Here is a 72,089-nt window from a genome sequence, read left to right on the forward strand (position 1 = left end):
GGCCCTGGACCACCTGGAAGAGCCTGAGTTTTCCACACAGGTTTTTCCTACAGAGCAAGGAAAATCCATGCAGTTCAGCAAAGCCAGACTTGCTCTGGGCTCTGCAGAGCCCTCCCTCTGGGGACTTCAGAGGCAGAATGTCTGCACAATTTCAGGGGCTAATATGTCAAAGCTTGAAGTAGCCTGAAGAATTTAATGGGGATTTAGATGCCTGCAACTGCAATGTAGTATTTTTGAGAGCAGCTGAGTGAGATGAATGGCATCTGCTCAGGAGCCATGAAGCACCCTGCCAGTGTCACACCCTGCCAGCACACACAAATCAAGGGGCAATGCCTGCATCCTTTTCTTCTCAGAAGAAGGAAGGCTGACACTTGTCATAAGCTGAAGCTGCTCCAAACCAAAATGAAACACTGCTCATAAACAGTAGTGGTGTTTACATACAGAAACTAAACAAATTTGGGCAGAACAGGCTGAATGAATAGGAACAAACCAAACTAGGAACTCATAGGGGATATTCCTTATTAATATCCTCCCCCTTCTTGGTACTACTCAGGTTTTTTTGTTTGCATTTCCCATATCTCTTATCTGTGCTTTCAGATACAGAAAGCCACACAGCATGCCATAGCTTGACTGTTTGCATTCATCAAGGTGAAAATGCCTATTAATAAGAATTCAATTATTTAGAAAAAAGTTTCTGGCAGCACAGCAGCACCTTTCTAAGTTCTTTTCCAATGGGAACTTTACTTTCTGCAAATCGCATTTGACTCAAAAAAAACCCCCAAACCAAATTAGAAATAGATGGTCTGCTGTGACTCCAGAGTGAAGGGCTGCAAAGAAATGAGCATGAAAAGCAGAACCTGTCACAAGCATCTGTGGAACAGCAGGAAGTTATGGCCAGCTTGTGACAGTAGCACTAAGACTCCACATGGGAATGCTATTAAATTAACAGCACATTGAGATTAATTGCCTTTTTTCTTTTCTGAGGATTTTAATTTTTTTTTTTTTCAGTTGCCCAACAGGTATCTTGTAATGCAGTGGGTTTGATTTGGTGGGGAGGTTTTCTGGTTTTGCAGCTCTTTCTGAGCTGTGTTTCCAAGTCCTGTGTTATTAATTTATCACCCAGGAATAGAAAAGCAGCTCCAGTGCTCTGACCCAACCACACCCAAATCCTCAGGGAAGTCAGATGTCTCTTCAGAAGCCATGGGCAGTGAGATAACAACATCACACACACTCTTTGAATTTTAATTATCACTATTAAGGATTAGGAACCCTGTGAGCAACCAATTTAGCTGGCATTACTAAGCCAGAGTCAAGCCTGCTTTTAGTTAACTGTAATGCAATATTCATGCCTCAAACCTGATTTTAGCGAGTTCCCTTCTCTTCTGGAGCAAGTACATCACTGGAGGCTCCAAGTCCCCTCTTTGGCATCCCCACCCTCACTTAATTCTTGACCACAGGGGAATTTTAACAGGGAATTAACTAATCCCTCTCTTGCTACTGCCAGCATAAGAGAGAACTGTTATTCCAGTTCAGGAGAGATCAGCTTTTCGCCTGTTAAGCTATTCTTTCCTAAAAGAAAGCTGGAAATATGGGGAGATTGACTGCCCCTCCAAAGCTGTGTTAGTGTCTGAACAGGTCACTTACACAGAAAGAATTTTCTTTGAAATATCCTGGTGTTGATGACTGTGTTTTTCTGCTATCGTTGCTAATCCCCTCCATTCCATAATTAGGATTGTTTCTCCTGACATTATTTCTACAGATTCCATGCTGGGGCATGACTATAAAGGACAGGCTGCAAATCTGGCACTGAGGAGAAAGAGGAAAAAAGAATAGGAATTGCAAAAAGACCAGCTCTCATTTTAACCTTGAGAAAAGCGCAGTTTTCCCTAACTTTTAGCATAGGGAAATATTCTGGCTGGTGTTTTGTGCCTCACCTTAAGTGAGAGTTTTAAGTGACTGCTATAAATAATCAAAGCTAGAGCTGGTTTGGTGAATGATTTGCAAAGAGTCTCTGCATGTGCCAGCCCTGCAGGGTAATGTCCTTGTTTAAATGGATTAACGTGGGATTAACATGACCAACAGCTGACACACGGGATGCCTGAACACAGCAAGGCACAACAGGAAAGCTTCCTCCAAAAAAATTAAAACATCTCCCTCTCTTCTCCCAGCTAAACCAAGCAACAAAATGAAAGGAACTACCCAGGTGACAAAAAGGCCAACGAAGGAGGTTTGCCATTTGCCAGAGCTGTCACTTCTCAGTCAGTCAGGTCATGTGCTACAAACACTAGCACTACACATCCTGCTTTGCTCCACAGGACTTCCCTTCTCCAAATTCTTTCCCTTGGCCCTGGGAAGAGCCTCAGACCCTTCCTTTGGGCTGATATCTCCCATTAGACCAAAACTGCAATCTCCAGCCTCACTGTTGTGAGCTCTTCACTCCTGCACTAATCAAAGACCACGAGGAAGCCACCAGGTCCCTTCCCTGGCTGCCCCAGCCCTGCTCTCAGCGCTGCCAGCCCATGGCCAGCCTGGGCCTTGGGCTCTCAGCAAAGCAGCCCTTGGACAGGAAGCACCTGGGTGCTGCCCTTTTATAGGGCAGGTGGAAGCAGGGCTGTTGCTGCTCTAAGTGAAAACACAGCATTACCCAGCATCCTGGCTCCTGGGGGGAAACAAAGTGTTTTATTAATCAGAAAAATGCTTTCCACCCTGTGGTGTCTTGCAGACCTTTAAACTTGCATCTGCACAAATCAGAGAAATTCTTCTGTCATTCTCACCACAGTTAAAATACAGAAACCATTTTTAGACTTCAGGATTACTTTTTTTAAAAAAAGAGAGATAACTTGATTCTCCTTAGAATTACCCTCTCAGCTCAGCACAGGGTGCTATGGGCTAGGTAGAATTCCCAGGGTATATTCCCCATCCATGATAGTGGGAAGCTGAGACTGCTTGACCAAATTGCATGGTCATACACCACCTGCTTTTTCTCATTCCATTCTAGACTACTGAAAGAGAGAGAGGGGATGAAGACCAGAAATGTTGGGCACCCCATAATCCTGATTACCCAGGAACTGCTGTCATGACCAAGCAATGACTGGCGGGAAGATGATAAGATAATGAAGTGGAAGTCTTTGGGTGTGTGGGGACTCAGAGCCAAAGGGTAAAAGATCATTATTTCACCCAAAATGTTCACCATGCATTTCTAGTTCTGCTCTTGAAACAACTCATTTCAACTGAGAAGAAAATATTTTCATGGATGGTGTGTTCTTGCTATAATTCATAAGACTATGTATAAAACCAAAACATTTTTCTCCACAGGAAAAAGGGACTAAAATTCCCCAAAGACCACAGGTTTTTAAGGGAGAACTGGGAGTGTTGATATCCAGTTTTGGCACAGCTGAAGAAAGGAAAAATCCCTGTTAAGAACACTCTAGTTGATTTTAACTAAAATAACTCACCCCCTCAGAGTTGTCTGGGTCACTGCAGAAAGCATTTCCTCTGGGGGTGTTTGAGCCTGGCAATGCTAATTCAGACAGATGACAGCACCTGCATTGGGGGAACATACATCATTCCAAGAAAATCCAGCGGAAAAGCAACTTCCAGGCATTTTATGCGCATTTTAAAAGACACAAACAGGAACATTTAAAAGATACAACACCAGGAATATTAGCACTTGCGTGAGCCAAAGTTTACAGTCCTGTGCCCAAGCCTGACAAACATTAAAGGCCCACGACTATAAAGGTAGCCCTGCAAGCAGCGTTTTTTCCCTGTGAATAGCTCGCGTTCAATGGTCCTTTCGGGCCAGCTAACGCTGTCAGATAATGAGCGAAGCCCACAAATGGCCGGCGCAAAGCTGGGGAGCAGAGCGGGTGAATGGAGCGGGGTGGCCGCCCCCGCACCGAGCACACAGAGCGCGTCTGTTCCCGCATTCCCGGCGCCTCGGAGCGCGGGGTGCTCTGCCCGCAGCGCTGGGCACCTGCTGGGAGCTCCCATTGAAGGAGGTTACATTCTAATTGGATTTTCCGAAGGCAGTGCATTAGCATTTTCCATGATCTCACCCTTATTAGCCAAATCGCTGATCAGGAGGAGCGGGTTATATTGTGCTCTGCTACATTATCTGCTGCTGCAGTGTCTGCGAGCCAGCCCCAAATTCATGCAGAGATAAAAACTCCCCTCTCTCTAGCAGAGACTCGGGAGTCCATTGTGGAGCTAAGGGTGCAGTCAAACTCTAATTTTCAATAGTTCACCAAAAACAACCTCTCTCCAGAGGCTGCCTTTCTCAGTTCTTTGCTTCTGGCTCTTCCTGAGTCTGTCCTGTAAGTCAGGAATGTCACTTCTTTCATCCCTGTTGGCAGAAGCAGCATTGCTCTACAATGTAAAAGCAGAAGAACCCTTTCCCATGGGCTGTTGCCCATTGAGCCCAGAATCAAATGCTGGACATGTTTAATGCTGTAAAGTTATTATTTCTATGCACAGGCCTTTGAATATTGAAAGGAATGGAAATACCTGTTCCAGAAGCAGAAATGACACATGCAGGCTGTCCTGTAGCTGATGCCTCTGTCTTTGCACAGCTCAAAAAACTGTTTGTGTCAGAATTTAAATCCACATGAAACACTCCTGAGCTACCGTGACATCTCCTGCCCTGCAAAAATTTGTTTCTTCCTTCAGGTGGGGTCCTGGCAGGTTTGGATACCTGTTCCTCAACAGTGATCTTTGTAAAACCCTGAAGAGAAGAGACAATCTTGCATGCAGATTATCAAGTAATGTTTGCTGGACACTCATCCATCAAAATTTTATGAAAAAAATTATTGTCTAAATACAATTTCACTTAAAAAAACAGGTTTTATTCTTGGTTAGAGGTTACATGACAAGGTTCAGATTTGTTACAAGAATAATTTGGAAATACAAAGTCATATTCACTGAGAAGTTGAAGCCATTCAAGATTTCTACTCAAATTCTTGCAATACCAATAAGTACACACAGAAAAAACCCATGTGATTATGTTTTACATGTAATTTGAGAGCCAAAACAAAAGGAGATCTACCTGGACTCAAAAGGGGAAATGGGCACCTTCTAGCTGGCCTGGCATGGGTGGCACCCTGATCATAAATACACAAAGGGGTTTCAACAGTGAAGCAGATTTCCCCAGATTTTCCCAGAAGTAAAATTTCCCTTTTACCAACCAAGAAGGGGAGGACAGAATTCAAGGTGATCAATCAACAAACCATTCCCTGGAATCAAGTAAAAACCCTCATCATTCCCAAACAACAACAACCACCAAAAAAATCACACCACTATTGGGCTTGTAAGCTCTTGAATTCAAACCAGATGTGACAGTCTGAATCCCCAGCAAGAACTGCATCTCTTCTCATCAGGCTCTTAAAGAGATTCTCACAAGGCAGCACAAACAGCATCTTCAGAACAAAGGGCAGTAACGCTTCCCAGCAGAGTTTAACTGGATCCTGAGGATCACCAGCCTGTATGAGCTGCTTTGCTATTGTCCTCACAGGGATTTTACCAGACATAAATCACATGCACTGAAGAGATAAGGAGCTAGGAGCAAAAAAAAAAAAACCCAGAAGAAAACAGAATAATGAAGTTGCAAGAGTCCCTTGCAGCCTTTGGTTTAGATTTCTCCAGGCCGGGGGCTGTCAGCGATGGGCTCCCTTCTCCAGGGGGGAATCTGCAAAAGCAAAATCAGTGGGAATTACTGTGACATTGAGAAATACAACTCACTCAGGAGTCATTTTCCTCCATTTTGTAACACTTTCACACACACACCCCCAAAGCCAACCCTGTACTTCACTACAAGGCTGTAATCAAACCAATACAAGTGGCCGTAGGAGTGAAAAAGCCAAAGAGAGTGGGGATAGCAGAGTGCTCCAGGAGTCTCCTTCTCAACCTTCCTCTAATCCTGGTGGTTGACACAGAGCAAACAGTAGGGTCTCATGGTTTAAAGCCCCCATGTAAAAGTCTTTGCAGACTTTTTAAAAGATCAGCTGACATTCAGCAGTGCCCAGAGGTATACATTGGAATTAGGTGCACCCAAGAGAGCAGCTAAATCTGACAGAGGGAATAATTAGTATCCATGGCAAAGCAGGTATCTGGTCCAAAAATGTGTTTGATAGTAAGTCACTCAAGCTAGGAAAATAAAACAAAATTGAAGAAAGGAAAGATGCTATTGCTGGTGCAACACATGCTTCCTGAAGCTTCAAAAGGTTTTGGAAAAATGCTCTGATACATCTCTAGTAGCACAAGCACAAATGCAGTCACTATTTCACTTAAAGAGAAAACATCAGGAATGATGAATCCTGATCTGTTGGCTCATAGAAATAAAATGATCAAATCCTGCAGCTGTTTAAATCACATATCCTGTTCCTCTTCCCAAGAGACTTTTCTGCCTGGTACTCTGAAGAACTACAACACATTCTGTGATCTTCAGCTCAAGCTGACTTTTAAAAGCACTTTAACTTCACATGCTCTGGAGTTAGGAATCAGAACTGTGCTAATGGCCTTTTTGCAGTAGCAGAAATCAAGCTGGATCAGTAAAAATACTGGAAATAATCACATTTTCATTCCCAATGGGGATGGCAAGCTGCTAATTAAATCTGTCTTGACTACTTGGAAGCACTGATAAATTCTCATGTAATGCATGCACTGAGGAGATGCTAATACCAAAAATGTTAGGGGTCTGGGATTTTCTCCAGGAAAATTAAGATGTCAATTAATTGACTTTTTTTTTTCTGTCTGGTTTTTACTGAAGACCTCCACAAATCCATTTTTTTCAGTTTTTCATATTTCCCCCCCCCCCCCCTCCCTACAGATGTCATTATTTTCAGTGGCAAACCCCACACTTCTCCCTCCTCTTCTTCCAATTAGCTGTAATTATAACAACATTAGCAGCAAATTAGGTGCCTCCAGGGCAAAAATCTGGGAAGCAGCAGACTGTGGAAAGGAAGAGGAGATGAGATTCTAATGGAAGTAAGCGGGCACATCCATGTGCTCATCTGGGCACCCTGAGGGCTGTGCAGGTTGAGCTCTGCTTTCCCTGAGCCTGCCAAGATGAGGAGGTGACCAGCTGCTGCCACAAGCCTCCAGAGCTACCCCTGGAGAGGGAAGCAAAAGGCTCCATTTGGGCTTCTCCCTGTGCCTGGCATCACTGGATCCAAGATAAAAACATCCAGCTCAGACTGGAGAAACCCTTTGGTTATATCTGATGCTCTGAAGGGCTAACTGGGATCCTTAAATGCATCCACTGGGAATATTTTTGCCAAGGGAAAAAATGCAGTATGATTAATTGTGCAAATGAAAAAGCCAAGACATGCCAGCAGTTGCAGCATGCAAAAGGGTTCTTGCCCCGAGTAGGCTTTTGAGCAATAAACCTTTTTTCCAGAGAATTTTGCATTAAATGTCTGGGTCCAGGGAAAATCTCCAAGATCAAGCTCTTTTTTACAACTGTCTTTTCAATTTTGCACAGTTGAATAAGGAAGGAAGTCAATACTGCTTGCCAAGTAAAATGACATTAAGTACATTTGCTGGAAATCTTTTTGCCTTGCTCCTTAAAAATTAAAGAAAAAAAAAACAAACCTTCAAATCAACAACAAAAACCAAACAGAACAATATAACCAAGAACAAAAAGGTCAGAATCTGACATCAGGAGTGTAACAGAGCACAGAGAGACCAAGGAGCTAAATTTCCTCCTAAGGCAGCACTGCTGGTCCAACAAGACAAGGCTGGGAAAACTTAAACATATTTTAGGACTAAGATTTCCTGCACAGCAAGGTACCTGGGGAGGGATCAGTCCAGAGGTGGGAAAGAAGAGTTATTCTTGGAAATACATTGGGATCTTAAAGAAAACACCTTTTCTTTTTTGGAGGACAAGCTGAACTTGGCTATGAGTTATCTGGGGTTCTAAGCAGCTTTTTGAGGGTTGGGGGTTTTTATTTCCTCTCATTTTGCCCAGCCTGTTTCCCTCATCTTTTCCTGATTTCTGATGAATTTATTCCCAGTTTATTAGAAAAAGCTCAAATCTAAAAGTGCCAGATCCAAACCATCACACAACCACAAGAGCTCAGTGCTGGACACACCATTGCATAAGTGATCCTCTGCCAACTACCAGAACACATCTCTGGGGAAAATAACAGTCTGGAGAGCAAACTTTAGACAATAGCATCAAATAGTGTTCATCAAATTGCTGTAGCAAAGGGCTGGGGTTTTTCTTTAATTTAAAAAATTCTCTAGAGATAATCCTATAGCTATAGATGATGGCAAAAAATGTTTTTTAGACAAAAGAGAAAGACAAACTGGGCTTAACAAGGGCAGCAGTCCTTTGAGACAGCCTATTCTTACCATGGGAGCAGCTAAAGAGAGTGGAGCCAGTCAAAAATACAGATATGGTTAGAGGAAAAGCAGAAAACATGAGATTGCAGCTGGTTACAGAGGGACCCCTGCAGAACCCAAGCTAAATGCCAAAGTACCTGAGTGCAAACACCTTTCTCCCTCACAGGAGAGGGAGGAAAACACAATGAAGGTGCCTCTATACAAAACTACAGAAAAAATTACTAAGTCCTGCTTAGTGACATACACCTTTAAAGTCCCAATTACATTATGAGACTCTCACAGATGTCAGATCTCTCTAAACCAGGCTTTTTAAATGAAATATTATCACAAGTATCGGTTTCCCAACTCATTTCACTGTGTTCAGCTCTGAAGTTACAACCTGTGACCTGTGCTTCATAATTGTTACTTAAGAAAAAATGCCCAGCATCAAAGGAAAATTTGTTAAGGGAAATTTAAAGGTTTTCCCTAGAAATATCAATCTACTGAAATAGCATTCCTAAAGGAAACTGTTTCATGCCTAAAAGTTGCTTCACTGCTGATTTGTTTCCTATAATGAAGACCTAGCTCAGCAGAGAGGAGATTCATCTGTCCATTTATAATCTACTGAGAAAATGAAGGATGAGAACTGAGAACCAGGAATGCTGCTGCACATGCTGGCTCATTAGACCCACCAGTGTAATTAGCACTTGTACAAAATGGAGCAAAGAAATGGGCACATCAAGAACTCTTGCTCATCACATATTCTTGGAGCTTCTATCCTGGAAACCTTTCCCAAAATACTTACGGGCAGATTTAATATAGAAGACTATATATAATACAAAAAGCCAGGCTAGTGACTCAAGAGTGGAAGTTTGACCTCTGTGTGATCAATGGATAAATGATCAAAATCATCTGTTTCAGCAGCCAGGATAAAGAGAATATGAGCCCAGAAGGTGTTAAAGCAGACATCCTACACTGCACTAGTAAGAAATCCTCTTTAAAGGGGCTGGAGCAAAAAGGGAAGGGAAAAGTCTCCAAGTATCCTAATCCCAGTCCTGTTGAGAAGGAGTTGTTTGGATGTTCTGGGCAAGGAACAGAAATAGAAAGACAGAGCACAGCTTTTCAAGAAGTTTTTCTCAGGGAGTCAAGTCATGTAGTCCAGCAGGGTGGAAGAAGAGCTCTCCTTCTCCAGATCCCCCAGGTGCAGTGCCCTGGACCACAGCTGCAGCTGGTGGCAGGACTGGTTTCATTCCCTGTTAAAAACATCCTCCCTGTATCCTCTGGTGCAATAAATCACTTGGAGTTTGAGTGGGAGGAATGGCAAAACTCATCTCCTGTTCTGTTGTGCAGGCACAGCACTACTTTCCCTGTGACCACATCTGAACTCTCCAAAGAGCTGCTGTGTAATTATGGGATGCCCATCAGCCATTTTGGTGAGCCACGTTCCCACTCTACCCTCTCTTCTGGGCAAACATGGATGACAGCAAATAATGGAACAGTTCCTCTGTAGCCATCTTCTTCTTCCAGATGTAACACAACAGCTTCTGGACTCAGTTGTGGTACCCACTGGCATCAGATTCCCACCCAGAAGAGATTCCTTGTGGTGTCCATCTTTTGAGTGGTCTGAAACAAGTACTTCAAAACACCCAGGAATGATTTCAAATCCAGCTACAAATATTAATTACTCCTCCCTGTTTCCAAAAAATACTTTGTACTGACCCTTTGGCAAGTATTTTACTCTGCCCACTTCCAAGGCTCAAGTTTCACACCTGGCACCTGAACCACCAGAACAGACCAGGAACAGCAATGGGCATTTTGTCTTTAAGGTGAAACAACATCCTAAAGCCTGCAGTTTGTTACCAAGGACTCTTCAACGTGCCCCTGCTGGCCCCATTTTGGCACTTGATTAAATTTGGTCTTTGCTGGAGCAACAGAAGCTCTAAGGAGAATTCTGAGGGTATCTTTTCTTTAGGACTATTACTAGGTGTTTAATGAGGCAAATGTGTGATCCTATAATGTGTAATAGAGACATTTTATGAATTGCAACAAAGCTATAACGTAGAGGGTGTTACATCAGAAACCTCACCTGTGGTGCACACACACCAACCTTGACTCTCCAAGGCAAAGCTGTCACATAAGCACTCAACACATAGACAGGAAAGTTTACTCTACATCCCTCAAAGGCCTCCATTTGAAAAAAAAAGTCCATTTAATACATGCTCTGTACAGCTGTTGTCTTACCATTTGCCTTGTGCTGCACATCTGGCGGAAGCTGGTCTGGAACATACCACTGATAGTCTGGCTGCACAGAACAATAAAACATTATTGCAGCAATATGGACTTCCCAGGCACTTCAAACAAAAGAGCAGTGACATGATAAAAACATAATTGTGCTGTGAAGCCTCTCATTAGCCATACAAAAGCAGTTTAAAACAAAATCTTATATTTAGGTTTGTTTCCACCGATCCCAGTCTTCCAGCTTGCTTCCTTCCCTGTGGCATCAGAAAAATTGGTGTAAACCTTTCTAGATCCCACAAATCACAAGGACACATGAAGAGAACCAAACAAGCCTTTAAAAGGGCTAAGAAATAAAGTGCAGCAGAAGATACCAGCAGGCATCTCCCTCTACCAAAGAACTCCAGAGGAACCTGGCCCACTTAACAGGTGAAGCTGCTCCAGTTTGAATGCAACTAAAACAGCTGTAAAATGCTCCAGTGTGACAGGAATGAACCATGGAATCAAGTTCTCTCCCCTCCTCCCTTTGCTCACAGGTGAGCACTGCTGTTTCTATAGCATTAGCTATTATCAAATAACTTCCTGCCAACACCGTGGGACAGGGAACATTCCCATCTCTCTCCTAAGAGGAAGTACTGGGAAGGTTATGTCCATGCAGACACAGCTTTGTCCAGGGAAATCTTGGAAGAAATAGTGCATTATAGTTTATACCACCCACTGTGGCAAATGAGGAGCAAATTACCACTAGAGAAAACAACTTTGGGACCAGCCATTTCAGCTGAAGCTATGTTAGGCTGTCTGTCTGGAATAAGTAGTCCATGGAAGCTTGTCAAAGTCTAGGTAATTGCTGCTTCAAATTAGTTACACTGGAAAAATGATTCTTGTTTTGCAGAAGAATTACTCTCAGAATTACTCTGACAAAATCACTGAATAGCCCCAAGGGGAATCTTGCAGATTTCAATTTGCAGGGAACAAATTTCATATACTCCTACAGAAGTTTTGCCTGAACTAAGATGGCAGGATGAAGCTGTAGATAGAGAAAACAGATTTAACTTTTATATTTTGCTGTCACTCATGCTTATACAGCAGTAATCACTCTCATACACTGTCAGGAAAAAAAAGGAGCTATTGTATTTCAACTTAAATTGTACCAGTCACAGGAATTATTAACTAATTCTGTGCTTGTGTGCAAACAAAGTAGACCTTGATATAAAGCTTTAAGCACAGGTAGTTTTTCAACAATGGCTCAAATTACACTCATTTGCACTGCTTTTTTGAGTTTCTGGTGAATTTTATGTTCTCTGATCAATTCTCTTTTTCTGTACCTGTACCCTGCAAACTTGAATTAATTTCAAGAACAAGATGTGTATTTCACATCAGACTAACCAAAATGTTTTCACTAGAGTGTAAAAAGTGAAAGAAAAAGTAAAAGAACAGAAAAGAAGGAAAAAGCAAAAGCACAGCCTAAACATGCAGGATTATGTATCAGGACACCCATTAAATTCTAACACCTTTCTTCATTGCTAACAAATTGCTCAGGGAGGTACCCAAAGCTCAGAGCAGCAACTCACACAGGCAAAGAATTGAAAAAAAAGGGTCAGAATGAAACTGGGAGTTACAAAGCAACCAGTCAGACTGACACCGGCACTCCAGCAGGAATGACAAAGTTGTAAACCCAGTGATCCCTCACAGAATTAGAAACCCAGATGATGAAAGTTCAGGGAGAAGAGCCAAAATAATCTGGGCCAGTATCCAAATTGCAGGGAAGAACATTCTGCAATACTTCCAACTTTGATAAATGGGCAGATAAGCACACTCCTGAAACACAGAAATTACTTGTCTGACCACAGCTTTTCCATTGGATTTCTACAGCCTGAAAGCCTTACATGCATTTTGCAAAAATTCAGCTATAATTTCTCAAATAATGAGCATCTTTCCATATGTGACAGCTTTACAGCCAGAATCAGACATTGTGTACTTAAAATGACATTCACCATGTTTAAATGTATTCTCAGTAGATTGGAACAAGCCAGCCCACTTGGATAACCCAAAGCAGGTCAAAAATATTCTTTGAAGCAGTATTTTCCTTGGAATAAATAACTCTCACCCACAGAACCTGCTCCAGTGGTTCTATTCTTCTATTCTTCTATTCTTTTGCATGCTGAGGAAGACAGGACCCTGTTGTGTTGTTCCAGGAAAAAAAGTTCATTTCCCATTATGTTCGCCCCGCTCAGACAGAACTTGCACTTCTGCTGATTTGGTTTTTATTGTCTTATGTTGAAGGCTCAGAGCAGATCCCCACTTCTGAAGTGGGGTAATTATACAGCTAGAAAGAACTCTGAATGTCTGTCGTGGGAATAAATTAATCTAAGAAATCAGCAAGACTCCAATCAAACAACCTTATTTTTTATATTAACAAACAAATGTAAAGGAACCCTGTTTTTCTTCCTAGTGCTGTTACAGATAAAGAGTATTTTCAAAGGGAATTCAATCTTGATCTGGACTAAACAACACCCTAGGAAAGCACAGATTGACTTGCTGCTGAGGATGGCAGGGTGATGGCACCTGTGGTCCCCATGCTGTGAGGAAATCAGTGTCCCTGTCACACAGGGGATGGTGGGAGCCTTACCAAGCACTGCTGCTGCTGCTGCTGCGCCCTGCGAGGCACTGGATGTGCCCGAGGATCCGGACAGTGGAGAACCATTCCACAGCCCCCATATCTGACACACGGGGAAAGGAAGAGTGGAGCTGGGCAACGGGGCCTCTCAGGCTGTGCTGGGAGGTCTTTTGTCTGTCAAGAAAAGAACAAGAATAAATGCATTAGCAGTGGAATCCAACCAATACAATCAGATCATTCATGTACAAGTGGGTTACAACACTGCTTGTTTAGACCCTTCATACTACTTATCATTCAAGAAATTATTTAAGACAGCTGACTTGTGCCACATCAGAGTCTTGACACCTTTTATGTGAGGAAAATAGTGACCCCAAGATATGACAAGCACATTACTGTGTCTTTTATATTCAAAAAGAATTCTGTATTTTCATTACACACAGTTGCTTTCAATAGTTTGAAGCAGAACTACATGGACAGTCACTTGCATGATAAGATAAGTAAATAATTTTGGTTTAGGTCCAAAGTTGTGTGCCTCAGATTTGGGTCTGCCTTTTCTTAGGCCCTCTGCATTCCAGTAGAGTCAACAGCAATTTGCCTAAGGACACAGTAAGGAGGTGTAAAAGATGATTATATTCTGCGACTCTGTGAGTCACAACTAAATAATTTGACTTAAGAAAACAAACTAAGAAATATTTTATATGCTTGCTCTCATCCTTAAAACCCTCCACAAGCTCTCTTTAATCAAATCCCGAGGCAGGAAGAGACAAACAGGAAGATCTCCAGTATGAACTCTTGGTGCAGTGGGCAGCACCTGGCCTCTGACTTTTCAGCAAGACCCTACCACCTCTGATGCATGGCTTGGTTGAGAATAAGGCAATCCTGAAGTTTCTCTGTCACAACAATGTTGGGGAGGACAATAAATCACCACAGAGCATTTTGGTAATCAGCCCTTCTTTTAAAGCATTGCACAATTTTGTCAAGACAGGAAACCTCGGAATTTCGTCATTCTTAAATGGGGATTGAGAAAGCTCAGAGTTTTGCATGCCATGATTTTACTATGGCTTCCTACTGACACTACTTTGAAGAGATAAAAAGGATGTTGCAAGAAAAAAATTATTGCAGAGGCTGCTCAGCTAATTTGCATGGAGAGCATTTTTTTCCTCAGTGATATTAACATCACTCTGTAATTCAATTGCAGAGGTCAGGATTAACTACAGAAGCTCTTTATTTCAAAAGTTGGTTTGATCTCACAGCTCTTATATCAAGTGCCAGTGAAACAATCCAAGTCCTCTGGACTTGTTTTTGGTTGTGTCTACCCTCCCCCTCCTCCATTTTCAGATATGTTTGAAAAGTTTTTGCAATAAGTACTCCCTTCATCTACTTATTTTGGAAGTCTTCTCTAATCGTTTCTCATCTTCTTACTGCATTACTTCAGAATGATTTCATCCCAGGTGGTGACCTCATATAAAATCCAATGTCAATTAATGGAAGCCAGAAAGCCTTGAGTTGTGTGGAAAGTGAGAAAAAAAAATAAAATACACATGTGCTGGCAATGGGAGCTTTCTTTTGACTCATACCTGAGAGCTGAGTTTACTCAGTTGAGATTGCAATCTCTCATTAATTTTCTGCAATGCTTCTTTCTCCTCATTAAGCCTCTCTCGGTCAGATCTCTCCTTCCTGAAGTCCTCCTCGTATATTTGGACCTGCAATCATCATGAACAGTGTGTGAGCTTCAGCAGGGGCACTTGGTGGTTTGGTCGCTTTCTAAACACTGCCCAAGCAGAAGGGTGAATTCCAAGGGGATCCCTGCTCCCTACAATCCTCCAAACAAAAGTTTCCCTGGTCTTTTTTTGTGACTGATGCAAAGTGACAAGCAATGGTCATGCTCTAGTGGCACTCATCAATAGAAATCAAAATTGAAACAGTCCCCAGTGCCAGGTTTGTACAACCTTGCACATCAAAAAGCTGACTGGCAAATATCAGTTTCAAATATTATAAATGAGATAGCAAATACTAGTATCCAACTTTTTAAGGGATTGGCAGTAGGAGGACAAACATTTTACCCAACATTTTTCCAGTTTTCTCTTCAGTTATGGGCACTTTTAACTCCCTCCCGTATACCTCAGGTGCAAGGAGTTAGAGAAGAACCTCCCCAGCCCAATGTAGAGGCAGAGGGGAGCATAATGTACACAATTCCAAATGGAATGGAATGTACACATTTCCCAGTGGAAATACAGATGTTTGACCCTGTTCCTAGAAAATAAGCTGCCTTGCAAATGCTGAGGGATGCAGTGGCTTAGCTCTTTTTTATGTGGTCAGGAATCACAGAGCTTCATCCCATTAAAAAAATATCTGACCACCCCAGGCACAGGCAGTGAGCACACAGATTTGGAAACAAAACACAAATCCATAAATTATTTGGTGTTAAGATGACCGACTTAATTCTTCAGCTAACGGGCAGGCATCCACCTGGTGAGAAGCTGGAGGCTGGTGGCACTTCTACTGACAAACAACAGCAAAGGCATGTTTGGGTGGGAACCACCACCAGAACTTTCAGAAGCTCTTTCATGTCCTCTTGGTTACTCACTAAAGCCTGCTGACAGTCTCTTCCCAAAAAACATGCTTGCTGTGGCTCATGCCCTGCCCATTGGACAGATCCAGTTTTCTTTTTGCTGGAAGCAGTGCTATGACTTCACAGAAGGACTAGAAAAATGTTCATACCTCAGGGGAAGAAAAAGGTCAGCACAGGGCTTTATGTGAAGAAAAAAATCTTTTCCTGACCCTCTGAAGCAGAGACAAAACTGTCAGTTGCAGAAATCCTTGCATCCCTTGTCCATCTACACACTTCTCAGTGTTTCCTCATTTTTTCTCCCTCAATTCCTTCCCTGCTGTCCCACCTCCCTCCCACTCCCCAGCTGCACAATCTGCTAGAGCTGCAAGGGAACCTGTTTGGCACAGTTTTGTCATTTATGCTGAGATAAATGTCCTGTCCCTGAGAAAGAGGGGACACCTCCCAAGGAATGAATGCCTTCATCTCCACTGCTGTGACCAGGGATGGGCTGATGACAGCCAAGCTCCTGTGGGACCCTGTCGTGTCACTCTTTGTCCCAGGAGTCCCTCCTCCATCCAGTTGGAGCTTTCTGTTCCACTTCATGTAGAAGGAAGTCTGGACTCTCTGTACTGATTTATACAACTAGGAAAACACATTCATAAAATAGATACCTCATGAGAAATTTGGAAAAAAAACTGGTTTACTCTATTTTATTGTGTAGAATGAAATAACTCATTACTGTACAATCAAGTGCAGGATTTTGCTCTCCAGCATGTGGCAAGCATTACATTAGAGAGCAAAATCTGGCTCTGCTGTCAAACGTGACAGAAACAAGTATTTTATTCCCATTGAATAAAATTCCCATTCTGATCACATCCATTTGTGTGTCAATAATGTTAACCCTGACACTATCCAGGACAACAGACCTGAAGTGTTAAAATTCTCTGAAAACTACACCATTGATTCTTTCATATGGAAAGAAAAACAGTGCACAAAGTATTTGAGTTGCTCAGAACAAAGATTAAAAAATAAATAGATACAAATCTATAGTCCTTGGGATGCAGGTTATGAATGCAAATGCTTTGCCTCACACTTAGAAAAACTGCAGTGCCAATGCTCTAGTTTTCCAAGACTAGGATCTTTGGATAATTCTCTACAGTGGCAACTTCTAAGATAAAAGGATCAGAAAACACAAGCAGTAATCAATGAAATTCAGCATTCCCCCTAGATGACATTCAGCCCCTAACAGAGAGCTGGCAGGACACCTCCAGGAGTCAGGAGAGCCATTCTGCTGCTTGGGGTCCTCCACAAGCCCTTGCTCAGGTCCTCTGCCAGGACTCAGTTCCACTTTGTGGGCTCTGCTGTGATGACAGCACCTGGGGAAACATCATCCCAAAGGGCTGTGGCTAAACTGGCTCTTCCTTTCAGGAGCTCCACACAGCACGTCTACCAAGCACAGTCCCTGGGAGAGAAGGCAAAATTATGCTGTGTGAAATCCATCCAGGCTCACTTGAGCTGTTCTTACCTGCTGTTTAAGAACTTCCAGTTGGGTTCTCATCTCCTCAATGCTGTTCCTGTCACCCTTCCCTAGAGGAGTCCCAACAACGGGTGGGTGCTGCTTTTTAAACGTGTCCAGAAGGGCCTGCAACATCAAACAGTAAAAATACTAAACAGAGATTCACTACATGAAAAAGAAAAAAATATCCTTTAAAATTATTAGGAAGAGGTCTCCCTTTCACTTTCGATTATACACACTGGATATAAACCCACTTTACTACAGTAAAGTCTGACTGAAACGTTTTTTTTTTTTTTCACTAAAACTAGGGATTCCTTCACGTGGAACAAAGTAAAACCTCCAGTTTGAGAGGAAGTTGCGTCGTCTCCATAGTTTGTCACTAGAGGGAGTTACGAATACACACAAGACTGGTACCACTCTTACCTGTTCTACACTGAAATTCTGCCACGGTTCTTCTCAGACTTTATTTTTACAGTTACTACACAGCTCTCCCTTGAACTGGAATAATTAAATCACTCCTACATCTCTCTATCTATAACCACACATTATAATTATATATTTTTTTCTTTACTCTAGCACAAATACTATTCAGTTCTTTTCATTCTCTCATATAAAATACAAATCCCTGACTTTATCCCTTTTACAAGTTGAATTCATGCTGATGATCCTCAGCCCTCTCTTGCTGCCCAACCTCAAGCAGGAAGGATGGAAGATATTTGGAGGGGGAAGAGGCAAACAGGGAAGAACTGGCCAAGCAGGAGAAACACTATCCAAAGTAATCCAAGATTGGTATCAATTATCCAAGGCCCAACAAAAACCAAGCACTTTCCAAGGAAGCATAGAAAAGGAAAGCTTTTTATCTGATGAGGTGCTGTCCCTAAGAATTGTGCAGAAGTGAAGCTGGTTATAATAGTGACAAAGCTGGTGTTCCATGCCAATACATTCAGAAGGTTGAACCCAAAACTGGGAGGTTGAAAATACAGACACCCTTCTTCTGCCCCTTTGAATCCCCCTTTAATATCTTTTTGAAGAGGTTCTACAACTCAGAATTATGGAGGGGGAAAAAAGAAAAATCAATCTTCAAAAAGTTAATGGCAGGGTGAAGATTATTCCTAAACTGCATTTGGAACACGATACTGTGAGACCCTGCTTTATCCATTAACACAACAAGAAGAAAAGTTGATTTCAGAGAATTTGTAACAATTTCAAGTGGCTGAACCTGAGATAGCAGGTAAATAAAGTTAAAAGGGCACAGAGGGTCCCTTCCTGTCTCATGTGCATTCATGACATGAGATTTTAAGGATGCAAATGCACTGAAAATCAGTAAATTACTGTTGGGAAAGTGTATATGAAATTGATGTTTCATTTAAAACAATGGTGTATATACCCCATCTGTCTTATTATAGCCACATCATAAGACAGCAAAATAAAACATTTATATAAGCTGTTTAACAAACAAGGCATTGAATTAAAGTTAGACTGGAGCTTTGAGCAAGTCCTGTCAATGCATTTCAAAAAGAGCTAGAGATCATGGGTTCTGTCAGATTTTTTCTTATGGCAGCATTATGTTTTTGGCTTGACTCTTGCACATCATGGCCCTTTAGCTTATTAAAACACTTATTCAAGTCACACAGCAATGGTTACTGCAATGCATTTCCTCAGGAAGTGTTTGTGGTTCACCATTAAATACAAAATTGTTAGAAAACACCCACTGCTTTATGTGATCTTTTGATTAAACAAAATTACATTTATTACTTTACCTCAGTTAAAAAAAAATTCCATGTAGCTATTTAAAGACAATTTCCTCAGTGAGACATATATACACATAAAATTATAGGTATGAATATGTGTATATATGGATTTAAGCACTAGGACAGGACTATGTCTTCTGAGGAGAAGCCATCATTCTCCAACACAGAATAGATGTAAAATCAGTTTTTAAGTTGTGTGACCTTTCTTTTCAACCACAGTCTTTCACTAGGTGCATACAGAAGCATCTTTGTGCCATTTCCTCTTTGCTCTGAGGAGGGAGCATGTAGGAAGGGCTTAGACATGACATGTAGAGAGGTTTCATAGGAGAAGCCAAATACTCTCTGAATTTTTCTCCTTGCAATGCAACCCTGCTAGTAGCCAAAGAATGAGACCCTGCATGCACATGTCTGAGCTGAAGTGAGTTCTTGCTCATTTGCCCAGCTCCCAAATGGTGATCATGTGTTTGCCACCAGGTTGTTCAGAACTGAAAAGCTGCTATCTGGTAGGTGAGGGACAACAGAGATGCCAGAATTAGAGGAATCAGTGGCTCACTCCTGCTCCTACCTTGTTGAGACGACTTATTTCACTCTCATAGTATTCCTTCCTCCTGGTCATTGAGGCATTCTTCTGCTTCAGGAGCCTGTTCTCTTCCTTCACTTCATGCAGAGCTTCACTAAGGACCTCTGTATCTTTCTGGGATGCAAAAATACAGAGAGATGATGCAGAAATGCAGATGGAAGCATTTTTCAAGAACAATTTTCCAAATAATCTTCTGTCTGACAGATGTGCTGCATTTTTGTTGTCCCAAACACAGTTGGGAAGGGAGGCAGCTGGAAGGCAGATCATTAGTACACCCTGATATGATAAAGTCTGTAGAAATTGTTTTGACCACTTACCATATGATGAGACAGAGACAACATACCAGACTAAATCCCTGCTCCCTGCAGTTGCACGAAGGCATGGGAAGGCTGGCAGGCCAAGCAGATCAAAATCACATCCACAGTTACCCCAGACCTGGATTTCTCTTATGTGCTCAAAGAACAAGACCAGGGCTAAATGCTAGTGGGGGCCCAGCCATTCCCAGTGCCATACGAATTTGAAGATGAAAACAGAAAAAAAAAAAAGTATTTCAAATATTTTCCACAGCTGCTTTATGTGAATAAAAAAGTGAGATCCAACAATCACAGGCACAGCACACCACAGGAATGGGGTTTTTTTCTGTGCAAAAGGCTCATCTCTGTGCAGCCAGTCACAGTTTGGGCTCATCAGAAGTTCATCACTGTGTGCTAATTGAGCCAGTGAAAAACAACCCTGAGTAACTTGCTTACACATGAGGAAGCTTGACTCTACTGTGTTCTAAGTTAGCTTGGACATTTCATTTTCTCCAAAAACCAGGCAAGATTGGCAGGGTATCTCTGCAATAAGTACAGAAACTCATCCAGCAGCTAGCTCAAGCTGACAAGCACTTACTGGCTGCATGTGAAACTTTCAAGAAATTGCGGATTTAAGACCAAAGTTCAATACTGGTTAACCTGTCCCCCCCCAAAAAAAATTGGACTATATTGTCATTTAGTTCATTATTCATGTATGCAGTAAAAAAATCTCAGAGAGTGTACTACTGATCCTTATTTTTATGAAATGGTAGTTCTTTTTCATTAAAAGTCAGGCAGTAACATGAAAAAAAAAATGGACTATCTCACTCTGAATCAACACTCAGAGCAAATACAGGCAGTGATTCAGCAAGTACATAACATAGTTTGTCTTAAAACATGTAAATTGCTCAGTGGATTTGGCATCAATTATGTGCTTAGCTGGGACTCATTGATAAGCAAGTAAGATGGATGTTCTGCTTTTGCAGATAGAAGCTAAGGAGGCTGCATTTCTTTTCCTGCAGCAGCTAACTCACATCTCAGCTGAGCCGGGAAGTGATGCAACTGCCACTTGTTTCAGGTTACCATGTGAATAGAGAAGGCCAACTTCAGCCATCATCACCATCCAGCACCTCTCACCAGAGGTCATGAAGTACATGACACCATGAAGCAGAATGAGAACAGGAAGCACCACTCTGTGGGGTTTCTAAAATGGAGCACAAAGTTTTATGTAGGTGCTCATCATTCAGGCTGGTGGTTTTACTGAGGTGGGAATCCAGCTCAGGGATCTAAACTGAGATGCAAAAGCCCACAAGGAGTCCTGAGAGAGCAGCCCAAGCACTCTGAGGGTGAGGTGACCACCACTCTGGAGCAGCTGATCAGCCCAGACACTTCCAGCCCTGATAACTGCACTGACAGTGTCAGAGCTATTTGCAGGGAGCTCAAATAGCTGCACGTGTACCAGAGGCTGTACTGTCAATACCAAAACCTGGGGGGCTGGAGCTGTATTCACACCTTGGGTATTTCTTCCAAGTGCTTTGTGTAACATCTGCACTGCTGTTCCTCTTCCACTTGAAATAACTGCAGCATTTTCGTTCACACAGAAATTCACCCTGAACTGAACTGTGAGGAGGGAAATCTGTGCACTAGAAATCAACCTGCTCTTTACTCCCCCCACACACACACACACTAATGTTGTGCTGTCTGCCACTCATATGGAAATTACTCTTTCTCTACACACAGTTCTGTGATGAGGCAGCTCAGCAGCCTGGGGAAGGATAATGAGGAGCCACAGTCTCACCTCTGGGCTGTGCACAACCCACGCAAGGGGAGAAAGATGAAAGGCAAGAGAGAGCTCAGCACAGAGCACACAAGGGGTGCCACAGGGCACCCTCCTACCTTTTCCTGCAGCAGCCTGTCTCTGCCCAGCACTTGCCACCTCTCCTCCTCTGGATTCTGCCAGTGCCTCTCCTGCTCCAGCTCACTCACTCTCCTCTCCGACACGTCCAGCTTTGCCTTCATCTCTGCCAGCTGGAAAGCAAGTGACACACCATGCTGGGCTCACTGGGCACTCTGAAAGGCACAGCACCTTCAGGGTGTTGAGCCAGAGGCATAAAACAGTTATTTATTCCAAAATAAATGATGAACAGCCATTTGGATTGCTCTTACTCTTTGGGGGAAAAAGGAAAGGAATGATTCAGATGTCAGCAAAACTTTCTGGAAAATATTAGAGAGAATTTTTTCCTGATAAGCACGTGAATTCATTCTATAAACTTCCTGTTCATAGCAGGAAACAGCAGATGAGAGGTGTCAGTCAATGAACCAACTTGGGTTCTGGAATACCAGATAAAATTGTAAGCACTGAACTTCACAGGGCAGCTGATGATAATGTCTGCAGCAATGACACCACACGGCCAAAACCAAGGAATAACAGCTATGTCAATTGGATCTTGGATGGAAAAAAACAGAAATGAAAATATTTCTTTACTATTCCTTTTGAGAGTCTCTGCTTACAGAGGGCAACTTTCATGGAGAATTTATCCAGATTTCACAAGAGATGGGACGAGAACCAGCTTAAGTGTAATGATGTGGATCGGGGGCTGGGCACATCAGGCTGATTTTCAGTTCATTGTGCTCTCAGTTATGTGCAATTTTCACTACAGTGTGGAGGGCATGAAGATCTCTGCTGTCATGTGCACACTGACCCTACAATTTTAGGGACATTTTGCTTCTCTGGTTAGTTTGTTCTACTGAAGACTGAGACATATTGGCTTCACTTTTATATGAGGAAGCTTTTTCAATTTATGAGCTCAAGTAAGATATTTACCATGGCTATGCCTGGCTGGTATTTAAACACAGACTTAACTGTCAGCAGGTGGCACACATATTGCAACAGAAGTTGTCAGCATTGTTACCTGCTTTTCATAAAGTTGTTTCATACTTCTAAACTGATGATCCCATTGCTTGTTCACCTCCAAAAGCTGTAATTACCAGGAAGGCACAGTAAATAACACTTATTTCAACATTTTCAGTAAATCAAAAACAGACTGGCATTCTAATCCTCTGTCAGTGAGTGTTCCCAACCTCCTCATCATCTGGCCAGTTCATTTATTTCAGAAGAAGCAAGTTGAAGGTTTGGCAAGCCTTGCAGCCCATCTGCCAGTGCTTTGGCATTTCGGTTAAAGCACATGAACATTCAGGAAGCAGCACTCAGGAAACATGCAAATACACAACAAGCTACAGGTGGATCATTTGCAACCCTGCACAAATCCCAGGCTTCGAATCCTAAATGGCCAAGGGCTTTCCTGCTAGTTTTCTCCAAGTTCCATGAACATATTTCCAATTAAAAGGTCTTTGACTTCAAACAAATGAATGAAAGACTCCCACTGACTGGGATACTACTGAGTGCAAACCCTGCTTGTTGTTCCTTGGCCTTTAGCAATAGTGGTCATTAATAAAATTTGCCCTTTCTACTAAATAAACCTCTGCTCTTCCAGATCCATAGGCATGGTACAATCAGTCACCATGTGCTTAGGGGAATATTTAGGATTACCTCTCGTCTCTGTCTTTCCAGTGTGAGGATCTGTTGCTCCAGAGAATTGGATGATAAAGGCTTCTTTTTGCTCAGTAATGTGTGCCTTGACTGGAGAAAAGCAATGTTCAAAAATTAATGCTTTTGGCCTGTTCTCTTCAAGATTCTCAAGTAAAGTTCCCATCCACCCCTGACAGGTGCACATAAAGAAACTGATACAAACATTTTCTTACACCAAATTTGTATCTAAATACCTTCACACCTGCTGGCAGCTGATTCTGGAGCATACATCTGCTTTAAACCCACTCAGGCTGTGTTTTAATTGAAGCATTATGCAAATAGCCACCGAAATAACTGAAATTGTATCTATTTGTACCATCTGAGACACAGAACACAGAAGAGGATTTTAATTATCTTGCAGATGGCAATACAAACAAGCAGTACAAGCCACAGAAGTTGAGCATGACTTGGAGAGGGTGTAAATAATTCCCCTCATTTACAAGAACTTGGAGCAATTAGTAGGATTGCCCTGGTAAGTGCTTGCAAGCAACACAGAAAACAAATGGGCCATTTGGAGAAACTTAGAACATCAGTCTGCAATTGTTCCATTTTTTCAAGTGTGGAGTTTCACCCATGCAGGACAGCAGCAGCTAGACCCTCATTTTTATAATAGCAGTGTTCTATATCATAATTTCCAAGAAGTTTCTGTGGATTATCATGACAACAAACATGTGATCTATTAGCAAGAGACAGAGAGCTGTACTGGAAAAAAAGAGACAACCTCATAAAAACAGAACATGCTTTGGTCAGATACATGCTCAGGGATTTTTGTTTCCCTCCCTAAATTCTCAACCACTGTATGAAAAACAAGAATAATGGTGTGAGCACTTCTGAGGTCTGGAATAAATTTTCTGTAGATACAGAATTTAATGCTGAATACCAATGAAGATCAAAGGACAGTTTTGCTGTGTCTTTTCAAAGGCAAAAATCCCAACCACATATTTGCCCCATGGCCAGTCCTGCTGAACTCTGATGTGGAGCCCTGACTTGCAAGCCAGAAAACACTTAATCCCTCTTCTTGTAGCTCACTGACACGTTTAATTTAGACTATCTGAAGAAATACCTGGCAGCTAACGGAGTTATTCCCATGCTGAATTGCTTTCAGCATCTGGGCCTTAGGCATATATTGACAAGCATGCTTAAGAATAGTAATCGAGTGAATAGGACAACTCACAAATCTAACTACACTACACATGCACTAGGCACTAACTAGCCCAAATACTGCTCACAGAAGTTATGGGGTCACTCAAATGAACCACTTTGCACCCTTTGTGCAACTTCTGGAGGGCAAAAAACCCCATTAGGAAAGGGCTTATTTTGAAGAATGCTATCTGCAAAAATAATTCTAACATTTCCATCCACTCTTACACAGTTAAAATAACTCAGAAAAACCTAGTAGAGCACGAATATCAGCCCATAATTGTCAATGTACAAAGTGACCTGCACCAGCTCCTGTTAATCAGAAAACACTTCAGAGAACAGCCAACACAGCCACTTACCTGCAATGGTTCTGCTGGAGCTTCCATGTCACTCCCACCTGCCCAGGTGCATCCAAGCTGGCCTGGAGTGCTTCCTTCACTGTGGCTCTTTGGAGGAAGAAGAGCAATGAAACAGATTTTATGTTGGCTAAAAGAGCAAGACAATTTCTTTCAGACCCAGAAGATCCAAGAGTGCTGCCCGTGGGAGCAGCCACGGTCCAGAAAGTAATGGTGGAATTCTGATTTTAACCTTTTCCTCCTTCCTGGCTGGGGCTTCCCAGAATGGATGAAGCACAATGCCTATGACTAATGTGCCAGGCAAGGCAGCTCTCAGCTTTGTGTGCATGGAAATCACAACTGCCTGGCCAGTTCCCCCCAGAGAGGAAGTTGCATCTAAGGGAAGGAAGGGTATTTGCTTTTTCAGTAAATAAGAGGACAGGCTTTTCTATCCCTGCTTCCAGTTATAAAAAAGGACTTGAGTAATTACAACAATTATTGACACTAAGAGTGAACTATCAGAACAGAAAAATGAGTGAGTCACGCTTCTAAAGGAGCACTAGCAAAATCTGTTAACAGCTACAGGGAAAAGCATCCCCGTACAAAAACCCCAAGATGTTTAGGGGAAAACCAACACTGGAAAATTGACTTGTTTCCCCAAAGAAAAGCTGCACACAGATGAAGAACGACAGATGTTTTATTTGCACTTCTGCCACTTGCCTTACCTGAGCACAGATCCAGCTCCAAGACACTCAGGACTTGGGTACTCGAAGGTACCCAATACCCCAAACCTGTGCCTCAGGTTCCCATTTGGAGCAATATGTTAGCCTTAACAAGTTAAACTCACAGAAAAGATTAACAAAGAAAAGGCTTCCACAGACTTCCTATACAAAGTCAGAATGAAACAGAAAAGAGCACAATGCTCTCATCTTCAGTCTTGGAATTCTGAATAATAATGGATTTCAGAGGGAAGCAGAAACCAAAATTCTGCTCCCTATTGTGGAAAGATGTCTGGGTCTATGGCTTCTGCAGTGGCAGCAGAGGTTGATTATTTCCTTTTGAAGGAGTGAAATGAAAGTTAGCCTGTGAAATTTGACATAAAATAGTAGAAACCCCTCTTTCAATTTCCAAAAACAAATTTAGAGAACGTAAAGCAATCCTGTGAAATGCTAAAATTTTGCAGCCACATTCCAGATCTCTGGTTCACAATGTGTGACTAAGCAACTCCTCTTTTGCAAGATACAAACCCCAGTTTGGAATATTTGCATATGAAATATGTCCTGCTTCCCTGAGGTTCTTTCGATTTTCCCCCTGGTTTATGGAGCAGCTGGAACACTTGTGGTGTATCAAGAGAGAAATTCAAAAACAAAGGTTATTTTAATGAAAAAATTGGAAGAATTTCATCTGTACCTATATCAAAACTAGACATAGAGCATATCAGGTACAGCACTGAAGACCACTAACTGGTGCAGAACAGCACCAACACTGGGCACCTGCTTCATAAAAATACAATCACAAACCTTCCACATTGCACATCTGCTCTTGAGGGTAATGATGCTGCCCCTTGCCCAAGCTCCCACTCTCACCAGTCTCATCCCCACTCCAGCAGCAAGTTCACTTTTGGAGAAAGCTCAGGTTGAACAGCTGCATTTTATGGTCTGGCCTGCAAGGTGAAGCAGCCCCAGTTTCTGGTTTCCTCACGAGAGCACGCTGGGATGTGGTGAGTGAGGCACTGAGGATCCCCACAGTGGGGACAGAGGAGCAAACCCCAGGCTCAGCCCCACTCATGAATCACAGTTCCCACTTGAAAGATATTAATGCTCAAATTACTTTGAAGAGAGGATGAGGCTGAGACCTTGGTTGATTCTGTAATTTAGGTCACAACAGTTTCCTGGAAAGCTACCTGGACATTAGAACACCAAGTTCTCTGTTAGTGATTTCTTCATGACTGCAATAATGATCACTTAAAGTGAATGATTTTACATTAAATTGGACAGAATAGAACTAAGACTGAAGTACTTTTCAGTGCCTGTCTCATCCAGCTTAGCATTCATAGGGATAACTGGTTGCCATGTAAAAACAGATTGGAGAGAGAAGAGTATGTCTGAGATCTGAATGAAGAAAATATATTAACAGAAGAGACGTGAGATATGAATAGAAGAAAGGCCAATGAGTAGGGAACAAAAACTCAAGCTCTTCAGAGGTGGTGGTATTATTCCAGCAAAAACTGGGAGGCTGAAGCAAAATCATTGCCTGTCTCTGTGAAAACAGTTAATAACACCAAAAAGAAAGAAGAGATGACAAAATTCATTTTCATTGATATTGCAGGGATAAAGACACAAAATTTCTTTATGCTTACTGCTATCAAGAAAAACTTAGTTGTACAACAGCTCTGCAGAAACCTGAGATATGCAGAAATCCTTGAAAGAAGGACATGTTGAGACCTATCAGGTTTCAGAATTCAAAAAGCCCCACAAATCTTTTAAATCACTTATACTTGGTTTAAAGCTATTGAACAAAATAGTCAGTTTTAAATTGCTTGGAAAATTCCAGTTGACAATCAGACTGAAAATGCAGTCACAAATCTAAAAATCTGTCAGGTATGGAAAAAGCTGCTCAGGAAGTAAATGGGAGAATTTGCTGCCCCTCACACTTCCTAAGTTAACTGCCAAGTGGCATCTTACAACAACTTAGAAGCCTCTTATTAATTTCCATTTTATTTCCATGATAATCTGTAATTTCTATTAGTAGCAGCTTTGAGATTGTTGTTTTGTTTTCTTTTCACATCCTGTTGAAAAATTAAAAATATTTTAGTTTGTATTCTAGGATGACCTGAGCTTCCTGAGCATAAAGGCCTTTTAGGCATCTTTGGGAAGTTTGCAGTGGGAGAAAGATCAGAGCCTTGGAGCTGTGGCCGGCACCGAACCCTCTCAAAAGCCTCAGCACCACAAGATGATAAAAGTTCTCATTTTCAGAGTGCTGGATCTTAATTCTGGGAACAACTTGTGTCACAGTATTACAAAATATCACTCAAATTGACATAATGAAAGCCATTTCTCACTTCTGAAAATTCTGTCTGTTCAGTAACTGCAGTGAAATCAAGACTCACTAAAAGGCCTGATGCAATCAAATGTGAGGCTTTCCTTGATGATGATAAAATCATACAAAATGACAAAGTATTTTTTTTCCCTAGCTGGTCATGCATCTGCTGTGAGGTTTGTTGGGGATTTTCTTTTATTGTAATTTTTTTAAAATTTATTGTTCAGTTGCAGACTTGTAGAAGCTAGATTAACTCTGAGATGACTTGGGTTAAAATTTGGGGCTTTTGGGGAGCCTTCACTTTGCTTATGTTTCAGCTGAGCTTTGTTTATGGCTTTATTGCAGAAGGTGTTATGCCAGCAGTGTTTGCCACAATATCCATTTTCCCATTCTGAGGCACGTGGCAAAACAGTAAAAAATGAGAGATTTTAGCTGAAGAATAAAATTGGCTCTTGAACCAGGAGAAGAATCTGCCTCTTCCTGCCCCAACCTGGCCCCTGTGGCTCACCAGAGAGGTGTGCTAAAAAGGGATTTTCCCTTCAGTAAGCGTGTCAGCCTCAGCCTTTTGTGCTGCTCAGTTGCATGTTCCCTCTGACAGAAAAATAGGTGCAGATGCAAATTTGTGTCTTAATATGTGGGAACCAGATAAAATTAGAGCAAGACATTTTTTCAGAGTAAATCAAAATATTTGAGCACACGCTCCTGCTTCAGGATTTCCTTTATCCACTAACCATTAAGGGCAAGGCCTCCCAAGTACCTAAGCATTTGCAAACTCAGGCCTGCTGATGAAAATCCAAGTTCCATGTGAAAAGAATTGGATGACAATTTGCAAATCTAAAAAATGCAAATCTATTCCTTTTCCTGGAACGGAGAATGCAGCATCAGGACAAGCTGTAACTGAAGGAATCAGACTGAAGAATGTGCCGAGAAGTTCATAAATTCTTATGGAAAAAAAAATCCTGGCAAAAAGGGGAATTTGTTTACAGACACTTATGGATTTGTCTTGAAAGTGATTTAAGGTTGGATGGAAATGCCATTCTGCAGAGTGCAATTTGTACTCTTCACTCCAGAAAAAAGTTACAGAATGAAAATGACCTGCTGTCTCTGACAAAACTTCCTGATGAATGACTGACACTTATGGAAGGGTACACTTTTGTTTCATTATTAACTTTTTCTTAACTCTTGAACATTTCAATTGCCACTCATTTTAAGTCCTAATCAGCCTAATTTCCCAAACCGCTATTTTCTGGTGTGGGGTTTTTTAAATATTATTCCATAACCTTCACAAATTGTACTAGGTGCTAAAACTTTGCCCTCCTTTCCCAAACCACAACCCAAGACAGGTACTCCTAGCACCTTACACTGAGGTTGTTGAAGCTCAACAGGACTGTCAAGCTGTCACTCACTTGAAGCCCAGCTCAATAACCAGCCAAGTGAAAAGCTGCTTGATTTAGAAATATAAATAAAAACCAGCCAGCATGTATGTAGTGCAGAAATATCATGAAGAATCCCTCTTTAAGCTCTGAAAACCACACACACACATTTTAAAGGTAAGAAGTGCCATAAATGCAAAGAGTATAAAAGCACCACAGATTAAATACTGCCTCAGTCTTCTGTGTGAAGCACTGCAGCACCCCTCAGATAGGGTCCAGGTGAGCACATCCTTTCTCTTTGCTCCTCACACTGCCCATATCCCCCAAACCCTTTCCCATGTCTCCTTCTGCTGGAGAGAGGCTAACCTGCGGATTTCCATGGATCATTTGTGGCTTGTAATTTCACAGCTTAGTTCTGCACTGACTTGTGCTTCACCACGCTCGTTTCTCCCCCGCCTCCGGGAATCCCCATCCCTCCCTGTGGCTTCCCTCTCCCCCACTGGTTTCTAATCCCACCGGTCTGACCCTGCGGTGTCTCCTTAGGCTCGGCTCAGCTCCGTGCCCCGAGGTCATGAGTCATTCTGGAGATGGCGGTTTGCATGTGAAAGGAGCTGTGTGTAATTTCGGATTTCGTAGAAGAGAGTCATCTCCCTTTTACCTCCTCACCAATTTCCTGCACCGTGCCCCGGCGTGCAGCCTTCAGAGTTTTCCTTTCCGCATCCCGTGCTGGAGTGGCACAGGTAAGAGCGCCACCCCTTGCAGGTGGATCGTTCACGCTTTAATCACTCCTCTCCTCTGCACGCCTCCCTCCTCCTGTTCCTAGCTTGTGGAAAACGGGGAAATTCCTTCTATTCTCGCTATTTCAGGGGAGAGCAGTGAAACTGAGAGGGAAACCCAGAACAAGTTTCTGTCAGGCTTGTTAACCACGGCTTCAATGCAGGCGAAGACAATTGCCTTAGCAGGTGGCTTACAATTTTCTGTTTGCAATACCACAGAAGTGTGGGTTTGAATCATCATCATTTTCCTTCTCCTCTCTTCCTATTCATCTGAAAGCCTTTCTGACACTTGCACAGGTTTTTGTGTCCCACACCTCTGCTCATTCCCAGCTAAATCAGAACTTGCAAATGCATCAAAAATGAGAGTGTTTTGGGGGTTACACAGTTCCAAGGATCTGTGTTATTCAAAAGGCACATCTGGTTACAGGGTTTGACACTTAGGATAATAACCAGTGGGTTTAGCTGACCTTTTAAAGCACCTTCTCAGTCACTCTTCCTCATACTAGAAAGGAGCTATATCAGGGAAAAAAAAAATGCGTAGCAAGTTCATTGCATCATTTCAGAAATCCTAAAGTTTCATGCATAGTCAAGTCCCACAGAGAACACCCCCTGAACGTTCTTTCCTGGCAGATAAACATTGCAAAAGCACACTGTGATTACCTTAAGGGAACATGAAGTTCTCTGAGGGCTCAGCCTCTCTTGGGCAAGAGGTTTGGGGTCCTCAGATGACTCCAAAGTGTTGCTCTTCCCTATCAGGTTCCTTATTTCAACATCCAGCTCTTGACTTTCACACCTGCTTAGGAAGAAAAAACAACGTTAAAATTTACACAAGAATTTGAGACTTTCTTCTGAATGCGAGAACGGAGCTGGTCCTGCACCAGGCTCCAGCTTCCTTCCTTCCTGGTAACACAAGCAGGGAGCACCAGGGCAGTGACACACAATCTTTGTGTGCCTTGTGGCAGAAATTGATTTAAAGTACTTACACAAGAAGCCTTTATGAATTTTACCACTTTTCACCTGCAAAATCCAAATGGACCCTTTTGGGGATTATATTAAGACTGCCACGTGCCCTAAACCTCAGTCAGAGTTTCAAGAGTTTTGAATTTAGCTTCAGCAAAAATGCTATCAGAATAGCTGCAGAGGTTTACAACTGCAAAACTAGGTGCTCAAAGTCTTTTGAGTTCAAAAATCTCAAAGTTCACCGAGTCTTTTAATGGCACACTTTGTTTTCTCTAACACTTTGTAGCAGACACCTGACATGCATTTTCAAATTTTTTTCCCTTAAAAATTCCTTTTAAAAACATTCACATCTTGTAAAAAAAATTGGTCTGTTGAGAACACTTAATTTTTTTTTTTGTGGGAAAATTCTTTTCTTTCAGTCTCACTGCTAAGGACATACAGGACTTAGGTGCACAAAAGGGCTTCTTCCAAATTCACAGAACAAACTTGCAACCAGGCTGATTCACTTGATACACTGTCATGGTAGAATGTGACTTCTAGATAATTAACTGAGATACAATTAGCACAAGCCCCTAAATCTCCTAGATCAACCCAAGTTATCAAGCAAGATTCATCTCTTTTGCAAGCTTAGACTTCATTGCCTAATCAACTTAAACCAATTTTAAATATAATTAATGCATGACCAGAAAGCAAACTGCAAGGCTCAAAAAAAAAAAAATCACCAACCTGTTATAGCAAGATTACTTCTTGATTTCAACAGAAAATACACCATTTTTTATTTGAATCACCAGAAAAAACTGAAAGCTGTAGGAGTTTGTCAATTATACTTCCTGAAGTGTAGACAGGCAATCCTCAGGGAGTGAACCGCAAGTTCTGAGGAAACTCTTCAAGCGAAATTGATAAAATTGCCAAATTGCCCAATAAACAAACCCATTTATCTTAATCAACGAGTAAATAAGTGTGATGAATTTCATGCTGATTGATAGCATAGAATGATTCATTTAATGCTTCATATTTAAAACACAGGGACTGTAGCAGAAATGTACTTTCACTAAGCATGGATACAAAATCATTTCCAAGAGGAAATAAAATACCAAGAGCAGCAAATAAGGGCTAGTAAAACTCTAGAGCTGGGTTGTTTGGGTTTTGGTTTTTTTTGACTTGCTGCTGGTACTTAGATAAGCTGTACTTTCATACTCATGAGAACTAAAAGCAAGACCTTCCCAAGGCACATTTTCATGAGCTCCACGGTGGTGCAGGAGGCTGCAGCTGCTCTGAGGGCTGCTGGAGGGTTCCAAAGGCTCAGAGCTGTGCGTGGGTGGCAGGTGAGCCCCAGCAGCAGCATGGAGAAAACTGCGCGAGGAAACAACGAACCTCAAGGCAGACATCCAACCCTCCTCTGACTGGCTAAATGTTGCAAAATCCTGGATAAGCCAGGGCAAGGGGCACTTTTTTTAAGCCATTCTGAGGTTCCCACACCTCAGGCAGCAGGCAGAGCAGGCACTCTGCCCTCTCAAGTGCACTTCCCTGGAGAACAGCACCTTCAGCCCAGTGGGATTCCAGCTCCTGATGCTGTCTGAGGCAGCTTTGTGCAGCAGAGGTGCACATGCCCTGGGCAGAGCCCTCGCTGCTTCCGAGGCTGCTCACAAGAGCTGAAAAGCCACAGCACGGAAGCAGCCGCTCGCTGCTGCAATTCACCACCCCCGGCTGCCAGCACAGCCTACTCCCCCAGCTCGGGCAGAGTAGCCAGGGCTTCCAAACTCTTTTAAGCCAAATGAAGCAGCAAAGCATAAGGAAAAAAGATACTCAAAATAAAGGAGCAACGCCTGGGTGCAGGACTGGGGACAGCAAAAGATGAGCAGCGATCTGGCAGGAGTGCAGCAGCAAATGCTTAAGCAGGCTGCACTCAGCTCTGCTGCTGGCTCAGCCAGCAAGGGGAGATGTGTGACCACAACCTCCTGAGGTCAGAGCATGAACCAAGCTGAGAATAACCCATAAACATGGGGGGTTGGCTTTTGATATATTTTCTTCAGTCAGGAAGTGTTCATTCCTCTGCACACCACAGTTTGATGTTGTAGCTGTAAATGATGATCACCTCTGGCTGCTCCTACCCTTGTCTGTCCCTACACTCCTCTTTCTGGACTTACCTGGGCAAAAGCAGGACCCAGCTGTGCCTGGGTAAAAGAAACAACTACAAAAGCCTCAGATCTCTACAAACCAATTTCTGCTCTGTGTTTGAAGACTATCACAAAAGTCAGAAAATTACTTGATTTTTAGACAGAGAAACTATAACTGCATTTATCTGCATTCTATTATCAGCCAGGATAATTTGTTAATCAGAAGGATCCCTTTATGGTGAGCTAGAACATTATTCAGATCTGCTGTGTACATCTTTCAGAGCACAGAGATGCTCTGAGTGCTTGAATACATCAGGGGACTCATGATTAGGAGTTACCCCAGACCTGACTACCAGAGCTTCCCCCAGAGAGCTCTAGAGGGCACACAGCATTCAGATTCTGCACAGAACAGTTTTCAAAACTGCTTTTGGTTTCCTGGAGTTCACAGGTACACCTCTGCACCATTAAAACTTTTCAGAAAATATTAAAAGCATTTTTCTGTGGTCATACAAGACCAAGTATAACCCTTCTATGTGCTCAAGCTTTCTGAAGTGCACAAAGATATAAAAACCACAGATAGCAAGCTGTGATTACTGCAGGAGGCAATAAAAGATTAGAATGTTAACTCTTCTTAGTAGACTTTGAGTTAGTTGCAAAATTTCCTTTTTTTAAAAATTAAGATTTTTTACATGGAAGCAGAAGGTACAGATGTAATGAAGGAAGCTGGCCTCCCAGCTCTCTTCTTCCCAGAAGAGAGCCCAACCTTCCTCACAATTTCCATGTCGGATCTGACAAGTCCTCCAAGAACAAAAAATGAGGCATGATCCCTTGGGTTTTCAGGTTGTCATATCCATGCAGAACTTCACTGTGCACTCCACTAAAGCTATTTTCATTTCTCCCACGTGTTCTCCCACGTGTTTGCTGCCTTTCAAATGGTTTCCACTTCTTGCCCCATGGTACATCTTTGCACCACTTCAGTTTTTAGGCTCCACTGGCCTATCTATTTATCATTATTGGTATTATTTATAATAGCTCTAAGAAATAATGACTGTTTGTTTATAAATAGTTGCGTACTTTTTACAGCAATTCCAGTTTTCAGCGGAGAGCCAGAACATCATCAGCCCCATGCTTTGGGCCTGAGCAGCATAGATTGAAGGCTGAAAAAACACAAGTTGCTCAAATAAGAAGGTAGGAGTTCCATAAGAGTCCCAGTTTTGCATCTCTTGACTTTCCCTGTTTTTTACTGGAAACTGGCATTATTCCTTACTCATAGCAGTTACATGGCAACAATGGACATACCTACAAAATGTCCCAAGGCATTTATTGCACAGTACTAATACCAAAGCCATATAATTCTACTTTAAATATTCATTTCAAGGCTGGTGTGCTGGGGTCATTCTCTTGTGGTGGTGAAAGCACAAATACACACCATAAACAATTGTGAAAAAAGGCTTTAAGCCAGGATTTACAGCCAGATGCCAACACCATGGAGCCATATTTTGATGGGAAATGAATTCCAGAGCATAATGGTAAAACATGTGCTTCATCCCCTTGGGTGGGCATTTGGAATATAGGATTCTTGTTTGGCTAAGCCTAGAAAGTAAATTCATGGAAAAAAAGAAATTTCTGCATTTGAATTATGGAGAAAGAACTAGTCAGATAAATTTAAAATGTGCCGAATCGTTTCAGCTAATATTTCCTTTATTTATGATAATAGACTTCATGTCAGAAAAAGGCCTGTAGAATAAGGGGGAGAATCAGATTGAATTACAGAATATTTAATCTAACTTGCTCTAGAAATAGACTTAAATAGGAATAAAAATAGGGATATAATTTTTTAAAACAAGAGTTTATCTCTAGAACAAGGCTATTCTCTTATGTTCCATGTAATTTTGCAGAACTTCTGCTCTCTTTTAATTCAGTTTTGTAGAACTCTTCAATTTTTTTTTATGCAAATACATTGGGATTTTTATATTGAAATCTTCTCCAGTTAAGACTGAAAAATAGCAAAGACTTTCCAGTCCAATAAGCAATAGGAGGAAGAAAATTTTGCCGACAAAACAAAAATACTTTTGTTACTGAAAAAAATGTTGCAGCCCTGTAAGCTCTCAGAAGTTTAGCAGGCTCAGAGCTGATAGGGAATAGTTAAAAAGTGGTGCAGCTCCCTAAGGACCAGTGGTGCTATTCCAGTACTCAACACTGCACTCAAAGTTTAGGCTTGGGAATTTGAGCCAGAACTTTTGAAATTGAGCTCCACTCATTCCATGTTCCACCTCACATGTACCACCATAAAAAATAGTTTATTGGGCATAAAACATACTGTGCTGGGACAAACACAAATAGAACACCTGCCTTTGATGATTATGAGTAGATACTTAAAAAGAGAGTTTAGGGGGGAAAAAAATGAAGCAACACATTATTTCAAATTGTTTTTAGCTTAATATTTTAGCCTGAGTTTCACTCCCAAAAATTTATCCAGTGTTTCAAGAGCATAGCTGGAAAGCCAGCCAAGCATCAACTGAGATGTACCTGGCAGAACTGCATTGTCTTCAGAGTGAGATGTCCCACAGGTCAGTGTGGGATTAGGAATAATCTCACCCCAGTGCCAAGAAGAGAGCTCCATAAGGTGTATGATAGGGGTTAAAACAAGCACTGTGACCATAGCAGAGAAACCACTTAAAACTTTCCCTCAAAGCTGATGCAGCCAAAACATCTGCCTCTCACCCCATAAACGTCCCTACACTTCTGTTCCCTTTATGACAAAGGAATGGGCCTTTTAAGGCAGATTTAATAGCCAGCAGCTGTTGGGCTGTCAAATGCCACATCTGGAGAAGCTGTGTGCTGTTAATGTGAGCAGAAACAATTATTCCTTAATACTTTTGCTTAATTTTAAGAATTACACAAATGACAACAAAAGGGGGGCATGTTCTTAATGAAAACACATCTGGTTTCCTCTGAAAACAAGTCAAAAAAAAAAAAGAAAAGAAAACCAAAAGGGGGGGGCCCAGTGATTAAGTGAAGCAGCACCTATAATCCATCCCTGCTCAGTGAGGAGAAGGAAAGCTACTGATATACAGGCTCTCAGTGTTTGACTACTCCCCTCAGGAAACTTGCAACATGCAAGAAGACCATGGCTGTAGGTTTGCATTGAATGATGTTACCTATCACATGGTGCTGTTCCCTCTCTATGTGGATATTCCTGTCCCTTGGGAAGTTCCCATGCTGCTGCCTCACTCCTGTACTCTATACAGCTTGTACATCAGGAAAAGAGCATCATTGCCCTTTCACTTGGATCTTCCACTTCATTATACTACCAAGACATGGCCTGTCTTCCTAATGGACAGCATTTGGGCTGTCTTCAAACCTCAGGAAAGCCAATTCAATTATTTCCACCAACTTTCTCAGGCTTCAAATGAGCTCTGAGTGAGTTGCAGACAACTGTCTCCCTGGAGAGGCAGCAAGTGGGGCACTGTCACCCAGACTCATCCCCAAGGCCTCACGTAGCAGCGTGTGGCTCACCAGTGGAAAGGGAATTGATTTTTGCCATGAAAATCAATCAACTGGCAAGCTTGGCCAAGCAGAGCCACCAAGCAGCACGTGCTGCCTGAGCAGATCAACTCCCCCACTGAAAGGCACACACGCAGAAAGCTGTGGAGAGGTGGCAGGAACGTGTTGAAAGAACTGAAAGCAAAATGGACACAAAGGGAGGCAAATAGAGATGTTTTTCTATTTCTATTTACTCTTTTTCTGTGGAGATCAATGCCTAGAACGGTTTGTGCCCTGTCAGGGCACTTTGCTGGCCTCAGAATGTGCCTTTTTGGAATGGTGTCCCCTCCCATGGCCCCTTCTGCACTGGCTGTTTGCCCTGCACATTCAGCTGGAGCCCCACGAGTCTGTTCACGTCTTCCACGTGCTCGTTCCTCTGGAAAGCTGTGACTCTGATGCAGTGCAACTGCACAGAGCTGACATTTTTAACTGGTACTTGACACCACTGCTCTCTTTTCAAATCAGGCACCACCACAAGCAGCCCATTGTGCCTCCTACTTCAGCCTGGGCCAGGATGGGGATGCTTCACCAACACCCTGCTGAGCTGGGCTCACAGCTGGGCTGAGCCTTTGGAGGACAACAAGCCCATGATTCATTGGCATCTGTGTCTACCACACAGAGCTGAGGGATTTGCAGTGATCTACTAACAGCATGAGCAGGACAGACAGATGAAAACCATTTGGAAATGCAGCCAGGAAATGTAACATACAGTAGCAGACAGGGGACAACCAGCTCTTGAAGTCAGGTCAGCTCCTTGCCTGTGGTGGCTGCCAGGCAGCCCCAGCTGAAAGGCAGAGGACTCACTGCATCATACTTAATACTCTCAGTGTCATCAGTAGGACTAATACCACCTTGTGAAACACTGCAAGTGACCAAAAAATTTTTAACAAAGTTTTCCATGTAACATGAATACAGTACCTTTCCATCTCCACACACTGATGAGGGCACAGCTCCATGCAATCCTCTGCATTTTTCTTCTTCATTTTGAGGTCCTCACAATGAATCTATTATGAGCAGGGAAGAAAAAAACAAGAGTTTTGAAGGGGAAGTAGAAAAAAAATCAACAAGCTAAGAAGAAAAAGTTAAGTAACCAATTATAGTGAGAACAGATAACAGTGTCATGTATTTCTATTTTCTTCTTCATAAACTACAAATGGTTGACAAGCAAGCCACGAATCTACTTCCTTCTTCCCAGCACCATCCTCTATTAAGTCCGCCACTGTGTCAGGGATAGTTCTGCAAGGGCAGGAGCAACAACAATCTCTGGCTGCTGTGACAAAAAATCTACCCAAGGAACAAAGCAGCCAGCAGTTGCAGGAACATTGGAAGGGTTGCAAAAAAGGCTTTTATTAATCATCCTAAAAGAATTAATTAGTTTTCATACTCTTGAATTAAGAGAATTTGAGTAATGACTCTGATCTAAACCACTTGGAGAGAAAAGGAGCCACATGTAAGTTATTGAGCAGGAGTGTGTTGTTCAAACACTCTACAAGCTCCTAACAAGCTTCCCTCTGGTCAGGCAAGTTACTCTCCAGCACTGCATTTCCAAAGAGAAGGGAGACAAATAAAAAATCCCAGATCAAGCTCCCAGAGAAAAGGGCTGCTACAGTAAGCAGTCAACATTAAGATAATCTCTTGAAACTGGAGATTTTGAATTAGAACTCCAAACATGAAGAAAGCAAGCACCACCTCTCCATCTCAAGTGGAAGAAGACATTGGACAAAGAGTGAGCCAACATCCCCTCATCCAGAGCAATCATTCTGGTCCTGTGCTGCAGGCTGGTGACAGCCCTGGGCATGTTTCCTCAGACACCTCTTGTTGATCAGGAAAGGAGCCCAGAAGCCTTATTCTTCTCTTTAGATCAAACAACATCATTATGGTAATTGCTGGAGCTGAAAATTGACAGGTTTCATAAGACCTATCTTAAGGACAGCAAGGTGACCACTGAAATGAAGAGGGGAGCCATCCAGAGCTAAACCTGCTATTTATAAGAAAATCAGTTTTCAATTACAAGTCACTCTCCTTATTGGTAACATCAGCTTAATGTGAAACCACCGCTGAACACTTTATAGAAACCATGCTGCTTCATCTATGTGCAGGGCAGAAATTTAAAATGAAAGGTTGCCAGCAGAAGATCTGAGGTGTTTGGCATCCCCCCCCTTTCTAAATTCCAATTCCTGCAGGCATTTCACACGTTCTAAATGCATCTGGTAATCACTAATTACAAGGATCCTATTAAGGAAAAAAATGTCTATTCAGTTTCATGTGAAACTTGATTCCAGCTTGTCTGAATTTTATGAGTGTCTGTTTAATCATAACACCATCACGTTGAAGTATGGAAAGCTGCATTTGATTGATTTCAATGGGAGCAGCAGGCACGGGGGACTAGTGAGGATTAAGTCTTATTTTGGAGTGCCTGAACTTGGCCTGCATGTGTCTAACTAAAAAAATATAAAACTTTAAAAACATTGACCTGGAATGAACACTCCACTGAAACAACAACAACAAGAAAAAAAAAAAAAAAAGCAGCAAAATGAGGAAAAGGAAGCAGAATGAAAAAAAGCCCCAAAGCTGACCCAGAACACCACAGAATTCAGACTGCTACTCCAGCCCTAATTTGTCCCACTGAGCTTTGACATTTCACCAGTTTCAGATGTATTTGCCAAGCTGGGCACAGTATTGCAGCCCACGTTAAAAGGATGCAGGTGAAATGTTACTGAAAATATGACATCCATGTTGGTAAGAGTCATGTAAGAAGCAAGCAACACACTGAAAAACTGGAAAGGAGAAAAGCAGTGGTGAGTGAACAAAAATATATTGATTCAGTTATCTTGTTCTTTCCTGGTTGTGCAGTGTGAGCCAGATTTGGGGGCCCTGCTGGGGAGCTCTCTGGGGCTGCAGTGAGGGCACTCTGGGTTTCCTGTGTCCCTGCTCCACTGAGCCAGGGAAACACAGAAAAAGCCGCTGAGAGCTGACAAGTCCCACATCCCTGCGTGGCCCAGCTGCACACCCAGGCAACATCAACATGCACTTCTGCAGAAGCCCTGCTGCTCACACTGCTGGGGTGGGGGAGGTTGTGCAGGTCTCCTGACTCTTAGTCATATGCAGATTTTGCAGCTTAAATCCGAATCTCCACTTGAGAACCTGAACCAAAGAGATGCGACCCAGCCCCTGTGCCCCGTGCAAGTGTTTGTTATTAGGACAATCAGAAGTTTTTACAACCATAATATGCAGTGTAATGCTGTAGGTTTTTATTAGATCTGGCAGACTGAAGCCTAGATGGATAAAATTCAGCTACTTCAAAGAATTAAGGCCCTGTAAAAGAGAGGTTTGTAATGGTCATGTAAAGGATTGCCCAGAATTACATAAATTTTCTGCTTTCTGTCAAGGCTTTTAAGAACAGGAACACCCTGAAGTAAAACAGAATCAGTCCTGCTCACAGATTTATGGGGTTTTGCAATAATTGGAAATGTTTGTTAAAAAGTGTGCAGAATTTCCTTGGTGCTCATCCACCACATTTATCACGGCTCCAAGCCCTAAGTATTTTGTAGATACACCCAGAATAGGTCAAAAAGGCACTTGTTTGGCTGGAGTATTAATTTGCATTAAAAACAAGTTTCCCACATAGAAAAAACACATTTGGGGCTGAAAAAAATTACATTGTTCAGGAAAGACAATGAGACTCACTAATTCTAATGAAATCTTAAGTGATTGATTACAACCAGAGAGGCACTCATCACACTGGTGTTTCAAAATATTTTCCAAAGTGCTTTTCACAAACATCCGTATTGTAAATGTTAAATCCTGCACTGCTCTTGCTCCATTCTCTTTTTCTTTCCCCAAGTCTAGTTCTAGCTTAAGAGCATCTGATGTTTCCAAACCCTTGCTCATTTAACCAAACTTGCTCAGTAATTCATTTTTATTTAATTTGTATCAAAGCAATATTTTGTAGGAATGCAATGTAAAATGAATGCCGGAGATGAGCCAGACTAAAAGCACAGAAAAGGGGAAAGGAGATGTTTGGTTTGGTTTTCCTGCCTAGATCAACTCCATGGTTCAATTTTACAGATCAGCATCGTCAGACATTGTCCTAGTAGAGAGAGCAGAAAAGAAACAATAGGCCAAATAAATTAAAGTACATGCTGACAAAATTCACAAAAGGAATAAACCCACTCATAAGTTACCTTTCCAGTAATACACATTTTTCTGTTATGAAAGCTGCAGGGTCTGTCACAGCCAGGCTCAGTAAATGTACCTCATTTAAGCATTACCCAGATTGCAAAATAGCTCCAAAACAAAGTGGAACAAACACCATCACCAGTGCTATTGATAAACAAGCCAGCAGGTTCCACATTATTTGTATGTGGCTGTCATGTAGGAGGAGTGGGAGGCAGAAATGCATTATTACAGTAAATATGATCAAAATGGAAGAACAACCAGAGAAATAAAAGACCATTTCATGAAAGAGAGCCTAAGCAACACTCACTGAAACTAATCTAAAACAGGAATAAAGCCTTCAAGACTTTTTTGATGAAGAAATCAAACACAGAACATGTCTGCCACCTCCCCCTACCTAGATATTCTCAGGTTTTGTTCGCAGAGTAGCACCCGATCCAGCCATTACCCTGCATGTCTGTCTGCCCTTTGCTGAAAATGCAGCTTCACACACACAAATGCTGCCTTGAAAAAGCCACAAACACAGCAAGATCTGCCAATTGTCTCCTCCCCCTGTTATTTCCTGATAAAGTGCTGAAACTTGAGTGTAAGACAGTTTCTAACCAAAATTTTAAATCCAAAGCTTGATTTTAGCCAAAAATAAAGAATAGATAATTTCCTAGAGTAGATAGATCGTAGATAGTTTTGTCTTGCCTAATTTAATTGGACAAAATGAAAGTGGTAACTGCCCCTGTGGTGTGATGCAGGAAGATTTAAGGCTGAATACCTGAAGCTGATCTCCCCATGAAGTACAATTCTCCTTTATTAAGTTAACAGCAGATTTTGAGCAGCAATCCCTGCAAAGAACTTAACTCCCAGATGCCTTCCCATGGAGCTGTGATATCCACACCTTCCATAAACAGTGTAGGCTTTGCTCCCCCATACTGGCTTTGTGAAAATGCTCATCTTGACAAACAAATTCACGTCAGTGGTGAGTGCAAAACGCTGCTTTAAACAACAGGACCTAATTCAAAATCAATACAACACTTGTTTCTTGAACTGGAACTGAGACAAAACCAATTTGCAGGCATGATTTTGCCTTTGCCAAAATTTCTAAACATCTTTGGACTGAAGATCTTGAGAATATCTAAAAGTCGGAAGATTATTCCCCAATGAGTATAAACCCCTTCTTCAAGTTAAATCAGTTGCACAAACGCCACCGAAAAGCCACCACAGTTGTGCTCAGCCTCGGGTGACACACATTTTACATTTTACACATTTGCATTCGGCTTACCATGTCAGCCACTCCACACAGGTACCTGCTCGAGTTTAAAGCACAGACTCATTTGAAAGGCCACAAAACATGAGCTCAGTGCCAAAAATATCATGACCACACTCCCAACATGCAAAAGAGTCACATAAGAAGTGACCAGAGGAAGTTGCAAATATCTCACCAAGCCATCAAAGTCACACACAACCTACCTCAAAACACCCTCAGTCCTTCTCTTGTTAAAAATGAGACTCCTCATTTTTAATACATTTATAACAAATTTTGACTTCATGGCACATGTTCAGTTCAGCTAAAGCCAAGTAGTGTACAGAGGTCTGGGTACAAAGTCCATGATACTCTGAGCACACTTCCTGTACACAATTTCTGTGCAAGCAAATTGTTAATGGAATAAAAATTAATTCTTAAAAACTATATAACATGTTGAAAAAATAAAACCCTCAACAATTACTATCTTTTCAATGCTGTTCTCTCATTCTCTGTGTCCAACTTTAATTTGCTCAACAAATTATTTGGAGGTGGGCAAGATGGGAAGGAAGTATTTACTTATTTGTTAAATGTCAACTGTAAATAATGCAGTAAAAAATGGCTTTATTATTATTCACAACCAAAGCATGGATAGGAAGCTTTGAGAAAGATAAAATACAGAAGTGAAAAGGAAAAATGCTGCAGGATAAAGGTGAGATTAATAACTATGATACTCATTGATAGCACCCAAAATGTAGGGCTTTTGCTGAAGAATTTTTAATGGAGACGTCACTGCAGTGAAACTGATGTCCTGACAGGAAAGGACAAAACTTTCTTATACAATACAAAGGAAGAGATAAAAGTTAGGAAGTATCAAATCCATGACTTTGGAATCAAATCTCTGCAGTATAAGGAGGTAGAATATAAAAAAGTAACAGAAAGGAGATCGCTCCAAGTACAGGAGCCACGTGTCCATAAAAAAGGCAGACGCAGCCCTAGCTACAAAAAGCAATGCACCAAAATGAAGGGAAGTTTAACAGCAAGAAGACAAGAAGAGTTGATTTAGAAGAGGAATGCAGCTCTGCCAAAACAAACAAACAAACAAAAACAACAACAAAAAAAAAAAAAAGGAGAAAGAAAAGAGCTCACAGAAAGGTAGGAACAATCCAAGCAGCCAGTAGCAAAAAATCATTAAATCATTGGCATTTCTTGGCCAGTCCTAAACAACTCGGAATCATATGTGGCTTTCCACACATTCCAGCACTCCCACACTTCTGGAGATGTGGTACTGCTGCTGCCAGAATTTTGGGCTGTGCCAGCAGCATATCACCATGTCCTGAGGATCCAGAATCGAGCCAAGGGAAGATGAGAACTTTTGGTTCATTTTGGGAGGGAGGTAGAACAGTCTAGATGTCCTACAGTTGCCACAGCACAAACAGCAATGTGCCCTCTGGCAGCAAACAGCACGGGCCTGGAAAAAGGAGGTTTCAATACTGCATCTCCAAGTACTCTTTACTCAAGGTTAGGATGCATTCAAACTTCTGAGGTGCAGATTCAATACCAATTTACAGCCACAAGGCAAGCAAAATATCACCTAGCCCATTTCCCAAAGCTATGTGGATTATAGAAAATAATTTGTAGTAGATGTCCTAACGATAAAACTGCCTAAGGGAATCCTGTGCCTGCTCCAAGAAGTCAGGAGCTCAGGGAACATCCCAAACTCCACAAAACAGATGAAACTTGCCAAGTTCTCAGCAGAAACCTTATCCAAAAAGAGGGATTTTGGTCAAACCCAGTATAAGTGCACTGAATCTTTGTACCACTAAATTCACCCCAAAATAATTGGGGTAAATAATAACTGTTAAATATAGTCAGTAATATATATGGCAATACAGCCTTTACTATTGCTGTACTCTTCATTGTCCAACTTTATTCAGGAAAAGTAAATAAAAGAACATTTCTGTAGTCATTCTATATAAAGAGTAGGAAGAAATTACAAAGCCACTTAGGAACAAAATAAACCTTTAAAATACCAGGTTTTGGATTTGAGGTCTTTTTGGTAGATGAGAAGGGAAAAGAGGCACATGACTTCAATCTGAGGCTAGGAAGAGACCTAACCAAGTACAGATTTCCAATGAATGCAGATGTTACTCACCATATTTAGGGAAGGTGTCTGCCTCTGCACTGCCAGGTTAGGACATCCCAGTAGCAAATAAAGGCTCCCTGAATCAAATGAGAACCAAGTGGTTTGGAGGCAAAAGTCTATCTGTGTATATATATCTCAAGGTTTAACCTACACCCCAGGCTTAAGGGAAACCCCTTTCCTAAAGTCATTCTAGCATTGAGTGCACATTCATCTCTCTCAAACACAGCCCACACAGATCTACTTGAAAGCACTGCTAGTAAGAGACCACAGAGGATTCCCTCTCATTCTCCAGATAAGCACGGAACGGTGACACAACGCTGCGCCCACACACCAGCGAGAGCTGCTCTGTGGGAACAGGGGTGGTCTGCCATGGTGGAAAAGCTGCATCAACTCCAAGTGAAGAGAACACAAATATCAATCTAGAAGCAGAATAATTTACTGTAAGGGGAAAATAGGTCAAGGAGCCATTTCTAGGAATGTATTTTTATTTAGAGTTTATTCTAAAGGTTTTTCTTACACAATCACTGCTCAGTGTGACCAGCTACAGTCTCCTCATCAGCAGTGACATTCAGCTCTGCCCCGACCAGAAACACCTCCCTATCGTATCTGGTTTTCATTCTGAGGAAGAGTGCTTGTAGAGGTCAAGGCTGCAGAAATGTCTCCCCTTCACCAGAAAAGAAGTGATGCAGCATTTTCAAGAATCTACTATTCATTCCAGGCTATAGCCCACGGCACACAGGAGCTGATTAATCAAGTTTCACAGACGATAAAAATTATCGTGCTGTCACTTAGAAGTGGAGAGATTCACGATAGGTAAGCTCAGAAAAATACTCATCTCTAAGTCTGATTGGTGTATCAGTTTCGGTTTTGATGACAACAAAACCTGTGCAGTTCTACACTGAAGACTCAAAACCCTGTGAGATTTTTAGGAGATTCCTGCTGTAATACTTGTGATCCAACTGCCTTGAGAGCATTCCTGTCCTCCCAGCAGAAATATCTCAGCTGCTCAGGAGAGCAGGGTGGAGCTTTTCTGTCAAAGCACTTACTCAGCTCCTCACATGCACACAGAGAGCAGTCATTTGCAAATTCATGTTCAATTCACTGCAGGTTTGTTCAAACAAAACTATTTTGCAGGCATTTGTAACTATAACAGAGGAAACAACAGGCCAGGGTCAGGATCAGGATGTGGGAAAGTAACGTCCAATTCTTTCCCCTGCCTTTTCCTGAAGGGAGTTTAACTGTGTTTATACCTCCTGTTTAAGTACTGGAGATGCAGGGTGATTTCCCAAGTCTTTTGGAATAATAGTGTTCCACTCCATATGAAGCATTTACTGTCACTTTCTCAGACAAAATACTCATGAATTCAGTTTGATGGTTCACATATTTACCAAAAAGAGCTCAGATTTACTGGCTGCCTGCTTAAAATAAATTTTTTAAAAATGCAACAGCATCAACATCTTCCATGTCTCAGAACAGCATCCTGTACACTCAGCTCCACATCAGTCACTTGTTCTTACCCTGACCTCTTGTTTAATTTTACACAAGTACAATTATAAAAAGCTGAACAGCCTCAACAGGGGACGTTTGAAACCCAGCAAAGGCTCAGTAGCAATGTGCTGGGAGGCGAGTGACACATACTCAAATCCAAGCAGCAAAAGAAATCAAAGGCCAAGAAGTAATCCTCTGAAGAAAAATGCTTTTCCCACTGGATGACTGAAAAAGAAGGGAAAAGCATTAAATATTACTCAGCAATGCATTCACACAGAATACAGTGAATTTAGCCTTCTGTGGTTTTGGCTTTCACTGCACTCCAACACAGCTTTCACCTCTGCACTGACCAACATGCTTAATTGCAATGGGACTGGAAATAGTTCAGGGCATGGCTGTCATTTTGTCAGCACCTGTCAGCTCAGCAATGATGGGGCTAAACTAAAACTTGGCCTGTGTGCAGCTCCTGGGTTTATTATCCATCACCTGTTCAACAGAACCACTGTGGTTTCTGCCAGGGACGCCAGGAACAGCCACTTTCTTCCTCATGCATGACAAGGCAAAGCCAAGACTCTTAAGGCTTTAAGGTCAGGTGCCTTCTTATGGCATCCCATGAACTAAGAGAAGTGACCAAAGATGAGAACTGATTCTGGGAAACATTCCCTGAATAAAATGCAAACCACCAATATTTGAACTGGAGTCCTTCTGAGCCTCGACATTTCCTGTTCTGCGGGAAGCAAACCAGCCACGCCCAAAGCAGGCACAGGCAGGGATGTGATGCTCCATCTCTGCAGCAGAGGGGAACAGGGCACAGCATCCTTCCTGCTTCCAGAGAAGAGGAGATGAACATGTGGGCCCTTCCTTTCCTCTCAACAGCAGCTTCACAGCCCTCCTGACTCAAACAATTAGAGGGTTTACTTTTTTACCTCCAGTAAACATTGGTGATATGAAAGTATTGACATTTTCAGCACAGCAAGGCAGGCACAACAAAGTGTTTGCTGGAGGCAGAGAAAAACAGTCAATGGAAAATTTGAAGGGGGAACCCTTTCTTTTAACCTCCAGTGGAAAACTGTGGGGGTACAGCAGAAATCACCCTTTTACCTGACTTTCCCACTGCCCCCATTCAGAAGAAGAAAACCCCTTTGGCTATACCACACAAAACTGAACAAGAAAAATTTCATTGGTTCTTGGCATACCCCAACCACTTATCTAGAAAAAGGCCAGGCTGGATGGCTGCCATTCAAATTATTTTATTGTCCACTGAAGAACTGCTTGTTTAGGGGCTTCCCATAGGGGAAAAATAAGGAAATGAGTTAGAGAAAATTTAATATAATGCAAAGACAACAGCTTAAAACACCAGATCCTTGGTGACTTGTAAAAGGCTTAATTGACATGCAAGTATTATTCAGGAGAGAAAAGAGCACTACAAAGAAGAAAGAAGACGGATTCTGGAGAGGCAACTTAAGACAGATTTGCTGCCCAGAAATGTTCTGAGATTCAGCACCAAGCTGACACTTTGATACCATGCTCAGGGCATTAGCAGATTGTTCTGCCGTCCTCCACAGAATCCTTCCTTACTCCCAGGCTGGCTGCAGCTGTCCTCCTCTCTCTGGTGCACGAATCAGAACTGCTCCCACGCACTCAGGGCTCTCTCAAACTAAAATTCTCTCTTCTGCTGCACTCACAAGTAGGTTGGCTGCTCTTTTTCAGTTACTTATGTCTTGAACAGGTTCACATGCCCCGGATCAAGAAGTAGCAGTGAGACAGCCAGTCCCAGCTGTCAGGTTTGTGAGGTGAACTAAACACTTAAAGGTGAGGTTATCTCTTATCCACTCTTCAAACACTATTAAAATATATTTTTGTGCTCACAGGAGTTGCTTTCTGAGGGAAGGAGATGTTGCTGCCCAGCTCTACCCTAAATTTTAGTGAACTGCTTTGATTTTAGTTTGGAATAAAACAGCTTTTGCCTGAGATGTATTAAAAGTCAAGGCGCTTCCCACCCATTTTGTTCCTGCTCACTGTGTGTTTTTACTGCTTAGCTGTGAACAGAAGACCACCCACAACAAAATCTCACTTCCTCATGGAAAAATTGGAAATGCCACAGCTCCTTCATGAGGTCTTAGATGGTGATTCTATGAATTCCTTGGTTTTACTCAAATATATTAAGCTATTTCACTGGATTTTCCTGAAGATGCTCATGAAGTTGATACAACATCAAGCACGAAAACAGGCTTTACATCAGGCCAGCAGCAGGCTCCAGCAGGAAGAAAGTTTGTGGGATCATGGGAATATCCCATTTTGTGTTTGTGGGAACATCCCTTCCATCACATTTGTCAATCCCACAAACTTAAAGCATGCAGCTTAGTGTCACAGGAAGGTTTGACTACAAAACTTTTTTCTTGGCAATAAGGCCACCTTGAGTTGGTTTCCCACCCACTGGTCTCCACTACTGCATTTTTTACTGAAGTACTGCAGAATTTAAATTCTGGTCCAAACTAGAATTAAACCTCATTTTAAGCAGTGTCTAAATCCTCCAAGAAAGAATTTTCTCTTTCTGCACCAACTCCTGAGAGATTTCTTCCCTATCCATACACACTTTCACCTGCTTGCCAATTACCAAGAGAGGAAAGTCAGCCCTGGAGCTATTCTAAATTTACTACTCTCTACGTCAATGACATCTTCAAGCAACTTTTAGTGGTTTGACAGAAAAGTGACCTTTACTACACGGAGACATGGTATTTTTGCAGGAAGCAAAGCATTTTCACCCAGATTCAGGGACTGCAAAAACCTGCAAGTTGCAGACACTTCCCTGCCTTTTGCTATTTCTTGGCTGAGCTGCAAAAATAAAATCAGACACAGATCCCAGAGGACTCAATTTTCTCAACAACTTGATGTACCACAAAACTAAGTTTTTCTGGTCTCTGATTTTTATCTCAGCAGCAAGAAGTGCAATGAGATACTAAGTTCACCCAGATACCTCCACAGACAGGGCTGAGAATGAAATAAGGTGATAGACAACAACATGAGTCTGGGCTAAAAATAAAAGGGAAAAAAGAAGCAAAGGAAGAAAAGGAAGAAAGGAAAAAACTCTGATGTAACCAGTGAGAGATGGTGTTGTTTGCCCTCAGTACAGGTGGCTGAATAGAGAAAGATGCCTCCACCTGGGTTTGCAGCTGACCAAGGGCAAAGAGAAGTGAGGCTATCTCAGAGGGGGTATCCCTGGCTGTTGGTGGACAGGAGCAAAGGCACTTGGGAGGAGAGGAAGGTGGGGAGATGTGACACATCTACATTTCAGATGAGAATTGTACTCTTTCCTAGCCTCTCTGGAGGATCTGGTGACCTTTCTACAAGCACCAGCAGTCCCCAGAGCACTGAAGCAGAAGTTGTCTGCCCCACCTTCCCCATGAAGCATATGAATCTAATTTTCCCTTTTTGTGAAATCAAGAGTAATATCTGCTTACAACTCTCCAATATTGTTCTCCAAGTGTGTGGTAAAGTTAATAACCACACAAGAGAGAGCTCTCTGGCTGTTAGAAGCCAGATCCAAATATTCCTAAGGCAGCTCTCCATCACATAAGCCTGTAGACACACACACACACACAAAAATCTATAAAGGCAAACACTCCTATATATCCTACAAGCAAAAACTGCCTTAGAGCTGTTTCCTGTTAGCAACCAAAAGGACTATAAAAATGAAGGAACTCATGATCTTAGGCTGCTATTTCCACCTCATATGACCTTAATTTTATGGAAACTGTACCCTTGTGTTATTTAGATTTTACTCATAAAACATAGACAGAGGCAGTGTATAGGCATTGGGGAACAATCAAGAAAAATGTAAAACTTCTTTGAACAGCAAAGAAAAAAGTTGTTAAAATGATTAATTTTTATAAATGATGTAAGGAAAAGCCATTTGCTGGAGTGGAGATAATGTGGGGTTCTTTTTCTTTTCTATTTTTCTTTAAGAAGAAAAAAAAAAGAAGAAAGTTCTTGGAGCACTGAAATGTTATAGCAAACAAAGTTCTACTTCCCTTATGTACTTCCCCAGCAATTATAACCTAGGAAAAACATGAAACACTGAGGATTGTTTTATAATGTAGGGATATTTATCCACCTATTAATCATGACCTTACTCTAAGCTTCTGCAGTTCTCTGGGCATCCTATTTTGAAGGAAGCCTTAAGCCACAGCAGAGTGCCTGTGAGTCTGATAGATTAGTACTTGTAAGTGTTCTAAATGTTGGCAAGCATTCAAGGTTAGTTCAACCTCAACTCCTAAAAAAGCATATTCAGCCTTTGGTCCTGTTACCTGAGAGGACTGCAGCCAAGCAAATCAGACATCATAGAGCATTGCTATGGGATTCTGAGTCTTCAGCATGAAAGATCTTTGAAGAGATGCTAACCCAAAAGCATTTTGGGGGCTGAGGGATGGAGCTGTCCTCCCATTCAGCACAGGCACTCCTGTCAGGAAGTTAGGAACTGTCTCCCTCCCAGTCTGGTTCAGAGCAAGGCCCTTTCCAAGTATTCTTCCCAAGGAAATCCCCCAACCTTCAGCTCAGAGTGTTTTTTTTAACTGCTCTCTGTCTTACAGCATTAGTCAAAGGCTATGGGAAATTGATTGTACATCTTTGTGGCTTTTATTAACTTATTTCCTTTCCAGCAATATGCTGTAAAAACCAGTAGTGAGACTCCCTTCAAACTCAAGTGTTACTATGGTGCTATCAGCAGCCTCATGGTCCTTTTCAATGCTCACTAACTACAGCCTTCAAAATCTTAATATTGAACACATTGACACAAAATGCCTTCAAATGGTGCCTTTTGTAATTTGGGGGGGTGTTTTGCTGTATCTTGCAGAAGCTCTCAGGTGAACTCTGAAAATAAGGAAGGAAATCCAGAGCTGAACGAGGGTGCAAAGTCAGCATTCAGAGGATAGACCTGGATTACCTGCATCCCTGACAGGACCAAAGCCTACCTCAAATTACAATCTCCATCTCCTGTATGCACACACAGGGATTTGGAAATTGGTCAAAACTCCAGCATGACAGAGTTCTGCAGCAGTTACTTCAGATGAAAGAAAGTGATAGACTATGGTTTCAGAACACTGCAGCTTCAAGCAGCAGGCCTACACCAACAGTAACACAGAGATGAGGATAGCCAGATTTCTAATGAAGGAACAAAATTGAAAGCAATCTTCCACGTCCAAAAGAACCATTCTTAAAGCAATTCAATTTTGAATCCCTAATGAACATACACAGACACACAAAAAAAGCCCAAACCAAACTATGCTTCTTACTGAATGGATCTTAATATCCTTTGCTAGAAACTCACAAACTATTATGGTTTGGGGGCTGGTTTTTTGCTTCTTTATGCTCAGCTTGAGAGATACAGAACTACTTTTCAGCTAGAGATGGGTTTTGCTCTACTAGACTCCTAGGCTGCTTACTTGTTACTGGAATTGCCATTAGACCCCTAGTAAACAAATTAGCAGCAACACTGCTTGCTCACCCTACAACTCCCCCAGGCCTTTCTCTGCTTTCAACTGCAACCTACGCAATGGAACAGGATTCTATTTTAGCAATAATACAATTTCAGAGTTGGAACCCCCTTCAGTTTGAAGCAAACAGCAGCAGTGACTCATCACAACGCATTATTTTTTTTAAAAAGGGGATTTCCTGCTGAAGTAAAGCACCAATGAACATCACAGGAGGCAAAAATCATCAAAGATCACAGTAAAGAGGGAGACCAAGGATTACTCAGGGAGGCAATACAGCTACAGGAAAAATGGCTTTTATTTCAGCTGGAGGCTCACAATCCAAACTGGATTTGTTCTTCCAAAACTGAAGTGAGACACACACCAGAGTATGAGGCTTCACTCTGAAACCCAGCCGAGCCAGCACAGAGCTGTTTTGAGCAGACAGCAGTGGTTTTGGAGCTTTTGATTCATTCTGGATTCTGGCAGGTACAGAGCCATCACACACATCACCTTCAATATGGAACCTGACACAGAACTAGGCTTGCTTTGACTGCTGGACCAGGCAGTAGAGGGAAATGCTGACATTCCCCAATACCTGGGCTCCTTCCATGAGTCACAGGCAAGCTCTGCTGCTTTCAGTAAGTATGAAGGTCACTTGCAAGTTACTGTTTCTAGTAAGGATAAACTCCCCTGTGCAGTGAAGGCAGGAGAGTGGCTGCAAACTACGTGGGCTGTTTCCTACGTAGGCTGTTCATAGGAAGGAGCTGCCTCCTGCCTTGAATACTGATGCCAGTAATCAGGATTTTTAGTAACAGTGTTCACCCAGTGGGTGAGGCTTTCAGGGCACTGGCACACCAGGAAGTTTGCAGTGGCATCAGGTTTTTGGGGAAAGATGAGCAGGCAGAGCCTGAACCCAGGGCTGTTCTCCCACTGGACCACAGTGCTTCCTCACCAAGTCACAACTTCTGTCTGCCTCAGTCCAGGAGAGAATGAAACCTGCCCAGCTTCATGGTCCTCCTGCACCCAGCCCCCAACAAGAACTGCTTTAGGTATCAGCTTTGTACTAAATTTGGCTACAAAAGTTCTAATTCTTCACTACAGAGAGATGGAAACTGGAGGTAACACCAACAGGCCAATCTGTCTTCTGCCTCTGCCCTCTACCTGTTACCTGCTATCTGCATGCAAAACAAAACACCACACAACTGAGCAACAACTCAAATATCTCATTTTCAAATGCCAGGCATGGAAAGCAAGAAGCAAGCAGGAAGTATCAATATACATGAATTAAAAGGAAAGCAACATAAGGTGTGTAAAACAGCTTCATCTCTCCACAGGAGCTGCAGAAGAAGACCTGGCCAAAGCCTCCCCCACCTTGTTTGTGTATTATAAATAACTATATAAACTAGAGATTAAACTCACCCCTTTGTAAAGCTGTTATTCTTTCACAGCAGAGTTTTGTGGATGGTCTCTGAATAGGAGAGGGCCTCTGAACTGACTCATGGATTCAGGGGTTAGAGACTCCTTTTTTGCCTTTCTCAGGCTCAGCTGGCCCAGTGCTTCCATCTGGGGAAAAGACATGGAAACAAAGAACACTCCCAATGGAATCAAGGGCATCAATTAAAGGACTAATCACACAACTCCACAGAAGCCTGCAATGGCTAAGGGAGGGGGAGAAAGCCAGAGGGACCAGGCATGCAAGGGAAGGAAAGGCTGAGTGTTTAGACAAAACAAACAAACAAACCCCAGTCCAGGCTGGGCTGTGCTGGAAGACAACCCACAGCATTTTCTAGAAGTATCCAATTCCTCCTTCTCAGTCAGTAAAGGATCAAGCTAAATTTCCATTCATTATACTTATGAACAGGCAGAAAAAATTCTTCTGAGCAAGTAAGAAACAGTAAATCTTTTTCAAATCTCTTTTCAGCCCTCTTACCCAAATTCTCCTCCTGTAGCTACATCTCCCGTCTCCCCTGCTATAATCTCCACACCCACAGCACTATCAATAAAAATTCAAATTTTTATTTGGTTCCAATTATATCAACTTGGTTCAAATTTTTCTAAAGAAATGGTCTGTGTCAAAAAAAACAACCCTGCTCTGTTCCCCCATGGTTAGCTGGGATTCATCTTCTGACCAGCACAGAACTTTAAGAACATAAAAGAGATCCAGTTTTTTTTACATTCTCTACAGGAGATTTTGGTCACCTCCAGACTTGGCCATCTCCACAAAACAAGAGCAAGTAACAGGCAACAAAGCTTTCAGCACATCTAGCCAAAACAGTTACCCAATGTCACTCAATAGGAAAAGAAGATCTTACCAGTAGATGAAAACCACCACCACTTTTATCAATTAAAGTTCTCTAAATATTCATTTTTGAACAGAATTTTAATTGTTTGGGATATTTTTCCTGGCCAGTTTTTCCTCAGAACATCAAACCTTTACCAGGCAGGACAACAAGCTGTGTACTGAGTACACCTAAATCATGCCAGCTGCAGCTCATCTGCAACATTCCCATTCTCATTGGCTCACTCTAAAGAGAATCTGAATATGTTTATTTCTATAAGTTCAAATTTATTTCTAGATAATATTATCTAGATATAGATTATATATATACAGATCTATCTCCATATATATCCATAATGGTTTAACACCTCAATGGACTAAGGAAGGACAACTTCAACATGAGAAAGTTTATCTGCATAGTTTATTTTTAATTATAGGTGAATGCAGAGGTTTAAGTGTATGCCACTATTTGGGCACCTTTTTGCTCAACGAACCTTGCAGTTTCTTCCTTGCCCAAAAAAGCCGTAGGCGATTCTGTGAAACATCCCACGAGGTGTCACCAGAGATACATCAGCCAAAATACTCCTCGAGCGCCCTTACCTATCCTTGCTCCCCCTGCCTTGGAAACACGTTAGGCAGCTTTGGAACGGGATCAGAAGGAGTTAATGCCTGAGCAGGAGGGTCCTGGTGCAGCGGGGCCTTTCAGCTGAAAGCAGCAAGACCATGATTTGAACATGAAATGAACCGAGTGCACACAGATCAATGGGAAATGCAAACAACTTCAGGCATCAGCTTTTAATGAACTACCTATAAAAACACACCCTAATACAGAAAAAAAAAAAATCAATTGTCAGCTGTGCCTCGGTTCCATGCTAATGCTAGAAAAGATGGTTTGCCTCATTTTGTTTTGATCATTCACAGTTCCATGCCTGTCTTTCACACCTAGCAAAGAAAACTGCACAGATGCCTTGCAAAAATTTGCTATCAGATATAATTATGTGCTTGCTCCTCATTTACAGTTATCATTAAGGCCCTTTCTATTGAACATTGTGTGAACACAGCACAAATTCAAAACTACTGTGCTGGATTTCAAAAGAATATACCCATTATATTCCCCCTTCTACCACCCCCCCGTATTTCTCCTTCTTGAAAAAAACTCCTCAGATCTCACTTGAGAAAAGGGTTGCTTAACATTTGAAAACTATCTCCGATGCAGCTCTCAGGCAGAAATTATAATTTAGTATCTAATTTTTCATAATCTCTAAAAAATCAGTAGGATTTGGGGCCTTAGAAGATGAGATAATTACTCACAGGTGAACAGAGGCTGCTCCAAGTACACCAGGTCTAAGGACTTACCTTGCCTATTGCCTGGCAGACACACAGCTGCAGCACATCTTCCAGGAACAAAGTTGCAGGAGCACTTGGGATCTCCAAAAGATATTTTTAAAAAACAGGAAGGAATAACATGGCTACTCTGCAAGTTTACATTGGAGAGGAAAATATCACATGCTAAGAAAACTAAAATTAATAGGTTTCCAAAAAAAAAAAAAAAAAAGGCAAGCCAGTGTTTGCCTTGTTTTTCAGAAGGTTATCAAATATTTCCATTCCAAAGAGCTGATTACTGTAAATTTACAAAGTCCCTTTGCCTGTTCAGGTTACTTTGCAAACAAATCACTTTTGTGCCTATGTCCTTCTCTGCTCCTCCCCTCCATCAGTAAAGAGGGTTTACTCTACTTCAGACTTTATGAACACACATCAATACCTCACTGAAAAACATTATCATTCCATGAGCAAATTATGAAAAGACTTTTTTTCATGGCTTGTGTTACCTTGGATAGCCAGAAGTCCTATTCTCCATTTATATTCTTATGTGCAAATAATAATATCTTAATTTGTCCTAGTATTTGTGGAGCTTTAAATCAATATGGCAAGACTTGTATTTTACAGCTGACCTTGACAGGCTGCTAAATTTGTTTCCCTGCAGAAGGTTATTTTTTGCATTTTTTCAACTTTAACAGCAAAGTTCTTCCACTCCCTTTGAGAATTTAGAGGTTTTTTTCAGTGTGCAGGTTTAAACATTTTAAAATGTTTAAACAAGTATCTGTGAAGACTGTAACAAAAACAAATCACTTTTTGAGACCCTTTATATTTTTAAGTTCACCATTTGGGAACTGAGATTTCTCCTGATTGCTAATAAATAACACTTCTCTCTCTCCCCTTTCCATTTCCTCTTTGGCTTCCCTCCACTATATCCCCAGATTTGGGAAGGGGGATGCCTACTGCTACAGGCTTTGAGTACACTCAGGGGAACCTGGAAAGGACTTGTCTGAAGGATTTCAGAGAGCCTCGATCTCTATCACTCACCAATTTGTATTTCAAATGCTCAGCTTCAAAAACAATAGAGACCTAAGAGTGGTATTTGTTTGTTTTGGCAAACAAGTTTGCCAAAGGGATGACTTCTGGATGAAAATTTAAACATCTGAGATACAATAAAAGCAATTTTGATGGGTTTTATATCATAGGTCCTCATTCATTCATGAGCTCCAACTGCTTTTCAAAGCACTATTTCACAAAGGAAAAAAAAAATCCAACACCTCCCTCCATGTTTCTCTCTAATCCTCGGGAAAGCAGAACTCTACCAAACCCTTACCAAGTCCTACCATGGAATACATGCTTCCAAACGCTTCTGGGATAACAATTTCCTAGGGAGGGGCTGGAAGAGCTCAGCTTTTCCTGTGCAGCGCCAGTGCCATCTACAGCCCGAGCGAGGCCACAGCCGCCCCACCGAGCTGCAGACGGGTTTTTGCCACACATCTGCTCCTCCACAGCTCAGCTCTGCCTGAGGATGAAACTTAAATATCATCTTTAGTAGGATATATTTTATACCTTACCCGTGGAGACATTAAATATTTGCTAGCTGTTTATTCTCAGGCTGCATGGTTTTTAAGGTTCTTCTGTTATGGACTGAACACACTAATAGCTAAATTATTGGGTGTTTAGCTGATGTTGCTATGGAAACCCTGTGTTAGAGGCAAGAAGCAGAAGAACATGATATTTCTGTTGTCAAACATACACAAAAGGCACTGCACAGAGTTGTCAGACTACCAGAAGAAAGTTACTGGACCTTTTTATAAGCCATAGTTTAGCTGCCATTTTTACAATAAAGACTGACATCTATGCTTGTTATTTAAAGCAAAAAAAACCCCAACTCTCCCAGCGCAGCTGGAACATTACTGAGGAGCTCCACTTCCTAGGAATCAGAAACTTGGAAAGTCAAAGAAAGAAGTATTAAGATGCAAATATGCCAATAAACAGCCTGAGAAATAACATGTCAATGTGTAAAGTGAACTCAGAAAAAATATAAAAAATATACACATGCAAGCCTAATGTAACCAGTAGAGTGGGCAAGGCCTTTCCAAGGGTGCCTGAAATAAGGACTGGAAATGCAGTTTGTAATCTGATAATCAGGCTTGATGGAATAAAAGTTCTGAACCTCAGGGCTGCTTCACTTTGCTCTCAAAATTCATTACCTGGTTATTCTAATCTGTATAAAAGAGAGAAGGTCACAAGGAGCTGCTTCAGGGAAAGCAAAAGGGGGAAAAAAAAAAGTAAAGAGTGAAAAAGTAAAACAAATCAATGAGATGTAAAAAAAGGAGCAAGGCAAATGGCAGAAATCAAAGCTCAGCTTTCCACCAAACCAAGTTAAGTTGTTGGGAAAAGAGGGACCTTAAGCAGAGACAGCTGCAGAGTTCAGTGACACGGTGAAAGCAGAAGGTTGCCAGGGACGCCAACAAGCAGAGCAGAGCAGCCCAGATACAATTTGAGAACCATAATTCAGCCTCTCCCCACACACTCCAGTCAGCAGCTTTTTCATCCTACACAGCAGAGTCTGGGCAATAGGGAAAGACACCTTAAAGAGTAATCAGGAAGGATTTTTAAAAATCCCAATCATGCTGACCTTTTTATTTCACAAGTAGAAAGATTATTTAGGATTTTTTTTTCCTAGAAGATTTGAAATCTTTTTCCCCTCCAGTGTGATGGATCTGTAAGTAAGTGCACTTGTGCTTTATTAAGTCAGTGAAGAATTTATTTGTCAACACTGGAAAATACAGTTCAACCCTGACTAATTTTTGCTTGAGCAAACTGTTGAGGCAGAAAATGAAATTAAGATTGCACCTGCTCCTGTGCACAGGAGAACTAGCCCTGATCCTGCAGCAGTTCCATGTCCATACATTAGAATATTTATAAAGGTGGCATAAATGCAAATAGCAAAGATGCCTATTTCAGATGGGAAAATGAAATGGATTTACAAATCAGATCCCAGAGCACTGAAAAAGCTCTGGAATCTGAAAGCTTTATTATGAATTTCCAAGATGTAACAAGAGATTTATGGAGACTGTGCATAAATTTTAAATCAATTAATTAAGGCTTTGCTCAGGAGCATGGGGAAAGATGGTGTAAGACCATACAATTTAATAAAGCATGGAAAAGATTAGAGATAGAGAAAAAAAGGGCCATGCTGAAGGGAACAGTAAATTCACCTGAGGAGAGTGAGTCCTGAGAAACCCTGGTCAAATTAACTTAGAAAAAATTAGTGATGGCATTGGAAAGAGCAAATAAAAGCTAGAATGCTGTCAAGAGATTTCAACAGAAGGTTTAAAAAATAAAGACATTTTCATCTAAGAAGTGCTAATGGAAAAAAGCTTTTCAATACAAGCACATGTCTTTTTAGGACAGTCCCTATCATAAACTGAATATATTCCACAATATGTTTGGGGAAAACGTTTTATGATTTTTTCACCAAAGAATGAGAAATAAGCAGAGGTTTCTGCTTTGTGGGGAAACAAAAAGAAAATGCAAGGAAATAAGAACTTTTCATAGAAAGCTTTGTATTACTCCACAGGAGGCTGAGAAACAAAATTCAACCTTTTTCAGGCAGCAAGACATCTTTTCAAGTCTTGGTTGGTGTTTTAAGCACCCTACAGGGCAGAGATGCAATTTGTAGAAGTTTGTTTGTATCTCTCCTAGATTTCTTCTTTTATGAATGCATAAAGTACATACAAACACCCTTAAACCTTCTGAAAAACAACCCTGGCTTGTAGGCCAGCACTTTTGTAGCAAAACAAACATTGTGTGAGCCTAACTTGTAAGGCTGTGAGTCTGTGTTTTTTGGAATGAAAGGAACCAGGTGCTGCTGCTTTTGACTGAGCAGGTTTTGTTGCACTGATGTGGATGAGGAGTTGGGCAGAGATTTAACCTTGATAATAAACCAGCATGTGAGCCTTCATCTCAAACCACACCAGCGCATTTAAAATAACTTCATAATCCATCAGCTTCACTGGAGCTTCAACAGAGGACGCTCATGATGGCTTGAACATGCAGCAGTACTCCTGGGAGCCAGTTGTGAGAGGCAAAGCAGGACTTGGAGTAGAGACACAAATACAGAGGTTGTTATGTCAGTGTTTCTGAAGGGATATACACAATCTAACCTCTTCAGTGTCCATTAAATCCACATTTACCTGTCTCCTCCTCAGGCTGGCGAAGCTCCTGGTCCCTTCCACTGCTCCCACCTGGAGAGGCACCAAGAGGGCCAGCTTCCACTCTTCCCAACCTTTTGCCCTGTGCAATGAGATGCTCTTCTGTTCACAGAACTGCTCTTTGAACACAGTGCCTAAACTCTCCCAACTTTTCAAACACTCAGATCAACTCTAACTGATATAAAAATATAGCTTGCCATGATTATCTTCCTCTCCCATCTCTCCAAGTGAACAGATCTCCTAAATCCTTTCTTCTACTTATTCCTTCTTTTTTTTTTTCCCTTAGCAATAATAATCTAGGTCTCCTCTGCAATGTATTTCTCTGATTTCTCAGGTGTCCTTTTCACTCTGCTGGATCACTTGTTTCAATGGCTTCTGCCAGCAGCACATGCAACCACTGCACGTGAGCCAATCCTGTCATCAGCACACAGACAGGGCTAACACATCTCCAGGCTGAGAATTTCTGTACTTACTCCCTGGGTGCAGGCACATCACACACCTCTGCTGCTTTGGCAGCCATTGGCAATTGGTTATTCCTTGGAACAAGCTGATATTGGGAGTTTTTTTTAATTGCTACTCTGCAATTACTGAGAGGGTTGAGTCCCTTCAACTTGCTGTTTTCCTTGTTAATAATCTGGTATCAGTTGAACAAGCTGACACATCTGACACTTTTTCCTCATCCATTCAATTTCCAGAGTCCCTGTTCAGTTGAATGTGTCCTTTGAGGCTCCTGTCTTCATCAGCCTGTCAGTCCCTGGCATCTTCTCACTGCAACCTAAAGACTTAGCCCCTTGCAGCTGAGAATAAAAGAATTTTCTCTTTAATTTTATCAAAGAAAGAAATTATAAGTTTATATTTAATCTAACCATAGCTCCATACATCTATGCTGAAATATTTATCAGTTCTACCAAGACATTGGACGATTCTTCTTCTTTCTCACCTTATTTTGTCAAGTCCTTTAAATCACAGCTCTCAGGATCACAGGAGCAGCTGGCACCTGTAATAGGACTGCAATTTCATCACTAAAGAGGCACAGATAAGCTCAAATCCATCTTCAAACAAAGAGAGACTCCAAGTGAAGTTTACAGCAGATATCCCCTAGTGCAAAACAGCACCAACAAAGCCATAAAGGAACTTTAATGAACATAAACTTAATACTACAGCAGTTATTCATAGACACAACAGTTTTATGAGACAACAGAAGCAGGGAAGACAAAACAAAAACATAAGATACTTGAAGTTCTGGTTAAATGCTTGTTAAAACCTGCCACTGAAATTAGCAGTGCAAATAAATAAATAGCTTAAAATAAATTAGTTTTCAGTCACACATTCTATCCAGACACATAGCTCTCACCATCAGACAGTTGAACTTTACATCTGCTGAGGAAAACTATGATAATAACCCATTAAGCTCTTAATTCCTGGCCCTCAGGACAAGTCAGGAGCTTTCTGACATTGCACAAGAGTCTGTATCATATAGAATATAAAAAATACACATGTAAACAAAGAGTGTCACAAACCCATTGCAATCTGTAGACACTACAGAAGGATGAGATTACATCCAAATTATACAAGGATATTTTACCCTAAGTTTTCATTTATAATGAAGTGTGAAGTAGCAATGTAAAAGAACCTTAAATTGACTGCCAAGGCAGCATTCAAGGTCCCATAGGTGAGGCAAGGGGTGACAGAAGAGAGCACTGATATTTTACAGGCTGGTAAAGGATACAACCTAACCTCAGCTGGAGTGGCCAATTCTGAATTTCAAGGCCTCATTTATGGAATCTCAGTGTACCAGATCCCAGTGTACCAGTTCAGATCACACTTCTCCCCCCCCAGTCCCACATTTGCAAACATACCTTTGCAATTTTGCGGTTTGGCCCACTGAGAGCAAAAACATTTAGAATTTATATGGATATCAACCCCAGAATTTACTGTGAAGCCTAAAATAACAAAGCACTGGCCGAGTTGTCAGACAGCAATTAATCCCCTTTGGAGATGATGGACAGACAAAAATATAAGCATGTCCTCAGAGAAGTGTCTGGCCAACAGACCATGATATTCCATTGAAAGTCTTCTGTGAAGTCCCAACATGCTCTGGATCATGCCCCTATAACCCTCCAGAAAATGGCAACACCCTCCTTTCAACCTGAGAGTCACATGCCCAAGCATGACTGGAAGTTCAATTCAGTGTTTACTCTACAGACCACACCTCCTGCATCTGCACTCTCCTGTACAGCACTTTTCCAGCTTCTCCATTTTCCAGCAGAACAATGCAGTTTGCAGGGCAGCACAATGGCATTTAAATTTGTACCCAAGAATGAACCTGTAAACAACAGCACAGTAATTATGCATGCATTGTTAATTACTAATATGCTTCCTCTTAACAAATCTGAACATGCATGTGATGTTTAAATCTTACATCTCTTCAGAGTCATGTTCTGGATAACTCTTTTATATTTCCTTTCTTTTTTCTAAAATGCAATTGCACCTCAGTCTCCATCTTTCCTGAACTCAGATCTGAAGCTGCTCTGTACTCAAAGCTGCAGAAAGCAGATCCTACAATGTCATCCCCATGTCAGTTGTCCCAAAAAGATGCACGTTCTCTCCATAGTTCCTGTCTTCTGGTATTCAGCTGTGCACAGTCCAGACACAGAATAAATGGAGCAAGCAGCAGTTGTTTGGCTTATCTAAAGCAGAGGGCAGACATGCCCTAAATTAGGTCAGGAAGAAATTTTTTTCTCCTGGAAATCACACAGTAATGTTCTTTTCCAAAGTCTTACTCCTCATCATTATAAAATAAATATTACACTTTCTCAGTCACTATCCCAACATTCTAAGAGTCCGCACATCATTTTCCCTCCCTCATTTCAGCATACAAAGCAGCAAACTCTTTTAAATGGCTTATTGTAATGATGATAAAGAGAAGGACTTCTGCATTCCCAAACCCCTTGTGATGCTACTATCCATTTCCTACTGCAGAGTGCACAGTAAGCTCAGAGCTGAACAGGACCAGGTGCCTTTTCAAATTCCTTTTGGAAGCTGGCTGATCACAGAACTTGACCTCGATGTTGCCGTCACTGAATGCCTCCCTCCTGCCTTCGTCCGAATCCATGGGATCTGTCTGGGATGCACTTGGCTTTTTCCTCCTCATGGTAATTCCTGAGTTCCCAAGCTGCTTGCCTGGGGATGTGTTGTCTTTCATAATGCAGAAGCAGAGGGCAGACAGAAAATTTTTCTTAAAGTTCTCGTTCATGAAAGCATACACAATAGGGTTGCAAATAGAATTGAAGAATCCTATGATCTGGACAATGGCAAAAATCATTTTGATTGTCACATCATCATACTCCTTCTCAAAATTACCTGGAGAGGAGAAGAGAAATATGTTCTAAGTACACAATGTCATAAATGCTTACTGCTTAGCCTGTTTATATCCAGTTTGGCATTAGATGTTTTTTGTTTAAAATCAACAAAAACCCATGCTGGAAGCTCTTAACATTAGCAATTGAGTTCCCTCAACAAGATAAAATCAAGATCTATCACACAGTCCTGCTTTGTATGTAGGCAGTAACAGAATCAAAAGAAAGTAAATCTATGAGCCAAAAAAAGCTGCCTGGCCGAACTATTGATTTATCTGGTACAATCTTTTTTGTGATAGGAGACAAAGGAACTCTACTTGCCTTTAGCAAGTAGAGTACAACTACTGAAAATTTCCTCTTGTTCCTGCTCCAGCATCCATGGAGGAGGTGGGAGGTGAACAGTGCAAGACCCCAGAGAATAAGGCAAATAGCAAAAAAGCCAACACAAAAGCATTGAGGGCATTTCCAGCAAAGAGCACTGAAGAACTCCAGCTGGATTCATTGGATATCATCACTGTGATGTCCAGTATTTATATTTCCAATATGCCTACCACAATAAAAGGGATAAATATTTCATTGCAAGTGTAACTCAAAACAGTTAAATTAAATATAATTAAAAACTTCAAGATGCTTTATGCTCAGAAATAACTTATACCTTCCAGCCAAGGCCTTTTGACCTTTCACCAAATGAGGGCAGCATAACAGACATGACAAGAAAAAGAAACTACACAGAGATGCTCACCCCTCTAATACTCCTGTTTTTCCTTAAAGCAGAACATCAGCCTTTGCTATCAGAAGGTATTTTAGAGCTGAATGCTTCAGCATCGTTAGCTTTTCAAAATTGCAAGTCCCATTACTAAAAAAAAAAAAAAACCAAAAAACCCAAAACCTCAGACTATTCCATGAGATATGGCAGGTACTCACTGTACTCCATCATCATGTGAATCACATGGAAAGGGGCCCAACAGACTGCAAAGAGAAACACCACTGTCACCATCATAACAATTGCTCGCTTCTTCTTCCTGAAATTGCACCAAGAATTCCACACTGAGTCACTGGGAACTGGCTGGCAGTTACATATCTCTCTTCCAGTTACATCTGTGACTGTGTTCTGATGGCTGCAGATTCAAATAAAACCCTCAAGGAAAGCTCAGAAGTACACAATCCCCTTGGAAAGAAAAAAATGTATCATCATATAAACCTAGCACTTTATTTCTCTTTTTTGGGACAGCAGAGCACTTTGCAGCATGACAGTAGCATGTCTTGCAAGGCATTTTCAACTCTATTCAGGAGGAATAAAAAAGTCAGGAAAAAAGCTTTCTAGAAGTCAAAGTTCCAAGTGTATTTTGCTTACAAACCTTGATATTTTAGACATTTCACTGCCATGAATGGTTTGAAGAACTGAAGCATCTCCCACTCGTTTCTTAATCCAGAGTTCATAGCCAATTTTAGTGTACAAAAAGAGCATCAGCATCAGTGGAAGAAGGAAGAGTATAACAAGAATAAAGGTCGTATAGATCTTCTGATAAATGGGACTGGCCCATTCTTCCAAGCAGCAAACATGCACTTTCTCATATAGAAAGTCATATTTAACCTGTAACAAATGCAAAAAAGATGAGTCACCCAGGTGTTTATCCCAAGTGTACAACTCAAGCACATTCAGATATTCCTTGCTCTTAAGGGAACAACCAAAATTCAACAGGTTTTTCAGAGTGACAAAAGGCTTTCAAGCACTTTTCCAATCAAATATTGGGTTCAATCCAAATTGACAAAAAGGCAGGGAGATGCTCTGATTTGCACTTCAAAGGAGACCTTGCCTACACATTTTGCAAGTCAAGATGGATGTATAGAAACCTCACATTAAAAAACAAGAAAATTATCAACATTCAGATTCACAAGCAGCAGATTCTGCCAAGTCTTCTGCCTAACCTCCAAACATGTGTGGTAACTCATCAACTATAATGAGCAGCTAATTAATCCTAAACTAAGCACCTTCCAGATGTTGGGGAGCATTGTGTCATCCTGAAACAACAATCTAGGTCCTCTATTCCTGTGTGCCAGTGCAAAAGAAATCCACAGTGGAAGTCACAGATGTAATTACCTCTTCTTGGATGTAATTAGGGACAGTAGGCATGACTAGTCCCTGCTTGTATTCCCTCTTCCACAGTGCATGCAAGCTCTAATCCTTATCCTTTTCCCAGGCTGGCATGCAGAACCAAAGCTCCACCTCCCTCCCTTATCCCCCTCTGGTTTCACAGGAGTTGATTCAATTTCACCTAAAGGTACAGGAAGATGCAGCAAGAACTGAGTTGAATAAGCAAACCCCCATTTGACCTAACCTACCTCAAGCCGCTGCACGTACCACATGGGCGACCCAACAATGAGAGCCAGCACCCAGACTATGCCTGTAAACAAAGACATTTTTTTCATACTTGGTCCAACGAGCAGGATTTGCTAGGCACAGTTCAACAGCTTTGAAAAGTCAGGCAAGGTAGAAAACTGCAGCAAATAATAAAGTTTTCTATGAGGCACTCATCAGTCAAGACTCAGATCAGTAACAGCATGCTCTTTTGACATCAGCTTCCTGTGTCTCAAACTGCCTCCATTTATTGCTATTCCACAGGGAAAAGCACTTAATCTGCATAAGGAGCATTGCATAAACCTCTTTGTGTAACAATGGAAGGGTCATTTCCCTGTGACGCTTCTTAAGCAGTGCTTGCACATTTTGAGCTTTTCCTGAAAAAAAAAAAAAGAAATGGCTGCTAAAGGTTCATCTTTGTTAAGTACATTTTTGACTTCAGATGCTAAGTGCCTTGTGAGAGTTTTGGCTAGTGAATAACTTACTTGTAGGCACTATCCTTGAGCTATTTTATAAAGGTCAATTAACTCTGCCTCTGAATCACTGGTCACACCACTGCCTTCTGTGGATCCACACTGAAGATCACTTCGCACACACAATTACTGGAGATGCTTAAAATCTTACCAAGCATGGTGAAAGCTCTTTTGTTGGTGTACTGCCACTTCATTTTTAGTGGATGCACAATTCCCTGGTGTCTTTCCACAGCAATGCAGGTCATGGTAAGAATCTCAGTTACAATAGCAGTGGACTGAACAAATGGAACCATCTTGCAAGCGAAGGCACCTGCAATAATCAGAAATAAGGCATGTAACAGCTATTAACACTAGACTCCAGTACTAAAAACAACAGAGCAAGATTGTTAGATTTATTGTAACATCTAAACTGCTGAGTCACCTATTTAAGCCATTTGTCAAATGCAGCTCTCCATAGCCATTCTTTATTGTACATCTGCAAAGCCAAGATTTCTAAGGACATATTCACTTGCTCTGTTACCAGTCTGACACTTACTCCTGTTTCACTTTTGACCAAGTCTTCCATCATCTGTTTTCAAACACGTCAAGTTACAGAGCCATTTATTATTTTTTCATTTTGGCAGATTACTCTCCAGTTTATGAAGGTCTGACTGTAACCTGTTTAAAAGTTTACCTTTTCTGCTGTTGCAAAAACATTCCTTAAGCTTGTTTACGTATCATTCTATCTGTACACTTCAGCATTTCATGCATCATCCTGTCAAGTGAGATATATAGAGGAGGCGGCATAAGAGGAAAAATTTAACCTCTTCATCATCCTTCTGTTCTCCAAGTCTCCCTCTCTGCTGATTACCAATTTATGTTAGTGCCACTTTCCAAACCAAATGCAACTTCCTGCCCGCATTTTCCAAGTTGTACAGGTTCCTGTTGTGTTTATGCAACTTCAACGTTTATTGCTGACACAGCTTTCCAAAGTCCATATTCGATTTTTAACATATTAGTCATTCTCCATTACCCATTCTTAAGTCCTAGCCATCTTAGAAAGCCACATAAATAATTCTGTAAAAAAATCTTACCTTAATGTCCTTCCCAAACTTCTTCTCTTTAACCCATTTTTTTGCCCCTGAGATCCTTTTCTCTGTCTTCATTTCCAGAGTTCCCTTACACTCTTACAGTTCAGTATTAGCTATTCATTTCAGCAACAGTCGGGGTTATTGTCCTTACCAGACCATTATTTATACCTTACTCAGATATAAGCCATAAACCCAAAACAGCCTAAGAAGTATCTGATCCAATTTTCTGTCAAGCTTTAAGATGCTACAGACAGCTGAAGCAGTAACAGCACAAACAACAGCAAACAAACAGAAAACTCTGAAAACTTAATCCTACCTTCCATGAAGGGAACAAGGAACAAGCCAACTTCTACTTGATGGGCCAGGCTAAAAGCCACTCCAGCTTACAAGAAGGAACTGGTTTGCTACTGGTCTTGCCAATTCTACTTGCCCAAAAATCCCTTTTTCTGTGGCTCCACAAAGGGAAGGAGAGGACAAACAGCAATGGGTGGAAATCCAGCACCCTTCAAGCACATATTCAACACCAGCAACATGATGGATGTGCACCACAGATCTGGCTTGTATCAGAATAAAAACACATGCAGTCCATTTTCAAGTTCCTTGAATGAAATCTCAGCATGGCCAGTAGGAACTGCATGGCTGAGGATGCATTGGGCTGCATATCTGGTTTTCACCCAATATGTATTTTCCCAGGGCATCAGGAAGAGCAAGACAAGACATCCTCACATCTTGTACCAACTGTGATTTATAAAACACAATAAAATTCCCCCTTCTCCTCCCTTGGCATCAGTAATGCCTAAGGAAATGCCTCATGAAACAAAGCCAATATTTCACTAACTCAGCATCTCATCAGTTTCTCACTACACCCGGTACAGAATGTGCTGCACATACAGCCCCAGACCCACTCTGTGAAATTCACGTCCTTCACCCACTGGGCTTCACCTTCCGTTGTGAAATAAAACCAAAAGCAAGCTCAAATCCTACGTACTCCGCACATGGCCAACAGTGAATGTGACCAAAGAGTTGGTTTTACATTTTTGCGTCACTAAGTTAGAAGGGACTTCTGCTGCAAATAACAAACAGAAGAGCCAAACTTGTGAACGAAATGTTTAAGTTCCTGTTTCACTAAGGAAATAAGTTCAGGTCTGAGTGCTGAAGCTGGAGGGAAACTGAAAAAAAGCAAACAAACACAAAACAAAGCTAAAAAAACAACTCAAACTTGCACCATAGGCTACTTCTTACAGTTGGAAAAAGGCCAGACTCAAATCCACTTTAACTAGACCTGCCTTACAGGGATTTCCCTGTAATGCACCACTCCTCCACGGAAGTCCCAGCATCCCAGGATATTCTTAGGAACCCAAGCAGTATCACTATTACTCAAGTAACAAAGTGAGACTAACTTTCACCATCAGTCTGGCAAAATTTCCAGCTGGTGCCCAGCTATTGGGAGAGAACTCTCAAATTCCCAGATGCCCATTGGTTTTTTTTTGCAGATGTCCTCTCATTTTATTCCCAGCAACCACACTGTCAAAGAGCACAGACTACCACTCACTATGCCTTGAGCTGAACTCCCAGGAGAAAAGGCTGCAAAAACCCCTAACTCATCTTTTTGAAGACAAACACACAAAAAAAGTAAGCACTTAAACTATACAAAAGTAGCTAAAAGCCAAAGTCTACATAATGCCTGCAGGTAGAGCCTACTGAGCTGGACAAATGACATTAGCACTTGCAGAAATGGGAAGCAAAAGGATATTTTCCATTAGACACAGCTGGCTGGAATAGAAACACCTGCTCTGAGGCACACAGCACACACTTTGGGGACTTGGAGGCCACAACAAAAGAGCCACGAAGTTTTTTTTATAAATGAGAAACACCATGATATTTTAAAATGAATAATAGGTAAAAGCTAGTCAAAAACCATCTAAGTATGAAAAGTAAAAATAGAACAGAACTTCAGCTTCCCTGAAGCTTCTGATGCCACCATGCACAGGGTCTCTGGGTGTCATTGTTATTAACAATAAAATATCTCCTCAGGGCTCTGGTGCTTGCCCTGAACTGTAACCCACTACACAAATGCTTCCCATTTTCTGAAATCATGAGACCTTCAAGTGCCTTGAAATTCAAACCTCCATCAAGGTTAAAAGACTGTTGAGCAAGGAAGTCGTCCCTCCTTCACACAAGTATTTAACGCGGATTTGCTTAGGGGAAAAAGAGAAAGAAATGAACTGTTTAGGATGTCAGGGCCACCTGTCAGAATTCAATGGAATTCTGACATCAACACACCTGAGATCCATCCACCATCCTTACTGTGTTTGAATGGGATTTAATCCTGAGTCCTTGTACTTGGCAAAATAGTGACTATTCTTCACATCAAGCCTCTTCTTAGTGTTCAAAGCCACAGTTTTACTTAGAAATCTAGAGCAGCCATTCCCAACTGCTTAGATAATTACTAGAGACTTTCTCCAGATCTTTCAATAGTCTGTGTAACTTATGTTTTCAAATTACAAACCTTAACAGGCCTTTACAGATGGAAAATGAAATTTACTGTGAAATAACTGTGTAATTATTTCAGAACAATGCATGCACATTTCACCTAATATTTAATCCATTTGTGTAGAACAGGCTTCACCTGCAGCAAGAAGAAATTGACACAGTTCCATTCTCAAGTGTCTGTTAGTTCAAAGCCTACTACGGAAAAAAACTGAGAAAAAAAGTGCCAAATTTTATTATAAGGAAGACATGGTTAAGTTTTGAGAAAAAAATTAATTATGCTACTACATCATAGTAAACACAGTGAAATTAAAATAAGACTGAGATAGGAAAAAGCCCAGCTGTGTCAAACACATACATTAAAACCATTTCAAGCAAATTTTCACGTTTGTGTTCAGACTTAACACAGAGTAAGAGAAAATTTTACTAGCTTAAATCTTGGTTAAAATCCAGCTGGTAAAAATGTGGCTGTTTGGAACATGGTTTGGAGATTATGTGACTAACAGACAAACACAAAGAATGCAAGTCCACTTCAGTGAGGTTCAGTCAAGGTTACTGAAATCTCACTCCATAAGTTTTCCCAGGGCTGGGTTAAAGGCTAAAGTGCTGGGATCACCTCCAAATCACTGGAACTGCATTAATTTCTGCACTGGTGGCAGTACAGAAAAGTGTTGACTCTTCTGAATAATTGAAATAATGATAACACTTTAATTAATACCTTAAGTAGGTATCAAAATCTTTAGATTTCCACCCTGTTAGGCTTTCAGAGCACACTTCCAAGGGACTGCTAGTCAAGACCAGCACTGCAGCATCTAATACTGACCACCTTCAACTGGGAAAGAAAATCATTTGCAGCAGAACATTGGGAATGAAAATAACTAATTGATTCTCTTTTTCAAGAGGCTAAAAGTACTCCTTATGCACTGCTTGCTAAAAACTGCATTGATTACTCAAGCAGTGAATAGTTTTCCCAACAATAACACATTCAGAGACTGCAAATACAAATTACTCTCCCCTAAGTATTTTATGCCTTCATTATCGGACACTGTGCCTGGAACTGTGATTCAGTCATTTCAAACATCACTTCTTTTATCAGGGTTACAAAAGTAAAAGCCTGAAAGCCTTCTCTGATAAATGCTAAATTGCTTCTTCCTCTGGTAAAATGCTGCTGATCTTGCCCTTGCACCAGAATTTCTGTCACAGCTTGTAATGAGCTCTCTCCACCTCACTTGAAGCAAGCAAGTTGATTTTTCCCACATTTTGTAACTTGGGGCAGGCACCATCACACAGATGACACCCCTAAGGGTTGCATACCTGGGCAATGCATTGTTTTACATCAGTTCTTGGTGCAGATGCAAGATTTAGTTCTCATCCCTCAGCACGGAATGTTGGTGTGCTCTCACACATAAGGGAAGTCCTAAGGTAACACACTGCTGGAGACATGACAACTGGTAAGTAAGAGAAAGCACCTTGAAGACTCAGCTGAGTAGAAGGTGTCAGTTTTTCACCAAGCCTTAGAGAAGAGGAAGCTGTCACATGCAGAGGCACCCACCCCTCTCCTGAGGGGCAGCTGGAGGACAGCTGAGGTACACGAGGGTACCTCAGTACTCAGGAGTGTCTCAGATGACTCACTACTCTCAAAGTGACAGGCAAAGTCACCCTCTGACCCCTGTCCTGAGAATACACATCCCAACTGATAAAATGCGAAATCCACAAGAATGTAGGATGGTGCTGGCTGTATTGTAAGCTCAAGTTGGGCCCTTATCTTCAGCCAGGACTGTTATGTTAGACAACATTAAATTAATTCTCCCGTTGGCCCAGGCAGCTCTGTAAAGACAACACTCAGCCAATCAAGCAGTGTCAGCAAACGAAGCAACTCTTGTAATATTTGACCCAGAGATAAAAGGCCAAATTTATCTTTAATAGTGCTCTCATCAGTATGACAGGACCACTACTGCTGCCTCCCACCTATGACAATATGAGAGCAAGTCCTCAATTGCCTCAGCTTGCACCAAGACACACTACTGCTGCATGCATCCATTTACTCCCACTTGAGCTCCCACTTCATCCTTCTTATCAATAAATACAATCCCAGAGATCGTTTATGACAAAGCCACAATCTTCCTTTTCTTCTGAATTACAGAGAGATGAGTACGTTGGATTTTCATTCAAAGCTCCCCGTGAAATTACAGCTACTTCAGCTGCAAAGTTTAAATTGGAAAATGAAATCATATACTGTCACTGTTACATTCACACAACTACACAGATTTGTAGAGACATTAGAGAATCAAAAGCAGGACCAGTTCAAATCTATTTTTAGTCAATATGGTGCTGCTTCCACTTGTTACCCATAAAGAGTTAAAGGGTCTGTGCTAATGCTGCTTGATCATCAGGCAAAGTGAGGCACATAGATTTTTAACTGCAGGTGAAGTTAAGAGTGTGTAAGTGAAAACACTATGGAATAAGTCACAGCTTCAGCTACTCTGAAACTGTGGCTGATCTTTTGTTTGCATTACAGTGTTTGCAGTCCTCTGCTCCCCTCTCCCATTCTTCTGTGGGTTTCAGAACGGGAAGAAACACAAACACACGCATGGAAATAAAGAGCCAGTTCTAAACTGAACACAAGTACAAAACACACGCATCTCGGTTCACATCACCTAGTACAGACACTTGTTTTAGTGATGCAAGTAAATCAAGATAGAAAGTGACTAAAGGTTCAGAATCCTGGATCAATCTCCAGCATCCTGGTCTCAGGACACACTGTTTTGTCCACCAAGGATACATCACAAGTCAAATCACCTTTTTTATAACAGACCTGGATCTTGCACTACTCAGCGATGGTGCATTACAGTGGATGAGAACGAGATGTTTTCAGACTCCAAAATGAAAGGCAAAAGGCATATTAAACCAGTTAAGCCAGCAAGGAAAACACTCCTCCAGGACTGGCAAGCTCTGATTTGCAGTACAAGTGTAATCATCACTCATGCCTCACCATGTAATCATCAGGAACCAGATACCCTTGGGATACCATCAGTTCATGTATTTGTTTTCCTCAATTTTACTTCACACCACCATCCCCCAGAGTAAAGGGTTAACACCCATCCATGCTATCACTTATTATGTCCTACCAACACTGTGTCAGTTCAAGGTAATGATTTCACTAAATCAAAAGACCTATGGATTCACTTGTTGGCTCTAGCACAACAAAGAGGACAGGCAAAAAATACAGTAATCCCCAGAGAACAGTGTACTTTAGCTGCCCAAATACTGAATA

At 41.6% G+C, this 72,089-nt stretch overlaps 2 protein-coding genes across 3 annotated transcripts in view; both read right to left on the reverse strand.

Moving 5' to 3' along the window:
• Positions 1-5,575: 5,575 nt before the first annotated feature.
• On the reverse strand, positions 5,576-54,817 carry TNIP3 (TNFAIP3 interacting protein 3). Its single transcript, XM_066548925.1, has 14 exons — positions 54,128-54,817; positions 52,669-52,812; positions 37,653-37,738; positions 30,772-30,904; positions 24,948-25,034; positions 23,410-23,499; positions 22,772-22,837; positions 21,756-21,887; positions 19,552-19,680; positions 17,245-17,361; positions 14,746-14,871; positions 13,181-13,342; positions 10,558-10,618; positions 5,576-5,680 (listed from the first exon to the last, which is right to left on the reverse strand). Exons 3-14 carry the CDS (start codon positions 37,715-37,717, stop codon positions 5,649-5,651), a joined length of 1,200 nt encoding a protein of 399 aa, XP_066405022.1. The 5' UTR covers positions 37,718-37,738; positions 52,669-52,812; positions 54,128-54,817; the 3' UTR covers positions 5,576-5,648.
• A 5,369-nt stretch (positions 54,818-60,186) lies between these two features.
• QRFPR (pyroglutamylated RFamide peptide receptor) overlaps positions 60,187-72,089 on the reverse strand; it is a 13,725-nt gene continuing 1,822 nt past the window's right edge. Inside the window, exons 2-7 of one of the 2 annotated variants that reach the window (XR_010783550.1) lie at positions 65,407-65,565; positions 64,767-64,828; positions 63,782-64,017; positions 63,348-63,445; positions 61,487-62,427; positions 60,187-61,390 (exon numbers count right to left, since the gene is read on the reverse strand). Coding sequence is in view for 1 of the 2 variants with exons in the window: in XM_066548926.1 (XP_066405023.1) it covers positions 62,027-62,427; positions 63,348-63,445; positions 63,782-64,017; positions 64,767-64,828; positions 65,407-65,565 (956 nt within the window). In the remaining variant the exon portion in view is untranslated. Of the gene's footprint in view, positions 62,428-63,347; positions 63,446-63,781; positions 64,018-64,766; positions 64,829-65,406; positions 65,566-72,089 lie in introns of both variants that reach the window. The other variant, XM_066548926.1, reaches the window with a different exon arrangement.

The sequence above is a fragment of the Molothrus aeneus genome, chromosome 4, assembly GCF_037042795.1.
Source record: "Molothrus aeneus isolate 106 chromosome 4, BPBGC_Maene_1.0, whole genome shotgun sequence".
Classification (NCBI taxonomy): domain Eukaryota; kingdom Metazoa; phylum Chordata; class Aves; order Passeriformes; family Icteridae; genus Molothrus; species Molothrus aeneus.

Bases quoted from the DNA above. Each gene is read 5' to 3' on its own strand.
- TNIP3 (XM_066548925.1), bottom strand. From the start codon at position 37,717: ATGAAGAAGAAAAATGCAGAGGATTGCATGGAGCTGTGCCCTCATCAG. The intron at 13,343-14,745 runs GTATGAGTCAAA...TTTTCTTGACAG, and splicing joins TGAGTAAACTCAGCTCTCAG to ACAAAAGACCTCCCAGCACA. The intron at 5,681-10,557 runs GTAAGACAACAG...TTGCTTTTGCAG, and splicing joins TGTGCAGCACAAGGCAAATG to ATTCCCCCCTGGAGAAGGGA.